The 72,089-nt window shown below is 41.6% G+C and overlaps 2 protein-coding genes and 1 long non-coding RNA gene across 3 annotated transcripts; 1 reads left to right on the forward strand and 2 right to left on the reverse strand.

Moving 5' to 3' along the window:
- Positions 1-9,974: 9,974 nt before the first annotated feature.
- TOMM7 (translocase of outer mitochondrial membrane 7) lies at positions 9,975-20,403 on the forward strand. Its single transcript, XM_072153798.1, has 3 exons — positions 9,975-10,216; positions 17,686-17,734; positions 20,040-20,403. Exons 1-3 carry the CDS (start codon positions 10,114-10,116, stop codon positions 20,053-20,055), a joined length of 168 nt encoding a protein of 55 aa, XP_072009899.1. The 5' UTR covers positions 9,975-10,113; the 3' UTR covers positions 20,056-20,403.
- On the reverse strand, positions 19,300-21,526 carry LOC140133522 (uncharacterized). Its single transcript, XR_011855917.1, has 3 exons — positions 21,285-21,526; positions 20,381-20,470; positions 19,300-19,354 (listed from the first exon to the last, which is right to left on the reverse strand). It is a non-coding gene; the product is annotated as an uncharacterized lncRNA (long non-coding RNA).
- Positions 21,527-27,515: 5,989 nt separating this feature from the next.
- Positions 27,516-32,333, reverse strand: IL6 (interleukin 6). The gene is made up of 5 exons (XM_072154831.1): positions 32,236-32,333; positions 31,169-31,332; positions 29,181-29,297; positions 28,908-29,051; positions 27,516-27,695 (listed from the first exon to the last, which is right to left on the reverse strand). Exons 1-5 carry the CDS (start codon positions 32,246-32,248, stop codon positions 27,516-27,518), a joined length of 618 nt encoding a protein of 205 aa, XP_072010932.1. The 5' UTR covers positions 32,249-32,333.
- Positions 32,334-72,089: the final 39,756 nt, after the last annotated feature.

The raw sequence follows: 72,089 nt of genomic DNA on the forward strand, positions 1-72,089 counted from the left end.
CATGACTGCCATGTTCTATTTCTTGTTTATTGCTACAGATGCCCGTGGCTAAATGATTGCTTAAAGGGTTATTCCCACAAAGACAAGTTTCTTATATGTACTCAGGATAACAAAATAACACTCTAATTCACTTTTATTAACAAAAATGCAGCATTTCACCGATATAAGTCCAGCCTGTCTCCATCAGTCTTGGTGTACACAATTTCAATTACTTCGGACTTAGGGTCGGGCACCATCTTGGATTTCTGGGTGACAGCGTGTCTGTCTCTGCTCTGAGCCCCCCCTGTAGCCATGCCCCCTGCATGGAGCTCAGAGACACTCACTGATCACTTCCTGCCAGGAGATCAGAGAGAGAGAGAGGCTGCAAACTACACAGAGAAAAGTGATCCGGGGGAGGTAGGCACATATATGATATGTAGAAGAGTTCACAGTGTAAGGCTACATTAACACTAACGGTACACGGGTCGGACTGCAGTACCTGGGGCATACCAGTGAAATTGATTCTGGGGGCCCACCCTACTGATACATAGAACTAGAACAATACACAGGCTGAGGCCTCATGCACACGTACGTATAGGGGCCCGTCTTCTCTGCTCTGTGCCCCCCCCCCCCCCCCTGTAGCCATGCCCCCTGCATGGAGCCCTTTCTGTGGGCACCCAGGCCTGCACTCCAACACAGAGTTTGCCAGACAGCACTCAGGGCTTCCTCCTGCGGTCCAGGACATGCCATGCTCAGCGCCATTTTAAAGCAACCTCCTTGGCTGCCAGGACTACAGGAGAAACGAGAAAGTGTGGACAGAGAAATTATATTTGGAGATCCTGGTCTGGGAACTACAATCCAAATTTCTCCATCATCTTTCTATTGTATTGATGAACTCAGGATGCCAATACAATTGAAACCTGTGATATAGCCGGGGGTTCATAAGTTGCTGCTTAAATTGTCATATTGGCACTTTGCAACATATATGTGGGTTTTGGTTGAAGTTTGGGTACTCAATCTCCAAAAGGTTTGCCATGACTAACTGGTTCTAACTGATCCAACCACACTAACTCCTTAAGGACGCAACCATTTTTTAGCTTAAGGCTCAGTCCCATTTTTTGGATTCTGGCCTGGGTCGCTTTATATGGTTATAACTTTTGAACCCTTACTTATCTAAATGATTCTGAGATTGTTTTTTTTCTCCCACGTTATACTTAATGGTAAATTTTGGCGTTTATTTACAAAAAAAAAGTTTTGAAAAATTTGCCATTTTCGAAATTCAAAATCATCACGTTTTCAGGCAGATAGATTTACCACCTAAATAACTTGCCGAATAACACTTTCCATTTTCATAAATTATCCAGACATTTCAAAAATTATTTTGAAGTCATGCGGCTTACAAATCGAATAGCGATTTTCCGCATTTTACGGAATTGACTATTTTGGGGATAAATCCTGTTTTGAAATTAAATTTTACACATTTAGCATCAAAACCCCCTATATAACCAACCCATTTTCAAATCTGAAACAGCTGGAGGTTGAAGGTACATCCAGCTGAATGGAATGCTGTGGAGGAAGCGGTTTATTAAAGGGGTTCTCCGGTGACAGATTGACCTCACTATACCTCATCTCCCCACACTTATCACTTTACTAATTCAGTGTTATTAAATCTTCTGCCCCTTTTTCATGAAATCAAAGTCATTCCTGTGCACTGCCAGCTCCTGCTACACTTAGTTTCCATAGCAACGACCTGTTTACTTTCTCTGCTCCGACATGTGCAGTCAGCTCCTTGTTCCCTGCTGTGGGGGTGTGGCTGCAGGTTCCTCTGTATGAAGAAGCTGTGCTGACCAGGGGGATTGTGGGAGATTTAGTCTTTTAGCAGAATGGGGCAGCCATTGGAGTGATGCAGCTGCAGCAGTGAGCTGTGAGGTGACAAGTGAAGGAAAAGAAAGCATACAGCCCAGGGTGGTGAGGTAAGGGTGTGCAACTATAATATATGCAAAAGAACTGGTCAGTTTAGAAAAAAAAAAAAAAAAAAAAGTACATCTAGTGACCGGAGAACCCCATTAATTGCTAAAGACACGTTCATTTTGATAATGGAAGCTAGGCTAGTTGAATTTATATGCTCTGGGCAATTTTTTTTCAAGTATATAGTGATATTTACTCTGCTAGCACAGACCATGGGTGTAACCGGTAAACCTTTTCCTCCAATATGCAGCAAAGACTTACCAGCTATGGAGAGGGCTTAGGCCTGAGCCCTCTCCATGCACCCGGCATGTGACGTACTATTATGTCACTGCAGAAAAACCCTACTGTTTTGGCTTACAAGTACAGTGATGTAGAAATGATTTAGGGTTTGGTCACACGTGCCAATAGCGCTGCATTTACAAGAAGTTGGACGTGCCAAGTTTGCATTAAAAAAAAGCATACGTTTCACCGGCAACCCTAATGAGATTGGGCCGAGGCACAACACCCTACACGAGTGCTTTGAAATACAGCACGTGACTGTACCCTTGGTGTGTGTGAGCTACCTGACTTTTTGCCTCGCTGATGACAAGAGCAGATATCTCTACCCCTGGTTAGAGTTTTGTTCAAAAATCACTGCAAACAAATGACCATTCCAATATTCAGTATTATTTTTTAATTTGTATTGAATACAGTTCTGCATATTCACTTATATTGTACACACAAGGGCCCAGGATGAGTCTGAATTAAAATAGAAAGTCTTAAGGTTTTAAGATCAAGTTTATTAGTTTTTTTTAGGTAAAAAAAACCCTCAAGTTTATTCTTCAGTCAAGTGCACAAGTTAGCAGATGTTTTATTGCACTTCTTGGCCTCTTCTGCTCACCCTACCAATAAAAAGACAGACATGACAAAGTTATCATTGAAGGCATAAAAGATCACATTTAGCAGCATAAACCTAAAGTTTGAGTTTACATATGGACTGATGGTGCACAGTATGCCAATGATATTCCTTTGTAAAGGACACTAAAGTATTTGTAGTGCAACAATTTGACTGAAACAGGAGGTCTTGTACTTTGCATAGCGAAAGCCTACAACATGGAGTAACAGCCTCGAGTAACCTCCAGTTTGAAGGCTTTAAGTCCTGCCAGAGGTATAACCATCATTAGCTACTTCTGTTTTACTGCTGTTTCTTTAGAAGACATATCTTACCAGCAGCACATTCCAGCACTTCCACAGGTTGGGAAAGTTTGCCTTATGCCAGGTCCAGCTCAGACATCAGAAGTGCTACAAAAGAAAAGATCATGATAAACTTGCCAAATATGTGCTCTAACTATATAAAATACAAAGACCATCGTGAACAATGTGCAATTGAGACGCAGAGTGGATTCTCAAACACATTCATTGTTCAGATTGAACAGGATGTAACCTCAGGAGGAAATTTTTAAGCATTAGTTACAGGATAACTTATTAATTCAGGTTTACAACATCACTGGCTACATGTGTTGTGATCTAGCTGGATGCAAACATTTGTAAGGAGCTCACCTTTGTATGTCCACTTATTTCTTCTGTTTGAGGCATGAAGGCATGGGGAGACAGAAGGAAAATAGATAAGCACATTTTTAATTTACAGTATATTTATCACTTCAATCACCCCCCATATAAATTAGACTAGGTATGATTCCCACACAAGGTGGGCAGGACTCAGGTGATGCACATAGTCTCAGGTAAATCCTTAGAAACATCAAAGATGATATAAATCAGGAGTACAACTGTCATCACTGACTATGCACATCAATATATGGAAGTCAAATTTTTAGATCATGTTTATTAAATTAGTTAAAGGGAACCTGTCACCAGGAGACCCATTTTTAGCACTTCCCCGGTCCCCACAGAGCATAGTACACACCGCCAAAGTGTTTTTGTATAAAAAAATAGGTTTTACATAAAAAAAAAAAAGATATGTTATATTGTACCTTTCATTAGCATCTGCTGTGTGACTAGGCAGGTTCCTATTGGGGAGGTCTGGAAAGGAGCAGTTCCCGCCACCCTTTGGAAACATGTGACCTTTCAAATATATGAATAACTCCCCACACTCAGGATTGGCTGTAGAAGTGATGGGTGTCTTCATATATTTGAAAAGGTCACATGGAGTAGCTGTTCCCCAAAGGTGGTGTTGGTGGTGGGGGGGGGGGGGGGGGGGAGGGGGGTTCTTGGAAACGGCTCCTTTCCAGCCCCTCCCATTTGGCAACTGCCTTGTCACACATCACATGCTGATGAAAGGTACAACGTCTTTTACACTTTGGCAGTGTATGTACTGTGCTATGTGGGGACTGGGGGAGTGCTAAAAATGGGTCTCCTGGTGACAGGTTCCCTTAAAGAGGACCTGTCACCCCAAATTAGTGCCCCCATCCAAACATTGCTAATGAATCTGCTCCCCGGCCCCTTTCTAATGCTTCCCATTTCAAAGTCCTGGCATTAATCAAACTTTAGAAACTAGCGCTATAGCATACGACACAACATACTTTATGTCCGATTGAGGGACAAGCAGTCCGGCTTATTCATTAGAGGGCCGTCCAGACACTCCTCCACAGGCCGCCACTCCCCCGGCTCCAATCATCAGTAAGTGCCGAGAGCATGGAGACTGCAGCGCTTGCGCACTGGATGCCGGCGATTGTGTGCATAGGAAAAGAACTGGTGCCCGGGGGAGTGGCGGCCTGTGGAGAAGAGTGCCTGGACGGCCCCCTAATGAATAAGCCCGCCTGTCGATTGGACATCATGTAAGTTATGTGTCATATGCTATAGCGCTGATTACTAAAGTTTCATTAATGCCAGTACTTTGAAATGTGCAACATTAGAAAGGGGCTGGGGAGTAGATTCATTAGGCATGTTTGGATGGGGGCACTAATTTGGGGTTACAGGACCCTTTAAGACCTCAAGCACACATTTTTACACAAAATTATTTACTTCCAATTACATTTTCCCTAGCTAAGGCTACATTCACACTGCCATATCAGGGACGTATATACGGCCAACATACTTCTCCCCCCCCCCCCCCCCAAATAGACTGCAATGGACACTCAACGGGAGTGGTACCGTGCCATATATCCCTATGGAGAGGGGTGTGGGTGAGCGGCGCTCTCCTCCACTCCCTGGCACTGCCATGTGCCCACCATGCTACGGTATGGCAGTCAACAGCAGTGTTAATGTAGCCCAACACTGTACTTCTCAATATACTTTAAAATCAGAAAGAGGAGAGCAACACTGAAGTCAAGCTAGGGAGCTCCAAACACCTCCATCTATGTGATTGACATCTTACACCGACTTCAGGAGATCTGGTCAACTATGTCCTTGCATGCAGGACCATCAATTACAAGGGGACATTCTAAGGCAGGGAAAGCTTGACATTAATGTTAAATTCTCCACTTTCTTGACTTCATAAAACCAAGTAACATCTTTTGACATTGATTTTCTGGATGTTGCCACCTGACTATGCAAGAAACATGATCTAAAAGATTCACAGCTACTTATCACACTAGTATTGATTTATAAATCCAACTGATGACAGGTTCTCTTTAAGGGGGTTTTCTGAGGTTGAAAAACATGGCTGCTTTCTTCCAAAAACAGTGCCACACCTAACCATGGGTAGTAAGTGGTATGGCAACTAAGTGCCATTTATTTCTATACAACAGAGCTGCAATACTTGCACAAACAATGACCAGGTGTGGCACCACTTTTGGAATAAAGCAGCCAGGTTTTTAAACCTTGGGAAAACCCCTTTAAGTCCTGCCACAGGTATAACCATCATTAGCTACTGAAAGAAACAGCAGTGAAAAAGACAACAATGGCATCTTACCAGTAGCTCATTCCATCACTTCCACACAGGTTGGCAGAGTTTGCTTATGCCAGGTACAGCTCAGACATGAGCAGTGCTACAACAGAATGAAACAACCATTAAAAACTTGCCAAATAAAAATGTGCCCCAACCATATAAAATACAGAGAATCATGAACACAATGTAATTGTTGAGACTCCAAGTGTGGATTCTCAAACACATTCATTGTTCAGACTGGAAGTGATGTAACCTCAGAGGAAATTTTTAAGCATTAGTTACAGGATAACTTATTAATTCAGGTTTACAACATCATCACTGGCTACATGTGTTGTGATCTAGCTGGATGCAAACATTTGTAAGGAGCTCACCTTTGTATGTCCACTTATTTCTTCTGTTTGAGGCATGAAGGCATGGGGAGACAGAAGGAAAATAGATAAGCACATTTTTAATTTACAGTACATTTATCACTTCAATCACCCCCCATATAAATTAGACTAGGTATGATTCCCACACATAAGGTGGGCAGGACTCAGGTGATGCACATAGTCTCAGGTAAATCCTTAGAAACATCAAAGATGATATAATCAGGAGTACAACTGTCATCACTGACTATGCACATCAATATTTGGAAAACTTTTTTGAACAGGTTTATTAAAGCCTCAGGTACATGACCATATAGTGCAGCTGTGAGCTACCCACAAAAGTGGCAGACTACTCTGTCTTGATGCGGCATAAACACGGTCACATACTTGCAGTTTTGCTGCGGAGGGGAGAGCACACATTTACTTGGGCAAAAAGGAGCATCAATTCGCCCCTTTCCCAACAGTTATAAGGCAACTGCATTGATCTAGTGGATCAAGTAAACCTCTACTGTGTCCACCATTTACTAGTTGATAAAGTGGAAACCCTAGTTATAGGTGGGCCTTTAAAGGGGTATTCTTGTCTGGGCATTCACATTCAGTTTGATAAATCTGCCATATATAAACATATTTTTTAATAACATCTAATAAAAGAAATGTTCCTGTGTGAAGATAATTTCTCATAAATATAGTCATGTTGTCCCTTAGAAACGAGATAGCTTCCTCTGATACGGCCACGTCTGCTGGAGGGATTGCACAAAGAAACAAAAGGTTTTTGTATATGAAATGTCCGGGATTTACTACATGACCCACAGCCATCCTGTGGTAATGATTGCTGAATCCTGGAGGTCAGACAGGACTCAATAGCTCATGTCTGGCCACCGCTGCCAGAGTGTGACGTGGTCGTATCCGAGGAAGCTATCTCGTTTCTAAGGGACAGAATGACTACATTTATGAGAAATTATCTTCACACAGGAACATTTTTTTTTAATAACATCCAATTGAAGAAATGTTTATAAATGGAAGATTAGCGAAACCGAATGTGACTGCCCAGGCGAGAATACCCCTTTAAGCGTGATACCACACATAAGTGTTTTGATTCCGATGTGCAACGGGCGGCCCGCGGCTGATTGCATATCCGTTTATACGAACGTTTGATCGGCAATAAGCGCTCTGTGTCTTGTGTTGATGCAAGACAGGAGCTGATTGCCAATCACAAGTGTTTGCATATGCGATCGACTGGGGGCCGCTTCAGCGTTCTTGGATCCCTTTACAAAACGGATTGAAAACACTAACGTGTGGCATCGCCCTAAGGGTACAGAGGGTTGGGGGACTGGATGATATGGCATTACATGTTTTGCAAAAACAGCAAACAGCTACTAAAACTTCTGATCCATTAATAAAGCCACAATTTTATGTATCGCTCATGAGATTCTAGGTCTGACTATTTTTCAGCTGTTTACCTTGATCAGGTTTCAGACAATATACAGGTCCTCGTGTGTAGCCCCAGTAATAAGGGAGAAATTGGCATCTTAGTGGATCTGCAAGAATAAATATAGTATTAAGAATATAGGAAGGATTATGGACAAGCTTCATATCAGGTCACGAGACAAGGGAGGGGGGGGGGGGGGGTGCATTTCTATATTCATCCACATATATGAGGGAGCTGTAATACGATGCATTTTAATTCCATTTGGAAACAGCAGGCCATGGCTGATCATAGAGGCGTTTCTATGCAAACATATGTGATCAGCAATCAGCACCCGTCTTGCATTGATTCCTTTTCAAAACATCATCGTCAGCACCCCTATGCTATGAATCTTCTGCAGATCTACAAATGTGTTTAACTCATGCAGTGTACAAAAACAAAAGCTTAAAGGAATTCTTCCATCTGAAAATGGTTATTCTGACTTAAACATACCATTATACAGCGCTATGTAAGCCGATGCTGAAGGTGGTTGTGATAAGACATGGAAATCCGCAGTTTTGATCAATAGGCATGACCCCATGCGGCGCTCCTGACACAATCCTAACAATGCATGCACCTTGCATTCTTGAAACTTCTCCCCCCTCGCTCCCGAGAGCCGGAGACATCACCAAACACTCGGGACCTGTGGCACATGCGCACTGCATCTTCATTATGCGCTGCCACGCGAAATGAAGATACAGGGCACATGTGCCAGCGCTTCCGAGAGCTCAGTGAATTCATTGGCTCTCGGGATCGAGCGAGGGAGGGAGGATGGGAGTGAAGTTTCAAGCACGCAAGGCACATGCATTATGATCAGGACCAAGTGCCCTGGAGCGCCAAATGGGGCCATATGCCGATTGATAAAAAAAAAAAAAAAAAACGACCTCATCTAAACTGCGGATTTCCGTGCCTTATCACGACCACCTCCAGCATCGCCTTACCAAGCACGGTGCATCTCTATGTTTAGGTCAGAATTACCATTTTAAGATGGTAGATTTCCTTTAATACTTCATAAAATACCATGTTCCACAACAGACTCATTTCAAAGTAGAAAAATTGCACATTACAGATGTTTTACAATCTCTGTTCTGTGCCCATGTACACATACTCTATACCCACTACCTGTAATGACATATACCAACATACATTCATGTCAAATGGTAAAATCCTTTAATGCAAGTGCTATGAGTCTACCCACTTCTGTAATATACGGGAGATCCCACTATATTTTGGATTAGTTCTGCTCTTCCCAACCCCTCAGTATACATAGAAGGGGGGCACATTAGAGGTCTGGACTTATAAGGGAGGACATAGCAAGTTAAGCAGATATTTTAGTGCATCACATCACCTCCAGACAGACTTTAATAAAAACTATCAAAAAGTTTCAGGAGAATATGGAGTCACTCTGATTGTTACACAAGACCCTCCACGAGGTCCCTGAGGGGGAAGACAAGACTTCTATATATTACGAGTAACTATTACTGCATTATGGAGCACAAAATGCAAAAAATACAGCAAACTTATCGCACCCTAACCACACTGCACCCACCTCTCCATAGCCACCACGACAAAAGAGGAAGGGTGTAGCCCGCCTTACCCCTTATAGCCGCGTGTTAGCTCCAGGCCCACCCACCACCGATGTACACGGTCTAATGGGTGACAATAATATCCGGAAACGTGTGCTTACTTATAAACAGGTCACCAGTGTGTTTTTCTAGACACAATCCTGGATACAACGTCTTCTCTTGTGAATAAAGTGGAATTTGATAAACTTTGGGAAAGTTTCTTTTTTTCATTGCGTGCTCTACTGCTTCTGTCCACCAGATGTCGCTGTTGCAGGGCCACGAGCCGCTCACCGTGTATAGCGCTGGTAATAGCGGAGGGTGTACTTCTAATTGGTAGATTTTTGAATATTCTTTAATGGATATTTCATTATTTTTATGTTATACTCTTTGTCAGGATACAGGAGATGTTGGCTCAGTGCAGCTCTGAATCCTCTGCCCATGATATGGAGACATAATTTATAGTAATAGTCATTATAGTAATGTAACCCTGGTCATTAGTATGTCAGACCAATGTTAGTAGTCCTAGAGAGGTCTTCATGTGCCATTCATGTAGAAGGCCTGGAGAAATTGTTTAGTCATTGGATTATGCTGGTAATAATTAGTAATTAATTACACTGTGACCTATACCCTGACCAGACGTCAGCATGCAGTGTGCAGCAAGAAGCACCAGGTGGCGCTGTGAGCGCAGGAGCAGGGTCCTCTCTGTTCCGCAGTGACTGTGCGGTATGTAGTGTGTATCCCGAGCACCAGGTGGCGCTGTATGCCGTGAGCGCAGGAGCAGGGTCCTCTCTGTCCCGCAGTGACAGTGCGGCATGTGATGTGTATCCGGAGCACCAGGTGGCGCTGTATGCCGTGAGCGCAGGAGCAGGGTCCTCTCTGTCCCGCAGTGACCGTGCAGTGCTTCCGCTCAGCTGCTTCCGGTAGTCGCTGGTGTCCTCTGCAGCCATGCCTGAACTCAGCAAAGAAGCTAAACAGCGCCTGCAAAAGGTCTTCAAGTGCGGACAGTTCACCATCCGCTGGGGATTCATCCCCCTCGTCCTGTATTTAGGTCAGTATACTGTGCTCCAATCCCAGAGAGCTACAACTCCCAGCGTGCCCTTGTGCTAAGACTGTGGAGGTTGTCTCATATTTGTTATCCATGGCCTACTTCCTTCTAAAATCAACTTTTAAAATTATGCTAATGAGCCTGAGTGTGGATTCCCATGTGTTTTTAAACGCATTCAAAGGGCGCATTCACACGATGCGTTGCGTTTTTGACACATTCCACTGGCTTCAGCCTTGATTACATGATAAGGTTACATTGCGTTACCTTATACCTTACCTTAACATGTGATCAAGGCTGAAGCCAGTGGAATGTGTCAAAAACGCAACGCACAAAGCGACGCAGCGCGTCGTGTGATTGCGCCTGAAGGGTGTTTGGTCAAAAAGTTTACCATGGAATGCGCGCGTCTCTTCGAAAACACATGTTTTTCCCAAGCCTTCTCTCACTTGCATTTTGGTCCCTCTTTGATCTGGCTTTACAGACATTTAGGCCACGATCACACGTACCGCTAAGCGTCCATCATAACGCAACGCTAGCGCAAAGGGGGAGGTCCTGGGCCCGAACGCACATGCGTTCATTGTTAAGCCGTTCGCATGCGTTTCTCTGGAAACGCATGTGCGTTCGGGCCGAGGACCTCCCCCTGTGCGCTAGCGTTGCGTTATAAACGGACGTCTAGCGGTACGTGTGACCGCGGCCTTACACAGTCTCATCCTCCTTTCTTCTTCTTTAACACTTTTGCAGTGAGTACAGTTACAGGATAGGTTCTGAGGTTTGTTCCTAAGTTGCATTTGTATGTAAGTCGTAAAAAACCCTAGCCAAATTTTTCTGACAATTGGCTTTTTCAACTTTTGGGTTGTCATAAGAACCAGGATTAACAATAAACCTTAATTGCAGACGCCTGTGAGAACTGTTACAGCTGATCATTGTACCCTGGGACTAAAGTACAGTAAATTACCAACATCCAGAGGTCCGTTTGTAACTAGGGGTCGTCTGTTAGTCGGGTGTTGTTAAGTTGGGGACTACATGTACTTTCTTCAGGTAGCACAAGTTTGTGGGGGGATGGGTGGGACAGTATAAAAGTCTTTTAAACCAAATTATAGAGGGGCTTGGGTAGCAACAGTGAGATTATGCTTGATTTTGATTGTAGATCTCCTTTTGAGAGACCCTGTCACTAAACCACCCATGTCCTTATGTCCTTACCTATAGAGGAGGCGCATTGGACCTATAAAAAGGACATAGTAAAACTGGAACGAGTACAGAGGGGAGTAAACAAGATTATTAGGGAAGGCTGGCTGCTGCTGATGTACACGACGGATCCAACTGTATAGGTTTAACGACGTGTGAACCCAGCCTAAGCTGTTAGCTAGCTGCGTTTTTTGCGGCTAACTCATAGCCACGATATGCAATCATGTGAGTGATGCTTTAGGGCAGTGGTCCCCAAACTATGGCCTGCAGGCCACATGCAACCCCCTAATGCCTAATTTATCCGGCCCACAGGTGCTCCCTGAGTAATGATGATCAGGGGTATGTTCCACTGTGGAGATTCCCGGTTGGCTGGACTCCCCTCTCCCCAGTCTAGCAGTTGGGCCACAATTTTATGGTGTTTTTTTCTTTGCGTCTCACAGCAAAAACGGCATGCGCAGACGGCAGGCTTTGCGGACGAGGGCGCGTAGCTGCACGTTGAAGATGTCTGCTAGGATCAAAGAGGCTACTGGGGTGTGGAGTAACCGCGCCATGTAGCCTCAGCTTCGGCTACTCCACTCCACAGTCGCCTCTTTAGAAAATCTGAATATTAGGGAAATAAAAGTTATAAAAAGGTTGCGGGGACGTGAGGATTAGTCTTTAAAAGGGCTATCCTCACGTCCAATAGATGCACCTACTACTCGATATACCTTTATAAGTAGGTACATGGTGGTAGGTTTCCTTTAAGGGACTGTAAACGGAATTCCATTGTGTAAACCATGTGTTTATTTTGCCTTTTCTTTCTTATTACATTAAGTTAATGTTGTGGTTGCGTAAACATAATGTTAACAGTGTAAATACAGCATGTAAATGCAGCATAAGTGTTTACAAGAAAACTAATTGAGCTTGGACTATCCCTTAAAACTTTTCTCAATGGAAGAAGTAAAGTTGATGATTCAACAACTTTTACCTCATGTCATGGAAAATAGACCTTGCAGGGAAGCGGAAGGCAGTATTTTAGCAAATCTTTGCCAAATGTGCTGTAATATAGAAGTTGTGAAGCAAAAGGAGAAATAAAAATCTGAATGAAAATTGAAAGCCAAGTGACATTTTTTTCCCTCAATATTTTATGCAAAGTAGCTTTGAATTACGTTATAGTATAAATATAGTTATTACTTTATCTAATACATATTAAAAGGGAGGGCGGCGTTTTAGGTAATTTACCAACATACATCTAATAGTCCTGCACCTCTCTCTTGATATGGGAAGTGAAGCCTCCTGTCTGTTACCTCATGAGCCAGACGTTCCTGTCCACAAAATGGCTGCTGATGGAGGGTCATGTGATCTCTAGCTGTCGATGAGCAATCACACTGCCAGGACCTTATGATAGTATAAGGTCATGGACAGTTAGAGAGAGTGAGTGTCGGAGATAGCGCTTTGCTCATAATACTCAATGGAGCGCAAAGTACATATTTGAGAAAAGTGAGAACAGGCCCTCCCATTGTCTAGATTGCAATGGTCCTTTCTCGAGGTTGTCATGGCAGGCTTCGGCCTAGTGAAACTCCTCTGACCTGCCTTCTTAGTACTACTATTACATCAGAAATTAAGGGCAATACACAGAAATGCAGAAGTGGTGAAGTGATTCGTGTACAGCAATCTCATTTCTGCCCATTGCTATTTTTTTGTTGAGAGGTTTCAGTTTGAAAAGGTGATAATGCCAGTTACTATTTCTTTATTTTCTGGAAATATGACTCCAAGACCGCATGTTCAGGAAACCTGGTGAAACTATGAAAAACAAAAAAAAAATGTTTAAACCAGGCTCTAAAAAAGGCCCTATTACAATTTTTTTTCCAATCCCCCATATTCAATAGCCATGTGTCCTATTTGCACATGTCCCCTATAGAAAGGACATGTGCAAACCCTAGAAACACAATTCTGGTGTCATATTAAACAGTATATATATCAGAATCACTATCCACTATTAAAGTTGTAGTAAAAAAGCGATTTTATATATATAATATATATAGCTTTCTATTTCCAATATTATAAATTCAAGGCTACATTGACACAACTGTCATGGGGACATATATACGGCCTGCGATAGGCACACGGTGGTGGTACAGTACCACACACTAACATGTTCTATCTTCTCCTGTCTGTACGGCCATGTACCGCTATCTCCTATGGAGAGGGCAGGGGTCATCCCTCCTTCTCTGTTGCACACCAATATGTATGTTGGGCTACGGTCGTGTAAATGTGGCCTAATAGTGGATATTTCCGGTTCTTTAAAGAATCCATACACAAGCATATCATATGAAAGTGGAGATTCTCCTTTTTCATTTATCAGCTAATTTAAAAAATAGAAAAAAATGTGTAATTACCGTAATAAAACTATCCTATTAAGTTAAAATCTCACAGGTTGTGAAAATACGAAGTAAAATTGTTATGATATGTAAAGCTTTTCCAAAGATATCGTCATCTAAAGAAGCGCATAGCTGAACTGCAAAAATTGGCCTGGACATTCGGGCATCAATGACCCTTCGGTCATGAAGGGGTTAATAGAGTCATTATTAAATAATACCCGTCACAGAAAATACAAGCTGTTATGTTTGATGTGGCGGCTCATCGGGGAGGCAGCTGAGTAAAGGATAGGTAAATTGAGTCTATATTTATGCACGCACCAATTTCACGCTGCTGTTGTCAGTCCGTGAGCCTTGGGCCTTTCAGAGTCCTGAGGGTGCGGTCACACATTGAGTTTTCAAACACATTAAGACAGCTGAGAGGTGATTGGCCTCATAACATTACTGTTAACATTTGCGTTTCCAAAATGGTATGTAAATATGGTGTTAACACTTGCATTTTGTTAACATATTCATTAACGTACCATTTTATAAAAGCAAATGTCAACTATAATGTAATTAGGCCAATCACCTCTCCTCAGGTGTTGCAATGCGTTTTAATGGCAGCGTGAAACTGTCCTTAGACAACCTCTTTAATCCACAAATAGGACAACTCAATCTGATATTGTTAATTGTTAGTGGTGGTAGTCATGGCTTTCTATGGAACAATGGGAAAAAGTCTATCTTTAATGAATTTCATTATCTCATCTGATTCACTGGTTAATTTTTTTTTCCCAACCCCACAATGTTTATTGGTTGTTTGAAAAATCCACTTTATTTTCTGCTGAGTGCATTTTTGGAGGGATGTGTCACCAATGAAACTATACAGATGATATGTAATTGGGTGACACTGCAATCTTCAGTTCCAAGGAAAGTGGGCATCGCCCATTACTGTAACTATGACTGCTCATACTGCATACATTGTTTATTAAAGGGAACCTGTCACCAGGAGAGCCATTTTTAGCACTCCCCCAGTCCCCACAGAGCATAGTACATACACTGCCAAAGTGTTTTTGTGTAAAAAATAGGTTTTACAGAAAAAAAGATGTGTTATATTGTACCTTTCATTAGCATCTGTTGTGTGACTAGGCAGTTGCCAAATGGGAGGGGCTGGAAAGGAGCAGTTCCCCCCCACCCTTGGGGAACAGCTACTCCATGTGACCTTTTCAAATATATGAAAACACCCATCACTGGGCTTAGCGAAGCCCCTGCTCCTCTACAGCCAATCCCGAGTGTGGGGAGTTATTCATGTATTTGAAAAGGTCACATGTTCCCCAAGGGTGGGGGGGGGGACTGCTCCTTTCCAGACCCTCCTAATTGGCAACTACCTAGTCACACAGCAGATGCTAATGAAAGGTACAATATAACATATCTTTTTCTGTAAAACCTATTTTTAATACAAAAACACTTTGGCAGTGTATGTACTATGCTCTGTGGGGACTGGGGGAGTGCTAAAAATGGGTCTCCTGGTGACAGGTTCCCTTTAAATACTCTGATTTCATGAAACTACTAACCCCTTCAGGTAGGGTATGAAATGTCCTTAGAATTGTCTAGAATTCCCACATTTGTGTGAAATCTCTCCCATTTTTCAAGATTAAAAGCTGCAGGGGCGTTGTCACTGCAGATGCCCCTATCTTCAGTTCTATATAAGCAAGAAACAGTTTTTTTGGTGTCATAGTAAAGATAAGAATTTTTTTTTGCATCCTTTATCTCCACAAGGCTGATTTAGTCTGAAAGAAGATATACTTATGTTAAATATGACATCAAACCATGTTTCAATGTACTAAAGAACCATAGATGGAGGCAGCGGAAGTGATGCTCCCTTTTCCAACTTTAAACTTGATTCTTCTTGGGCAAATATTATTCTTCTCTGCTCATTCACAGATGACGTTGGAGAAGATGTTTTATAGGTAAACTGGCAAGATCTCACATAGAAGCGAATTGTAGAAAGGACATTTCATACTCTACTTGAGGGGGCTGCTAATGAGGAAAAATCTGGTGACAGATTTCCTTAAGGGGGGTTATCATTAAAGGGGCATTATGGAAGTGTTGGTGGTGTTGGGACCATCATTAGCCACACCATTGGCTCTTGCCTTATTTCAGCAGTTCTATATCCCAGGCCATCAAACAAAAGCCACCAATGCTCTCAGAAATGATCATGGGAGCTTTGTATGGGGGAACAACCATGCTGCTGCTGGTATTACATGTGCTCTGAATTTTTTTTTTTTAATAATCATGTGGTGTCATTACTCAATCGAGAAGTACATTTTCACCTTAGCAAGTTTATTTCTGGGCATTGCAAATTTTTTTTTTATTAGTTTCAGTTTGAAAAGGTGATAATATCAGTCTTTATACCAAGCCGTAAATCCCCATAATGCTCTACACGGAGATAAGAATAAGAATAGCAAAGTGGTTTTTAAAGCTTATATACAAATATATCATGCAGGGTTTAATCTTAAGCTGGGGCACCGTGCACCAGCATATGATAAATCCCCCTAGGGTGCGGGCTAGAGAGAAATTTAAGGATGCAGAGTGTTGGTGTTGACGGAGTGGGTGAAAGTTCCTTACGCTGCGGCGTAAGAAGGGAAGTGTAAGACAGTAGGACATTTCCACTTTTTGGTTATTGCAAATAGGACATGTCACAATTTTTTTCCTTTTTTTCAATGCAACCTTGAGATGTCCTCAAGTGCTGAAGGAAGTGGCAGTGGTAGGGATGTAATGACTTCATCATGGTGTTTTCCTCTAAAGGAATAAGCTGAAAATAACTAATATTTCTTTTAGAATATACCAATAAACCTCAATGCCACCAAAATGTCAGACACTGGCGCTGAGGTAGACTCCATACTATCAAAGTACAACATTTCCATACAAAAGGAGGTTTTGACACTGAAAAAGCAGCAGCGTCTATGGTAGTGCTAATAAGTAGAAGGTTAATTAAAGGGGTTGTCCACTTTCGGCAAATAATTGATATACAGGTATACAGTTTTCTAATATACTTTCTGTATCGATTCCTTACGGTTTTCTAGATCTGTTTGCTGTCCTGCTATAGAAAGCTTCTATCTGTCCTTGACCATGTGATGGACACGCAGGTGCATGAGGCGCTATTATCACGTTATCATCAGAGATGTGTGCACCTGCATGTCCATCACATGACCATGGACAGATTTCTATCCACTGAAAGTAAACACAGAAGCTTTCTATAGCAGGACAGCAAGCAGAGATCTAGAAAACAGTGAGGAAATGACACAAAGTATATTGGAAAATTGCATAACTTTTCATTACACAAACTAGATCAATTATTTGCTGAAAGTGGACAACCCCTTTAAGTAGTAGGTCCCCTCACTATTTGAAGTGGTTGATGTGGGATCCTGCATAACCCTAAGATCTAACCTTATGGTAAAGCTGACACACATTAGATAGGCCTGAAATTTGGTGTTTTGGTAGAATATTCACAAAGGTGTGGGGTGTTATTTGTGCCCTCTGTGCAGCTTTTAGAATCCTCATAAGAGCAGGATATATTCAAACAGTGGCTGAAAAATATATTGTCTGAAAATGTTCCATTTTTGCCACTGATGACAAATAGGTGACTTAGGCTAGATGCGAAATAAGCATATGCCATATATTTTTTGAACAGGTGTCACAATACTTATTAATGGATCAGTGCCCACGGACGTTGTTTTAACGGACCAGGTGACTGATCCCTTAATAAGTAGAATGCTTTTTCCACAGATAACTTATCATTAGCCAAGACTATTGTCTAAGTTAAAAAGTTGCACTTTTATACTAATATGATGCTCTGTGCTGTACTTCTGTTGGTTGTCTGTGTCGTAGCTTTAAAATGGGTTGTTACTCTTGGTTTTAAGAAAAACATATCACTCTCTTTTTGCCTTACAGGATTTAAAAGGGGAGCTGACCCCGGGATGCCGGAACCCTCCGTACTAAGGTAACTGCGTTACTGAGTAATATTGTAAACGCTCAACCTCCTGTATCACTTGATAAAAGTTCATATTGGAGGATTATTATTGGAGTGGAGGAAGTTATTAAAGAGATATTAATGGCTAGTTCTATTGGAGGACCCCAACTTTTATAAGACTGGAAAGAGTTTAAACCCTATTTGCCGAAGGAAATTGGCCAATTGTATCATGAACCCTTGACATAGTTGGTGGCCTGCTACGTTTCCTATTCATATTGGTTACAAAAGACGGCCATATTGAATTAATTATTTTATTATTTGATTAATTTTCTACATTCTTTGTAAATGGACAGTTGTCCAAGATGGAAATATTCCTTTATTTCAATAGTTCGTTCTATAGAAGGTTTTCAGAAATTAACATAAACCTCTCCCACCTACAAAACTTTCAGCTGGGGGTTATGCCATTGAAACTTTTTTTTGAAGGATTCCCACATTGTAACATGTGATCCCGTCCTTACTTATAGTCTGCCACACATGGTTTTCACTTGAGCCGTTTACAAAATTTGAATGTTGTCCGAAACCATTTACGTAGAAGGGAAAGCATGATGTGAACAGATCTTTTTATATATATCTCATTTCTGCGCTCACTTTGCATGAGTAACTTCCTTAATTGCTTTCCAGAGAGGTTTCTCTTTTTTTTTTTCTTTTTTTTTTTGGGGGGGGCGGGGGGAGGGGGATCAGATTATACTTTTTATTTCTAACAATAGCCAAATCCAGTTCTCACCCGTCGTAGAGGATGTTGCACAATAAAATGTTTATAGCGCATCCCATTATTCACTTCATAAATGTAAACTCTTATATTTCACAACGTATCAGTAAATCGGGGGTCTTCGTATATATTTTAACAGATTTAACTTAAAGGGTTACACCCAAGTTGTAACCATAGGATGTGCCATCACTTTATGATCAACGAGGCTGAGCTGATACTCAGGAGTCGTTCATCTTCACTGTTGTTCCTCTACGGTCCTCTTCACTAAAACAAAGTGCAATATGCTCTAGCAAGTTATCTTGCCCTCTTTTCCAGAAAGTGCCCCCAACAAATGATCCTCAAAACCAGAGGATCTGTAAGGGACAGGGATTGATGACACCCCATAGCTTGGGGAAGACTGCTCTAGTTCTCGACTTGGCCACCCCTATACACTTCTAGGTGGGACAGGCAATAAAGGAATTGTAACCTGAAAGATTCTGTGAAAAATGAACAAACAATAAATTTAAAAAAAGTAAAATATAAATGTGATGTCTTGTATGCAACCCGTACTGTACTGATAAATTCTGTAGTATTCAAACAGAAGCCAGTTACAGCAGTGACACATAGCAGAGGGTAGGAGCTGTGCAGCAGTACTTTGAAGAGCTCTCACACACCAGTGCACCAGATTGCATCAAATTCAATTCCACGTATAAGTGTGTTGACCAGTTCTTATATCAAACACTGGCTGTAGCTTTGTATGGTTCGAGCAGCTTGTAGACTACCATTAAAATGAGGCAACAAATGCAGCAAGAAGGGAGGATTTTAATTACGTAAAACAAGCTGTACGGTGGCTTTTCCACTCTTTTGCCATTTGTCTTCTGGAGAAACAACCTTTCATTTTCCTGAGTCAAGAAGTTAATAATAACATGTAAATATGGCCGTCTGAAAAATCCCATATTTCACATTTAATGGGGGGGTTTCGGTAATGAGTGGGATTAATGGACAGGAAACAGAACTCCCTCCCAACAATTTACTTTATCTCCAACATCTCATAGTCTGAACTCTCCTACAACTGTAGACGTCTTCTGTATCTTGGCTCTATGGATATTCTGTTATTACACCGATTGTTCTGCTTTGTCCCATTACAGATCAGGGAGTTTTAAAAGCTGAGTTTTCTGCAGAGAGAGGGAACCTCTGGCCATTATTTAAATTTCCTCATGAGATTTACTATGCTTTTTTTTTTTTTTTAAAAAGAAAACTCCAAAATAAACCAGAAGTAAAAGGAATCCCTTTGTCCGTCACAGAAGGAGAAGTGAAGGAAATTCTTTGACTTTTTTCCATCTAACGTTGCTGAGATGTTTACTAATTTTAGTTTGGGGCACATGATGGACTTGGTGAAAACCTAGAAAAACCAGTAAAATCCTTTCACTTTGACTTCATTTAAAGGGGTGGTCCGGTTTCATTATATTTTATATTATATCCAGTGGATATCTAAAAATAACAATATAGTGAAAGAGATCCCAGCTACTTGTTTTATCATTGCTTCGATTAAGATATCTACATAATGCGTTGTGCTCTCTTTTTCAGTTTATTATGGGGATGAAGATTTTGGCATCAAAGATATCTAAAACAAGCATGGAAGAAAAAATAAAGACCAGTGACCAAGTGTAAAACTATTATTGCATACGGCATAAAATATGGCTGGTTCTGCAGATGACGTGACCAGGATCTGTGGCGTCTTATTGCACAAGTTGTTTTTGTGCAGGACTTTGTCCCTGAAGAAGCAGCAAAAGTTTTACAGCCTTGTTCATATTATTTAAGCGTTTTTTACTTGCAATGTTTTACTCCTGTGATCTGTTGTTGTACATTTTCTGTCTAAATGTATCACTGTCCAACATATGGTAATTCTGTATTTCAATAAACTACACCTGTGTTGCAGGAATAATTCATATCCACATTGTCCCGTAGTTGGAAGTTTTAGGATCTTTTGTAGATCTTGCTGTAAACGCCAAGTCTTTCTGAAGTCAAGAAAATCATAAAAAGAGATAAGCCTCTAATTTTGGATCTGTGACTGCAGTTATATAGTGTTTTTATTCAAAGGGAACCTGTCATCAGAAATAAGCCTGATAAACCACTACCATTATGTTGTCAAGCAGCTGAACTGCTTCTAGATCATGTTCGTTTCATGACCCAGCTTGGTGGCATCATCCAGAATCTACTTTGAAGTGAGATGTTAATTGGTTGTATAAAGTTGAAGAGGAGGAGAGTTTAACACTGAAGTCAAGCTCTCCTTGCCTCTGAACACCACCATTTATGTGATTGACATCATGCTCCAGACTTAAGGATCTGCTTAATGATGTCTTTGAATGCACGACCATCAATTACAGTGAAGAGGGCACTGCAAGGCAGGGAGAGCTTGACTTCAATGTTAAACGCTTCTCCTCCTTGACTTCATAAAAGCAACCTCTCACTTCAAAGTTGATTTTCTGGATGATGCCACCACACCAGAGCATGAAAGCTACAAGCTGCTCAGCGACTTGATAACATACTGGTCATGGTTTATTAGGCCAATTTGTGATGACAGGTTCGCTTTAAGGGTTTTTTTTAACGTGTAAAATAATGTTGGTCATCTTGAAGTTGCAGAGGGGTTAAGGAAACCTAGATTTTAGATAAAGAATGTACATAATGAAGGAGTGTAAAGCAGGGGCATCTACAGGCTTATATTTGCCAAGAAAATTGAAAGGGGTATTCTTAAATATACAAATGTATACACAATTCACGTTCTCTAATTCAGTGTTAACAAAAATACAGTAATTCAGATATAATTCCTACCTGTCCCTATCGGTCCTTGGTTGTCCCTGGATACGACCATAAACTGACGGTGTTTAGGGAAATTCCTCTCTGATGAATACTGTAGGGTGAGGAGAAGGCGGCAGAGATCGCTACAGACATGGGCACTTCCTGTCCAGGAATAGATGAGCTCTTGCCATAAGTATTCTTTGTAATGAATAAAGGTAGTTTGTAGTAATGAACGGCTTGGAGACTGGTTTTCTCATTGCTTGGGGCCTAACTCTGCAAACCCTACCATGAAGAGCACAAGGTGGATCATTGGCATCGGTCACATTACATTTTTTTCCAGAAGTGAAAAAATACTATTTTTTTTTTTTTTTTTTTTTTTTTATAGCCGAGGAGTAATAAGTAATTCATAGGCAATTTATGCCTATGTATTAAATTCTAGTTATCTTAACAAAACTTCTCTCCAGAAACAAATACTCCCCAGATGGCAGGGAATATGGTTATATATGTGTCTCCTACTCTTCTATGTATAGATCACATATAAAAGTGATCTAAAGGTCACAATTACGGTACATACGGGACCTTGCCCAAGTATTCGGGCCCTTGAACCCTTCTACCTTTTGCCACGTTTCAGGCTTCAAATATAGATATAAAATTGTAATATTTTTGGTGAAGATTCAACAACAAGTGGGACAATTGTGAAGTGGAACAAAATTTATTGATATTTTCAACTTTTGTAAAAAAAATAATAAACTGAATAAGGGGACGTGCAATATTATTCTGCTCCTTTACTTTCAGTGAAGCAAACTCACTCCAGAAGTGCAGTGAGGATCACCTTCTCTGTGATAGTCTCAGGCTTCTCCGTCGTGAAGACCAAGGAACACACCAGGCAGATCCGTGATGCTGTTATGGAGAAGTTTAAAGCCGGATTTGGACGCAAAATGATTTCACAAAGTTTAAACATCCCAATGAGCCCTGTGCAAGCAATCGTATTGTAATGGAAGGAGTATCAGACCACTGCAAATCTACCAAGACCCGGCCGTCCCTCTAAACTTTCATCTCACACAATCCATAAAAAGTCATGCACTGGTCAATGAAACCAAAATCAAACTTTTCGGCCACAATACCAAACGTTATGTTTGACGTAAAACAGCACAGCTCATCCCTCTGAACACACCATCCTCGCTGTCACACATGGTGGGGCAAGTATCATGGTTTGAACCTGCTTTTTTCGGCATGAAATGTGGCAAAAGGTAGAAAAGTTCAAGGGGGGCCGAATACATTTGCAGGGTAGTGTATAGTAGTGATCCAATGATAACAACTCACAATGTCATGCAGAAAAGACTTGCGTTGCATCTTCTGTACATTCCTCTCACCCTCTGCTCAGGGAATCCCTGTAGTGTCTTCAGTGATATTACAGGATTCCCCTGCAGTTAAAGCACTTCGTAAACTCCCTATTTTGAGTAGGCTGCTGTGACAGGTTACTGCATCAGGATGTTGGTGTGATTGCCTGATCCTACCAATGGCTCTTTGTGGAAGAGTGCACAGTGCCTTGCTAGTGCTCTTTACTACTTTAGCTCTAAACCGCAGTAGAAGGTCATGTGACTGGAGCATCGTCAGTATGAACTGTGTAACTGAGCTCTGGACACATGACCTTGCATCAGTACTGCAATAGAGTAAGAGGGAAGAAAAGTATCATGTGTACTTAAGGAGTAAAATTGCCTCTCCATGCATCTATGACGCTTTACAGGCGGTAATGCGAACTCTGATCGGTGGTCACTTATGCACACTGTCCCTCCATAAAAGGTGATTTTGCTGAGTAAATTATATATTACTGCTGAGACAGTAATCATCCACACATATTAAGAAAATATGCAGAAAAGGCATAAAACAGACCATCATTGGGCTGAGAATAAAGAAGAAATCCATCAGGGAGAAAGCAGAAATGTAAGGATCAGCCAAAACCAGTATTTTGGTACAAGAATGATGGGAAGAAAAAAGTATGATGAAGGCTTGCAGTTTTTGATCCAAAGCACACCATTCCCGATGGTGGGTGCAATGTGATGTTATGGGCATACACGGCACTGGGTCACTAGTGGTTATTAATGATGTGACTGAAGACAAAAGCAGCCAGATAAATTCTGATATGCATAGGGATGTGCTTTCTTATCATATTTAATGCAGCACTTCACAATACAGGGGGACAATAACCCAAAACATACTGCAAACACAACCCATGAGTTTTTAAAGCGTAATTGTAAAGGACTTGGCACAGCCGGAGATAGCCTTTAAAAACAATCCCAATGATACCTGTATCATGCTACTGGCTATTTCCTATCCTGAGATATAGTGCTAATAGATATATGAGGCTATTTGTAATATCCTCTCAGCTTTTCCGGAAGGGGGCTGAACTTCTTGGTTGGGGCATCAGCTATGATGCCAATAACATTCAGGGCATTCACGTGAACGTGCACAAACAGCGCAGCCAATCAGGACACAATCAGTGTTACTGCTTGTGCAGAGAAAGGCAGGGAAGACAGAGCACTGGAGCTCTGCATCATACAGTAATCTACTCATCCAAAGACAAAGGGACAACATGGCTACATTTATGGGAAATTATCTCCACACAGGTAGATTTTTTCAATAACATACAATTGAAAAAATGTATATATTTAGCAAACTAATTAAATAAAATGGGAATGCCCAGTTGAGAATTACCTTTAATACTGTATGAAACAATGTGGCATAAATGATGTCACTTGAAATGTTCTAGGAAGTCGATCTGAATTGAAATGTTGAAATTCTCACGGATGTTAACATTGCTTCATAATCGCAGTCAAGCATCATAGACTAAACACGGGATATGAAAGTTGATATTCTACGCATAATTACAACATAACCTAATTAATACAATAGGTTGTACTGAAGAACTTAGCATCTCTGTTTCTGGGTGCATTGTTTTTTTTTAAAAAAAATTAGGTTGGCCAAATTCCAAACGTACAATGTACGTTGTAGACTCATACATTACTATTCTATGATTAAGCAACTATCTACAAACATTCAGTGAATTGATATAATGAATTTCCCCACAGTGATTCACAGGATGGTGCAGTTGGTCTTCAACATTTGGGTTCTTGGTTCACATTTGACCGATGCCAACATCAGTAATAGGTTTAAATGTAACTTGGTGTGGGTTGTAAAAGCATTACCTTCTCCTGACCTCTCACCAACCCACCGCCTTGCTTTGCATTGATGATAAGCAGTAATTTTGTAACCGTGAATGAGGCATCTTTTCTTCTGAAAGAGATGTACTGGTTTGGCACAATGCCAAGTTGTATAAAAAGTCTTCTTGAAAGTCTGATTTTTCCACTGAATTCTATTTCCAGCACTCACTACTACCAGAGAGCTGAGCGTTGTGTTCTGCAATGTCCCACACATGTTCTGTAATGTCCCCATGTAGATAACAATCCAACTTGGGACATCTCTTTTAAGGTCCTGGGCGGATTTGATTAAGAAGTGACAAAAAGTCTTCTTAACAAGTCTCTAGGTCTTGCACCACTGGAGGACCAGGGTGAATGAATTGGGAGATCCCTGTGGTCTGGTCACAATGAAATAGTTGGTCTATGCAATGTTGGTCAATAGACTTATAAGATTCCAACTGTATCAAAAAGATTCACTATTCCTGTGCCCCAGCTCAGGTTTTTCGCCCTAGAAAAAAGCAGAAAATCATGAGCAAGAACCTGCACAAAGCCCATATCTTTGTTCTGTATACTATCACCCAATATTGTACAATTTAAGGTCATTGTCACACAAATACTTGCCCGCGTGTAGAAACTAGATGTTTGGTGCCCACAATTGGACAGGATTTCACCCTATGAGATCAGACTTCAAATATGGAATTTCTACCTGGAGACATTATAAGCTTTTGTGAAATTGACCTTATGTTGTATTGATTGGCCGAAATTTTTCACCACAATTTTTCAAAGTGAAAGAATACTGTTCAGGTTGTAAAGGTAAAATTATAAGATGGGGTGGCAGCTGGGAGAGCTAATTTTCAAGGCACTTGTACATTAGTTAATGGGCTATTCTGGGATTGTTTTTATCAACTATCTTTAGGATTGGTGATCAATATTTGGTCATCCGGGGTCTAAGACTTGGCATCCCAGCCAATGAGCTCTGAGGTCTCTTCATATCCTACCATGTACTTATGCTGTATTTGTTATTGCAACCTGAAGGAAGTGTTGTCACGAGCCTATGGAGTAGTAGGTGCACCCATTAAACTGCTGCAACAGCTTCAAACCGCACAGGAATACTCTTTGTAGCCTCCTTTATGAATCGGAACACCACATATTATTTAAACTGCAACATAGATCACAATTTTTTAAAAACATAAGTTTGGTCTGACAAAGCTTGTCCTTGTGGCAGCCAGATCTTGAACTCCGTTCATTTTGAACCAAGTTTGTTGGAACAATCTCAGCTAAATGCAACTGCCCTAAACCATGTGCATCAATACCAGTCTAAATTAGTTCTCCTATCAAAAGCTCTGTAAGATATGCTACTCTATGTCAACTGATCAATTAGGTGAAACAAAGTGACCCATTCGCTAATCTCAATAATGGCCACACCTCACTAGAGTTTATGGGAATGTCTTTTGACCAGGGCCCATATGTAAGCATTACGGGGAGGGGAAGTTTTCCTGCTTGGAAGCCTCCACTACATGGTTGAGCACTTTCAGCAAGTAATTGATATTGTTTTTGTAATGAAAAGATCTATTATATTCCAATATATGTTCTGTATTAATTCCTCATATTTTTCTAGATCTCTGCTTGCTGATATTGTAAAGCAAGCTTCATTGGTTACTTTCTGTGGATAAACACCGCTCCCTGGTCATGTGATGTTGCACAGGTGCACGGCTCATTATATGACATAACATAATCAGAGCTGTATGTTATAACACATTGCACCCTTGTGCAAGACCAGGGACAGATTTTTATCCACAGGAAGTAAACAATGAAGATTGTAGAACTCTTCATTACAGAAACAATATCCTTTATTTTGATGAAAATGGATAAATCCTTTAAATGGAGAGGGGTTCCTACTATGGTGGACCTGGTTTGTCATTGCATTATATGGACAATCATTTAAGGTAAATGTATTCCTGGGTAATGTATGTATGTAGATCACTAGGAGTCTGGTTAGGATTTCTTATTAACTTGTCTTTACTTATTTTGATGAAAAAGTGCTCTGATTTCCATGGTTTGGGATATACCAATTTGAACCTCAGAGAGGTCTGGGGAATATATGTGGCCTTTAGGTTCCTCACAGCCCTTGCAACTCGAATTCCCTCCTCCACTTCAAAGGAGGGCACGTTCTCACCTTTCTCTGGCGGCCAGTTAGGCATACGCCTAGGTAAAAGCCACAAATCATTGGGCTTTACCCATGAATCACCAAGTATAGCTCTCTCATCTCTCCCCATTGCAGGGCTTTCAGGCTCATATGATCAGGGAAGCTTTATGGAGGGCTTATTTCTTTTAGAGTGGGTCTCCTTGTGCACTTTTTTGTACTTTTTTATGCACTTGGGGGAGATTCAATCTCTGGAAGTGGAAATTGGCAACGGGGGAATGCATCATTGTAAAGAAATTACATGGCGAACTGCTTGAAGCACATGGGTTATTAAAAATGTATTAAATTTTTTTATTTAAAAAATAATCTATTTAACAAAGTAATAAATAGGCACAAGAATAAATACAAAAAAACGAAATAAATACATAAAAATAAAATAAGAATCTTGCAACTACCGGTAATCTATTTTCATTGAAAATAACTCTTGTGTATCACACTAACTGGTGTAAAAGCTCTCATCTCTCATGCAATTGTGTTGTGCACACATGTATGTGCTAAAAAAAAACCTCATATGGCATATGCCTGCACATACCTGCCAAACATATGCAAAAAAGACAATTTTTAGCATATGTGTGGTCTTTAGGTTTGGTGTAGAATTTGTAAGAATTTCCTAGTGTGCAAACACATTGTGAACATTAGAAACATCATAGGCAAAAAAAAAGTGTGAACAATGATTTGGCAAGTTTCAAAAATTATACAAAACATACAGAAAGGTTAAATAAAATAAATATTTAAATAAAAAATTAATTCACAACGGATTATAAATAAAATAATTAACATTTGAAAATAAAATAAGACAGTGCATGTTCTGAAAACAGAACAATAGATCCTTTACTACATAGTAGTAATGTAGAGGGTGTGCTATCACTTAGAAACCTTCACACTGTTACGTACAGCTCGAGCCGTCTTCTGCATGTAGTCCTTAAAGGATTGCAGAATTATGTAACTCGTTAGATTCTGTGTCCAGGGATCGTTAGATAGGAAATCTGCCAGTGCAATCTCGGAGGTTGTGTCTTTCTGGTCTTCTGATGGATTTTCTATTAGCTAGAATATGAAGTGACAAATTGTTATAGTCATATAGAAAGTGTATATGGAGCTACACTTATCAGGCCTAAGGCATGGTTTTTGAAAAAATGTTAGGACTATAGTAAACGCTGTAGAGTCATAACATCACAAATAACAATTCATAATTGTAGCATTATTAATTAAATTTAAAAAAATCAACTACTGTACTATATATTAAAAATAACTGCTCTAACTGCTATGCTACATAGGGTTATGGCCACTCATATCTCTCTTTTTATTTTCCAGCTGCTCCATGCAATCCAAAAGTTAACTTTAGAAATATGCAATTGAGGCTGAAGTGCTTTAGGGGGCGTTACCAGAGTGCCCAAAGGGCTTTGACTCCACCCACTGCTACACTTCCAACACCCAGAACAGTCTCATCCTTCAATCTTAGCCTCGTCACATCCATGTCCTCCTGGGCCCAGCAAAATGTGGAGCTGGAGCCCAGATCGCTCTATTAATGCCTCTGAAGATTTTTCATGGAAGGAGCAACTGGACCATAAAAGCAAAAGTATAAGTGACATGTGTGGACATAGCCTTACATAACATAGCAGTTATTTGGGGTAGATAAATAGTGGGGACAGATTCCCTTTAATTTCTAGGTCTATGTTGAACCAATATAGCATAGGGGGTTATGGCTATCCTTAAACCATCTTTTCCTATTATTTGCAGCATATTAGTGAGTAATACAGTTTTACAACCACAAAACATATATTTTGTGCTATATATACATCTCATAGTCAGGGGTTATCAGCAAGAAACCAAATATGGTAAGCAGAGTATTCTACATTATTGCGTAAGTGAAAGTTAACAATCTCAGATTACACACTGTGCTGTACTAGAATATTTTTAGCCCCTGAGGGTTTATCTTGCTGAGTTAAACTGTTACTTACGCGAGGGATAGCACCATTTACTGTAATTACACATTTTACATAGCAGGAAAGTACAGTAGTCACGAGAGGAATGTAGACAATTATACTGAATGTACAGTAAATCTAAATCAGCACGGAGGAAGTGTTGATAATGGTTTGATTTATCTTAAATTGGGGTAGAGGTTCATTTTAATGTCCTTTTCATATTTCTAGAGATGTTAGTTAAGCAACATCCAGGGTAAATGCCCATCCAGATATACTTCTGCCTCCCATATAAATGTATTTAAACAGTAGAGTTTGATACTTTAATGAAACTTACTTGACTGACACCATTTGCCAAGAAGATGGTCTTCACTTGCATAAACTCAATGATGTTTTTGTTGCTTGGCATAGATTCCTTTAAAACATCCAAATATGGCTGGAACCTCAGGAGATCACTGTAGATTTTGGGCAAACATTTTTCCTAAAGAGAAAAGAAAGTGTTACAGATTGTAGTTGTTCTAACCAATGAGCGTTAAAAAAGGGAAATCTTAATAATTTGAGATTTCTTATATCAGAATATACTACACATAGGTATATGATGCTTGCCTACCTTATTGAATTTTGTGCTGAGACATCCAGACTCAACATTGTTAATTTCTGGAAGTTTAAGGTCCGCTCTCAATAAGTGTTCAAAACTGCTGGTGCACAGGTGGGGAGTTTTGCAGATCTATAAGAAAAATACAAATTATTCTTAGTATTTCAATAGAAATGTAGATCATCCAGCTCTATTACTTATCAAACTTTAGAATATTCTTCAGCACGATATAGAAATTCACTTTGTTAAACAACATAATTGGGTCAACTAGGTCTTATTATGGACAACACAGTTGTGTTAAATAACTTGGAGGAAAGCCACAAAGACAAGGGAAGACCAAACTCTATCCGAGTTGGATTATCACTAAAGATTCCACATATGTTATTACCAAGAGAAGAAAATTAAAAGGGATGTCTAGGCTACCTGGAAAACCCTCTGATGGTTGTGGATGGTATAAGACCCATATTCCCTCATTTTCTAATCTTCACCGGAAGTAGTGAGGTTTTCATAAGCTCTGTAGCCAATCACTACCTTCCATGGTCACATGTGTAAGAATGGGGGGTCTATCGGCCAATGAGTAGCAGCTGTGGTTAGCGGAGCCTGACCATTTCATCTCTGGCCAGTAGGAGGGAACAGGGATGTGCCCTTTTTGTATCCCTTGCCACAATTGTTATTTCCTGGTTTTCCATTACATTTAATATTCCTTGCTCCTAGAAATATGGACCTTACTGCATCATTTTGCCTCCATTGACTATTATACATGATAGAAATGTCACCTGTTGGCACAATCCTTAACAAGCAACTTCTTGTGATCTTCTATTTTTTATGTAAACTATATATTCCATTAATATGCATACCCTATGACCCAGTGACATCATCAGACACAAGCAGGACCAACTCCGGGCCTCATAAATGAAGAACTGACTTTATTGCCCACAGCAACCCACCAGAGCGCAGCTTTCATTTTAACAGTCTACCTTAAGTTGTGATAAATTTGGTCTGTTATGTGATTGTATAAAATGTTATATTTCTGTTATCCGTCAGGAAAATGGTAAAAAGAGCAATAGTGTTTATAGAAAGCAGACGGACCACAGGGACTACTAAAAACGTGTGATCAACGCATAAAAATGTGCTGGAGCGTGTCCGGGAATATGTGTGACGGCATCATATTGAGCAGAAATGACACAGTCCGCCATACAGTGACACAGGAGATGTGCTTAGCTGCCTGATCTCCCCGGGGACAATGTCAGCTAAAGCTCAGACACATTTCAATACTCACTTTACCGGCAAAGATGTTCAGGGAAAGTCATAGAAATTATATAGGGAAGGATCACATTAGTCAAAACTATCAGAAAGAAAGGAAGTTTTGTCTGTCAGTGCTGAGCCGGAGCAAGTATTCTGTCAGCACTGTAAGATATGAATATGGAGTCCTGTTAAAGGGACAGAAAGCCTTTACTTTTGTGCTATTTAAAGGGCTTGGCCAAATGTTAATATCCCTTAGCCACAGAATATGGAATTACTTGATCAGAATTGCCTTGAATGATCTGTATGGATTGGCAGGTCGTATTTGCCCAACTTCTTCAATATCTATGGGATTGTTGGAGGCAGTTTAGCATAGTACTTGGCAATTTTTAACAGTCCCAAGGAGAATGAATGGAGGAGCAGTGCAATCTGTACACTGTACCTCATTTACATCTATGTTGTAATAGGGTTTTCACACGGGTATATGGGGCCTATTCCCTACCTCCAGTTGCCTCCACCTTTAGCCCTTATGCACATAAAGGTGAATTTTCAATGTGCTCTAGCCTTTGGTTTAGCAGCTAGCAAATGTCCCCATTCACTTCTATGGGCTTACGCACATGTGAATTCCATGGCCACGGTTGTGCCCAAGTTTGAGGCCTGTGCAGCCTTCAATTGTCATATGCAGGTAGCCTTTTTGCCATATATAAAGTAGAGATACATGAAATGACATCTTTAGGAATATATATTTGGAGGATACGCACCTCAGAGCGGAGCTTGCCTGATTCTGCTATTAAGACATTTGCCACATATTGGAGACTTTCTTTACTGTGAGTGGTGAAGTGGGGAGAAGTTGGTGCTGACCACACATCTAGAAACATTGCAGTTATTGCCAAACAAACCAGAAGCCAGGAAGATGATGTAGAGCCTGACACGAGAAATGTAGACAAAGTTAGAACATTTACCACTATTTGTAATTGCTGTGTCACAGGAACATTGCCGGTACCATAACCTGCTGGTAAAGTAACATAATGTAGACTATATGTACATGAAGGTGTACACACAACGGTATAGGACCTGCTCTGTGATCTCAAACCCGATGCTGGTGGGAAATATGGCCATTCAAATGAATGACTGTGTTTCCCAATGGGGCCGTCGAATAACCATGATAAAAACAGCCAAGATATACTGTTGGTTGCATATAGTCTTTCACAACACTGGAAAGAGTGTATTATATATAATCTACAGAGATGGTATATGGGTACAGGCAGGCCTTTTTCAACTCCGCTAAGCTCCTGTAAGACAGGCCATGTCCTATTCTAAGTCAAAGTACCATTTAAAAAGTTAACCATATTAGATACAGTACAGATTAGATAACTGTATCCCTCAAAATTTCTAATTTCCTAAATAAATATTCAAAATAAATACTATCCTTTCTTATACATATACACAGATGCATCAAAGCTGAATTTTAATTTAACTTTTTCATAATTATATTATGACATATTGCTTGTTGTTCGCCAAAAGTCAGTGGATAACCTATTGGATTACCTTGATGCAGATAAGAAACTGTAATCAAATTCTGACCTTCTATATCTGTTTTAGATATACTTCTTCAAATATTATCATAATAAATATACACATAGTAAAACTAACAGCAATATACAATAAGTTCTAGTAAGCAATTTCTTCAGAGAATAGGACATGGTCATGTTAACATGGGGTTAACTGAGCAGTTCCTATTATGTAATGCTCTGAGTAGAAGCAGCAGAGCTCCCTGTGTGTGATACTTCTCGAAATATGCTCAGCGCGTCTTAAAAGTTTCACTTACTTGTACAATCCATTTGTTATGTTGGTATCTACTCCTGCTGACCACCACTTCAGTCAATGAATGGAAGCTTCTTCTTCTGAATGGTCTCCATGTCTCCATCATCTTGTATTTATTGAGAGAGAATTCTTGGGGAAAATCCATGCAAGTGGGTGTAGCCAAGACGTTGTGTAAGAAAACCCAGTGAATGAAGAGATTGCTGCTGATGAGAAGTTTTTGAGATAATTCCGATAACATGTAATCAATTTCAATCTCGATACTATTTTAGTAGAGTTGATGAGGTCAGTATATATGGCAGATAGTGAACATTTTTGCCTCCATACTTCATCAGTATTAATAAAAATTCTGATTTAGTCAATTACAGACATTCTTAATAAAGTTCTTAAACTTTGGTGCAAAATATTTCGGTCCACTGCTCATCCAGATAAGATAAGTTGTAACCGTATCCATATTTCAGCCTATGAAAGTTATGTAGTTGGTCAGCGTTTAACAAATAGAAAGCATGGTCTCCAAGCCCACCTCCATTTGTATGACAACTTATATCACAAGTTTTGTCATTTTTCAAATGTTTCTTTACTATTCTGTGGGTTATTTACTCATTAAACCGGTAAGGTTTTAAGTGCAAGTTTACAATATAATGATGGTTGTTGCTAGATGATAAATGTGGTCTAGTTTATATTTTCACCTTAATAGTGTGTCAAAATAACAGTTGCCTTATAAAGCAGTTCTGGCACACACTGTTGCATCCTTAACTCGGCCCCCTTGCTGGTCAAGACAAAAAGAAAAATTAGTCAAAAGCAAAGATATGTGGTACACAGCATCTTAATCATTAAGCCAGAACTGGTGCCGTAGCTTGGTATGTCTTAGCTTAGTCACTGCCTTTAAAAGGGTCTTCTCATCTGGGCATTCACATTCAATTTAATTAATCTGCCATATACATACATTTCTTCAATTGGATGTTGTTAAAAAATGTACCTGCGTGAAGATAATTTACTATAAATTTTGCAATGTTGTCCTTTAGAAACAAGATTGTTGTCCTTTGATACAACCACCACTGCTGGAATGATTGTGCAAAGAAACTAATTTATTTTGCATATGAAATGTCCTGGAGTTACTCCAAAACAGTTATTTATTTTGCTCATTAATGTACACTCAACACCACATTTTGAGAAAAAATTCTTTACAGGTTGCAAAAAAGGCCTTCAAGATTTTGAGAAATTAGATTTTCTGGTCTGATGAGATGAATATTGAACGTTTTGATGTTAAGCATCATGCTATGAGGAATTTTTTTGAGCTGCAGGGACAGGACAACTGATTGCAATAGTTGAAAGATTAATGCAACCAAGTACAGAGATACCCTGGATGAAAACCTCTTCCAGAGATCTGGACCTCATACTGGGCTGAAGGTTCACCTCCCAACAAGGCAATGACCTTAAGCACACAGCTAAAATAACAAAGCAGTGGCTTCAGAATAACTCTGTGACCATTCTTGACTGGCCCAGCCAGAGCTCTGACCTAAACCCAATTGAGCATCTCTAGAGAAACTTCAAAATGGCTTCCACCAACGTTCACCATCAAACCTAAGGGAACTGGAGGGGATCTCAAGGAAAATGGCAGAGGATTTCAAAATCCAGGTGTGAGAAACTTGTTGCGTCATTCCCAAGAAGACTCCTGGCTGTACTAGCTCCAAAGCTGCTTTTACTCAATACTGAGCAAAGAGTCTGAATACTTATTACCATGTGATATTATTTTTTCTGGTTTAATACATTAGCAAAATATATCTACATTTCATTTTTTTATCTCTCAAGATGGGGTTCAGAGTGTACATTAATGGGCAAAAAAAATGAACTCTTGATCTTATAAATTAGCTGCAATGAAAGAAATAGTGAGAAATTTAAAGGGATCTGAATACTTTCCGTACCCACTGTACATGTCCACAGCCGACCTGTTGTAATGAACACACAGTTGTTCGGACAGGGCTTAATAGTGTAACTCAAGTTAAGCACTCTGTCAGACTGGCCACGCTGTGTGGGGTGATCATATCCAAGGACACCCATCTTGAACAACATGGCTACATTTATGGGAAATTATCTTCACACAGGAATATTTGTTAAAATAATATGTAATACAAGAAATTTTTATATATGGCATTCAAATTGCATTAAATTTTAATGCTAAGGTTCAAAAACCCTTTTAAGCACTTGTCTTGTCTGCCATAACATCAGGAAGAAGGACCCTTAATTGATAATGTCAACTCTCCCTGCCCTTCACATCCATGCACTGACCCTGTGGGATCGAGCATTAAAAGGAACCATTTGTATTATCACAATCTCTACTAGATAAGGATTCTATGTGTTCTCTGATTTCTTATATTTAGAAGTGATTCTTTTTTCTATTATTTACTAGCTGTAGACTGCGTTTCCCAGAATAGTAAATAACTGCTCTCAGATATAATATAGACTATAGATACAAAATAGAATTGGTTAACAAAAAAATATTATGTATCTATCTATGCATCTTTCTCTCCCTGTCTGTTACTCACTCACTCTCTCTGCCTGTCTCTCAGTTACTCTACCTGTCTCTCACTCACACTCACTGGCTGTCTGTCTGTCATTCACTCACGCTCTCTGTCTGTTTCTCTGTCACTCACTCTCTCTGCCTGTCTCTCAGTCACTCACTCTCCCCGTCTGTCTCTCTGTCACTCACTCTCCCCGCCTGTCTCTCTGTCACTCACTCTCCCCGCCTGTCTCTCTGTCACTCACTCTCCTCACTTGTTTCTCTGTCACTCACTCTCCCCGTCTGTCACTCATGTACTCTCCCTGTCTGTCTATTTGTCTCTGAATTACTCTCCCTGTATGTCTCTCACTCACACTCACTAGCTGTCTCTCTGTCACTCACTCACACTGGCTGTCTCTCTGTCACTCACTCTCCCCGCCTGTCTCACTGTCACTCACTCACCCTGTTTGTCTCTCTGTCACTCAATCTCTCTGTTTGTCTCTATGTACCTGACTGTCTCTATCCCTATCCATCTACCCTCACACAAAAGCTGCATTATACTCATTGCTTATAGTAACCAGTTAAAGTTCAGAGCTCCTATCAATGACCTGTGGCAAAATAGAAGCTAAGTTGTGATTGGTTGCTTATTGCCACAGCAGACAATGGCTCCTGCATATGGTGGTTGTCTTATCATTTCATCACTGTCAACAGTGTGTTTACAAAACCTGTGCACTAACACAATGTTAACGCATGTTGTAACGTTTTATTACAGTATACATTTATTAACACTTTGGTAATTTATGCATTAACATCGCATTAATGCTTGCGTTTTGTAAACGCAATATTGACAACAATGGGGCAGATTTACTTACCTTGTCCATTCGCGATCCCACGGCGCGTTGTCCGACATTTATTTGGAGCTTGCCGGGATTCACTAAGGTCGTGCGCCCGAAATCCACTAGGTGTCGCTGCTACGCTGGAGTTCACCTTCTTCGTCCCGGTGTATGTGAGTGCTATTCTTGCAAAACAATTTTTTTTTCAAAATTCCATGGTTTTTCTGAATCCGTCCGTTTTCCGACAGCCACGCCCACGATTTCTGTCGAGTGAAAGCCGGTGCCGATGCACCACAATCCAATCGCGTGCGGCAAAATCCTGGGGCAATTCGGTGCAAATCGGAAATATTCAGGAAACTCGATGAAAATGTGCGATTCGGACCCTTATTAAATGAGCCCCAATGTAATTAGGCAAATCTCTTCTTCTCAGCTGTTGTTTGAAAACGCATGCGTTAATGCAAAGAAAACACAACGTGTGAATGCAGCCTAAGCTGTATTATACTCTTTGCCAACAGTAACCTATCAAAGCTCAGAGCTCATATTAATGACCTGTGGCAAAATAGAAGCTGAGCTGTAATTGGTTGCTTATTGCCACAGCAGACAATGGCTCCTAGTATATCTTGGTTATCATATTACCTTACATTTAACTTCACATCTTACCTCACACCTAAGCTGTGTTATACTCATTGCCTACAGTAACCTATCAAATCTCAGAGCTCATATTAATGACCTGTGGCAGAATAGCAACCAATCACAGCTCAGGTTCCAACTGTCACAGCAGCCGAAAATGGCTTCTGTATATGGTGATTAATAATTGGATCTGGAAAGCGCAGGGTGAAAATTTCAGCTTCAAACTGAGCCTATGAAGTTCAAAATTGTGCAAAATTGTAAACACGACGGTACAGATTCCTTTAGCGGACATACATACATACATACACTCAGCTTTATATATTAACTAGCTGTAGCTCTCGGCGTTGCCCAGTATAGTAAATATTTGCTCTTAGCTATAACAAAATAAAAATTAAAATATTTTATCTGTCGCTGACTGTCACTCCTTGTCACAGCCTGTTTGTCAGTCAGTCCCTGTCACAGCCTGTCTGTCAGTCATTCAGTCCCTTTCACAGACTGTCTCAGTCCCTTTCACAGCCTGTCAGTCTCCTTCACAGCCTGTCAGTCAGTCCGTGTCACAGCCTGTCTGTCAGTCCCTGTCACAGCCCGTTACAGTCCCAGTCACAGCCAATCTATCAGTCCCTGTTACAGCCTGTCTGTCAGTCAGTCAGTCCCTGTCACTGCCTGTCTGTCAGTCAGTCCCTGTCACTGCCTGTCTGTCAGTCAGTCCCTGTCACAGTCTGTCTGTCAGTCCCTGTCACAGCCTATCTGTCAGTCCCTGTCACAGCCTGTCAGTCCCTGTCACAGCCCGTTACAGTCCCAGTCACAGCCAATCTATCAGTCCCTGTTACAGCCTGTCTGTCAGTCAGTCAGTCCCTGTCACTGCCTGTCTGTCAGTCAGTCCCTGTCACAGTCTGTCTGTCAGTCCCTCTCACAGCTTATCTCAGTCCCTGTTACATCCTGCCTGTCATTCCCTTTCACAGCCTTTCTGTCAGTCAGTCCCTGTCACAGCCTTTCTGTCAGTCAGTCCCTTTCACAGCCTTTCTGTGAGTCAGTCCCTGCCACAGCCTTTCTATCAGTCAGTCCCTTTCACAGCCTGTCTGTCAGTCCCTCTCACAGCTTATCTCAGTCCCTGTTACATCCTGCCTGTCATTCCCTTTCACAGCCTTTCTGTCAGTCATTCCCTGTCACAGCCTTTCTGTCAGTCAGTCCCTTTCACAGCCTTTCTGTCAGTCAGTCCCTGCCACAGCCTTTCTATCAGTCAGTCCCTTTCACAGCTTTTCTGTCAGTCAGTCCCTGTCACAGCCTTTCTGTCAGTCAGTCCCTTTCACAGCCTGTCAGTCATTCCCTGTCACAGCCTGTCTGTCAGTCAGTTCCTCTCACAGCCTGTCTGTCTCTCTGTCTCTCTGTCTCTATCCATCTTACCTCACACATAAGCGACTTATACTCATTGCCTGTAGTAACCGATCACAGCTTAGAGCTCATATTAATGAACTGTGGCAGAATAGCAAACATTCACGGCTCAGCTTCCAACTGCCACAGCAGCAGCAGCCGACAATGGCTCCTGTATATGATGGTTAATGAGTGGATTTTGTAAAGTGTAGGGTGAAAATTGCGGCTCAAAAGTCTATTACGTTCTGAGCCACAGAGAGCGACTGTGCAAAAGTTGGTGATTGTACATACAACGGTGCAGATTCCTATAGCATACATACATATATAGATACATACACTCAGCTGTATATATTTGATTATATGACTTATCTGTCCCCAGCTAACTGTTCAGCATCATAGCCTTTAAAGATGGCTGACACTCTTGGCTGGACAAGACAAAGGACATATCAATTACATAAAAGAAGGATGCAAAGAGGCTGCTGATTGTTCACATCTTTTCCATGACCACAGTTCGTTGTGTCCCACCTAGAAGTGTCAGCAAGCAGGGCAAGTATACGTTTCATTTCTTGTCTTGACCCCCATTGGAGGTTTTCTGGTATTCCTGGAAATCCCCTTTAGTATAATGAGACTATTTGTTGACTCTAGCTCTCAGAGAAGTTTGAGCAATTTAGTTTTGGTTGCTTATGAATTTTAACTGGCTCAGGACCAGGGTAATTTGCACCAACAGGACAAAACACTATAACTATTCAATTTTTATTGGACCAACAATGTGATTTTTGTGTGAGAAATATAGAATTCTTATTTCCTTACTTATTTTTTCAGAATCATTACTTTTAAACAAAAGTTTGTTTTTTAATTTTGGAGTAACTCGGTGTCATATTTGGTGACATTAGTGACTAGGGGCCAAAACATTTTGATGTATACTTTCATGTCGTTTTTAAAATGTATTCAGTTTTTTTCAACTTTTATTTAATACTAGATACAGCTCCGGACGTTGCCCGAACTGCTCTTAGCTACAACAAAATAGAATGGGTTAACAAAAATATTTTATATGTATCTATAGACTGTCTAGGACTGTCTCTGACTGTCTCTGTCGCCAGCATTCTATTCCAGTGACGGTCTGTTGACGGCAGTCTTTTCCAGTGACTGTCTGTTACCGGCAGTCTATTCCAGTGACTGTCTGTCGTCGGCACTCTCATCCCAGTGACTGTGTGTCTCCGGAACGCTCATTCCAGTGACTGTCTGTCTCCGGCACTCTCATTCCAGTGGCTTTCCTGAATAAGTCTCAGTGCCCACTGTTTGTATAATCAGTCAGCACCAGACCCTGCCTTACAGTGGGTCTCTATCAGGCTTGTTTTATCTGACAATTGTTGATTCATTGTATTGTATTGTCTTTTCAATGTCTATCAGCTTTGTCTTAACATCACAAATTATCTTTCTACTGTGTTTGTACTGGGTACTATGAGTACAGTGAGATTTTGGACAAATTAAAAATTCTCCTTGGAGTGCTGTCTCCACCACTCTCATTCCAGTGACTGTCTGTCTCTTGTGGCTCTTATTCCAGTGACTGTCTGTCTCTTGTAGCTCTCATTCCAGTGACTGTCTGTCTCTTGTGGCTCTCATTCCAGTGTCTGTCTGTCCCTTGCGGCTCTCATTCCAGTGACTGTCTCTGTCATTTTATCTATGGGGAGTGTCTGTCTGTAATAAGTGTCTGAGAGCAGAACTGTTCTAGTTGTCCATGGCAACCAATCAGAGCTCAAGTTTCATTTTCACACAGCTGTTTATAAAATTACAGTTAATCTTTGATTGGTTTCCATGGGCAACTGGACCATTTTTACCTCAGACATTTCTGATAAATACCCCCTATCTCTGTATCCCTATCCCTCTTACCTCACACCAAGCTGTGTTATACTCATTGCTTATAGTAACCAATCACAGCTCAGAGCTCATATAAATGACCTGTGGCAGAACAGCAACCAATCAAGCTTCCATCTACCGCAGCAGCAGCAGTAGACAATGGCTCCCGTGTATGGTGGTTAATAAGTGGATTTTGGGAAGTGCAGGGTGAAATCTTTGGCTCAAAACCTAGATTCCTTTAGTGGACATACATACATACACACACATACACTCAGCTTTATATATTAGATTTTTACATTCTAAGCACAAAAGAAGTGGGTCTACAATAGTATACAAAGAATAATGACATCCCATAATTGCAATTTGAACAACACAAAAAGACAGGATGTAACGAATGTAAGTAATCTTTATTCAAAATTTCATAGTTTAAAACAATTAAAAAGCACTCCAGTGCACATACAAACAAAGCAATAGCTCCCTTATTGAGATTCTTAATAAACGGGTAAACATATATCAAAAAGTATATGGTAACAAAACCTATATATATAATGGGCCCGCGGTAATATAAATTAAAAAGTGTAGTAGATGTATAAGTAAGATCCAAACTTATATCATTGTCAGGATTTGGGATGCGTGGATCCTTTGGACCACCGGTACTAGCTGACACCTGGGACCGGAATTCCACAGATGCGACTAGCCCCCGGTGGCAGCCGAGGTGGAGGTACCTTAGCGGAAGACAATCTCGTAGTCAGGTCCAGGCACAGGGTGAGGACAGGCGGTAGCGATGCAAGGTCAAGTCCAATCCGGGGTCAGCAACAGGAGGTCCAGGCAGATGGGAATGGGAACACAGGAACACGGGATACAGGCACACAGGAAAGCAGGAACACAGGACACGGGAACTCAGGAGCAGGAACACACAGGTACGCAGGAACACGGAAACTCACAGGAACGTAGGTATATCGCTGGGGAGCTTTCTTTAAGGCGTAGGCACAAAGATTCGGCAGGGTGTGATGGGAGAGGCAGGTTTAAATAGCCTTCTGGGAAAATAGCCAGCGCCAATTAATGGTGCGCTGGCCCTTTAAATTTCATGAAGCCGGCGCGCATGCCCCTGGACACTGTGACGCATGCGCACGGAGCGAGGACGGGAATCAGGAGAGGGACAGGTGAGTGGCTCTGTGCCCGTGATATGGGTCGTGGGAACACACGTGACAATCATATCAGGTACTGCACATATGGGAGCTATTGGTTTATTTGTATGTGCACTGGAGTGCTTTGTAATTGTTTTTAACCTATGAATTTTTGAATAAAGATTACTTACATTGGTTACATCCTGTCTTTTTAATGACTTTTGCTTGCTTTCATTTTTCTCCCCTTGGTATAATTGTGAAATGCAGTAAGTTTTTCTTATGTGGTTTATGTGTCATTTATATGTGACAGTCCTACCCAATAGATTTTCAATTTCAAGTATCGAGACTTATTCACTTCATGATCTCATGCTAGACTGTTTTATTGTGGCACAGCACAGAGAGTGACCAGTATTCGCTGAACAGGATGTTACTGCATCTAAAAAAGAAATTGTAGTTTTAGTTGCTGCAATGCCTTAAGACCACAGATAATAATCATATGTTGTGTCATGTTATGGACTCAACTTTTCTGCTGATTTGTCTTACCATCACATCATTTCCTGATTAAGTGACCCTCAAGTGCCAACCCACTGCTGGAAAAAATTGATCACTTACTTTTCAACAAATTTAGCATAGGTGAACAGGGAATTTAGCAATATAGCTTCTTTCTTCTGCTTTTATGCTGTGGCTCTTTGTCCTCCATTGCCATATTTTCTGTTCAATATGTTTAAGGAGAGTGTAAAGACTGTCAGATCACAAATCAGATTACAGCTGCTTGTAGAAGCCTGGAAAGGGAGACTGGGTGGACAAGGAGCCAAGTGAGGGACAAGTCCCAGGCAATTGCCAAAGCCAAAAGAGTATTCCAGCCCCAGATCAAGTATATTTATTTTGCATTCCAATTTAAACATTACAAGAATGTTTTTCATGTTTCTTTCATTTCACAGAGAGGTGGCATAATCCAAAAAAACAACAACTTCAAAGTGAGATGTAAATTATTTATATAAAGTAATGGGGGAAGACAAAAAAAAAATCAACCTTAAAGTGGGATGTAAATTGTTTATATAAAGTCATGGGGGTAGAGAGTTCAACACTGAAGTCAAGCTCTCTCTTTGTTTGTTGACACCTCCTCTTCTGCAATTAATGGCTCTGCACTGAGGGACATTGCTAATCAGCTCTCCTGAAGTGTAGTGAACAATGTCAAGGGGGATTCTGAAGCAGGGAGAGCTTGACTTCAGTGCAAAAATCTCAGCATTCATGACATACATACATTCAATTACAACTCATTTCAAAGTTGGTTTTCTGCATGATGCCACCAAACTGGGTCACCAAAGAAATATGATCTACACAATGTTTAGCCGCTTTGCAACAGGTGGTTTATTAGATAATTTTCTGTTGACTTGTTCCCTTTAAAGGGAACACAGAAGAATAGTCAAGAATGGAAGCCAAATTTAAAAACAGAAGTACAGATCTATAGCAAATGAAGTACAGGTAAGAGAGTTAGCAAGAAAATCTTTAACCAGTAATCAGGATAACACACACGGCAAGCTATTAGATAAGGGAGTCTACTCCAGGCAAAAGGGGCAGGGCATTGAGAATGAGAGCATTAAACCTTGCTGGTTCAGAGTGAAGTTTGTAGAGAGCCATGCAAGGGAGATACAGCAGTCCAGCTATAGAGCACTGTTCAGACTGCCAGCTGAAAAGAATAAGATTCTGCGTTTTCTCATTTTCTGTTGAGAAATTGGATGGAGACTGAAAATTTTAAATCATAGTAGAAGTCATAGCTCACATGTTAGAGATCAAGTAGGGCAGAAGACCAAATGAAACCCAGACCCTGTATGTTTCAAGCGCCCTATGTGCACACATTGATCTTGATATTATTATCGTCAATTTCATTACAGGTAGTCCCTGACTTGAGGACACCTGATTACAGACTATCCCAAGTTACAGGTGGATCTCACTGCCCAATGTGATCTCTGGTGAAGCTTTCCGGAAGCTTAACTTTAGCCCCAGGCTGCAGTGATCAGCTGTAAGGTGTCTATAATAATGTTTCATTGATAATCCTTGTTCCCATGACATCACAAAATTGTCTAGAGTTACAATTAAAAAATATACCTGTTTCGACTTAAAAACACATTCAACATTCAACTTAAGTACAAACCTGAAAAACCTATAGTGTATGTAACCCGGGGACTGCCTGTATATTATTATCTAAACAAAGGCTTGGCCTCCAATATGGTTAAGGAAATCTTTTTGGAACTATATGATTTACTGTACAAGTAGTGTCCAATAAAATATAAAAACAGGTTGATGGAGAATCTAAAGTATTTAATCTAAAGGTCATTCATGTGGTAAAGGATGGCTTCCTAACCAATATATGACTTGAGTATTATGCTTATATTAACACCAAAGTGAATTTACTTAGGTGTGTCAATGAGTCCTTAACTCACTGTCCATGCCACTAGTAGTAAAGGAAGCACCTTGCTTTGATGATATATATCAGTGATGGCAAACCTTTTAGAGGCCGAGTGCCCAAACTACAACAAAGACCCACTTATTTATCGCAAGGTACCAACACAGAAATGTAATTTGTGATTTATACTCCCTTCTCTGTCACAGCTTTCATTGATACCAGCACCCTGAGGACACCAATAAAGCAGAAAATAGTCCCAGGTAGAGCTGTCACTTTAAAATAGCTCTGTGCACAGCAAGTCCTGGGCTGTCTGAGACTGCAGGAAGATACCTGGAGTCCTCTCTGGTGATGGCCTGGGTGCCCACAGAAAGGGCTCCGAGTGCCACCTCTGGCACCAGTGCCATAGGTTAGCCATCACTGATATATATGATATATTCCTGCAAAGCTTGGAGTAGTGGTATCTGTGGTTATTGCATTTTCAATTGGTAAAGCAAACATAATTTAGGTTGAAGAGCAACACGCCAAGGTTGTCCTCTGTCCATTTTACTATTTGCCTTAGAAGATTGGCTGCTTTTGGCTAAAATGAGCGATTTAGAGAGAAAGGGAAAAGAGGGGGAAATATAGTTATATGTCAATGATCAGGGAGAAAACTGATGAATGCCTTGTTTAGTTAATGAACATGGTGAAAGTATTTGGAATATTCTTTGGTATCGAAATGAATTGGGGAACAAAAATTATACTTCCCTTGAATCCAAATTTAGTTTTCTATGAGTTTGATTTAAAAAAAAGTACAACTAGGGGGAATTTGTAAATAACAACAAACTTTGCAACAAACTTTGCATGAATAAAGTGGTTTCTGCTAAGTTGTTAGTGAGTGTTTAAGGGAATACAGTAGGTAGAAAGAAATGATCATCGGTGTTTTCTAATCATCTTCCGTTAGAACTGGAGAAAATAATAGATTGTGGATAGTTGGGGAAAAAGCTTAGGGATTAGGAATAACAGGTATGTAATAGGTATTAAATATGTGTAACCTTGTGCGATGGACTGCTCAACTAATCAGCTGCCAGGGCTGGACACAGTAAACCCAATTATACTAACTATTTACTCCATTTAGTGCTGGTCTCCTTGTTATTTAAGTTCTAAATTCTCTATTGTACTTTTTGTTGACCCTTGCCTGGAACTTTTGACTATTCTATTGCTTCACAATTCTATACCTTGCCGCCATCTTTGTCTTGATCAGATTAGTGTGACCTTACTTTTGTCTGTCTGTATCTCTGTTTGTTATCTGTTCTGTGCACAAAGCTAGCATATGGTCTGTTGTCCAGTTGTAACCTGGTAACCTGGTGGCAATTATTGGGAATTTTTTAATGAAGATATTTTCACAAAAGTAAAAATATTTGAGATTGTATCAGCCTTCATGCATCATCATTGGGTGGTATATTTGGTAATAAATAATTGACATTTTGCAAAGTAGATAGTTTCAACTTCAGCATCAATGAATAGTCAGTGTCACGGGTGGTCCCGCGACTCATATCGCGGGTCGCGGGCTCACCCGTGCTCCCCGGGGCTCGCAGGCGCAGCGCCGGCGCAGCTCACCTCTCCCCGGTCCTGTGTCTCCGTCTGGCTCCGTGCGCGCGCGTCCCCGTCTCCTAGGGCGCGCGCGCGGCACCTTCAGAAGATTTAAAGGGCCAGCGCACCGCTGATTGGTGCACTGGCTGCACACTTCACCTTTAAAGGCAAGTACCTCCCTTACTACCTTGCCGGATCTTTGTGCCTTACAGCCTAAGAGAAAGCTCTGTTGCGATTTGCCTGCGTTCCTGTGTTCCCTGCATTCTAGTGTCTCCTGTGTATCCTGCGTTCCTGAGTCCTTCCGTGTTCCAGTGTCTACCCGAATCCCTCCGTGCTGCTGTCCTATGTACCAGTGTTCCTCCGTGCTGTTGTTCGTGTGCCGTATTCCCGTACCCTTCTGCTTGGACCTCCTGTTGCTGACCCCGGATTTGACCCTGACGTTGCACCTCTGCTGCCTGCCCTGACCTTGTGCCTGGACCCGACCTAGAGACTGTTTGCCGTTTCTGTACCTCGACCTTGGCCGCCACTGCAGACAAGTCACTCCTGTGGAACGACCTGGTGGTACCACGCCGCAGCTTGTCTAACCCGCTTTGCGGTGGGCTCTGGTGAAAACCGGGTACCACTTAGACTCCGGTCCCAGGAGGTGGCTTGTGTCATCGTCTGCAGTGGTCCAGAGGATCCACTTTCCTCCTGCCTGACAGTCCAGCCTGACAGTAAGATCCGGCCATGGATCCCGCCGAGGTCCCGCCTCACAGCAAGCCTGATCTTGCCACAATTGTGATCCACCAATCCCGGCAGATTGCTGCACAGCGTGATCAACTGGAGCAAGTCACCGCCATGCTGCAACAACTGCTAGCTAACCAGCAACAGGATCCTGAGGCTGCTATTGCGACTCCTTCTGCTCCGACTGGTCTACCTGCTGTTGAACCCAGAATGCGGCTGTCCATGCCCACCAAGTATGATGGCGATTCCAAGATGTGCAGGAGCTTTATAACTCAGTGCTCTCTGCACATAGAATTTATGCCGAGCCAATTTATCACGAAACGTGCCAAGGTGGCATTTATAATCAGCCTTCTTTCTGGGAAAGCCCTGGCCTGGGCTACCCCCCTTTGGGACCGGAACGACCCAGTCACGACTTCCCTTGCGGCCTTTCTGTTTGAATTCCGGTCTGTATTCGAGGAACCGGCTCGGGCCTCCTCCGCTGAGTCTGCCTTGCTGAATTTACGTCAGGGGAATTCCTCCGTCGGAGAGTATGCCGTCCAGTTCCGCACCTTGGCGTCAGAACTCTCCTGGAATGACGCGGCTTTGTCGGCAGCTTTTAAGAAGGGTCTATCTTCGCAGGTTAAGGACGCACTGGCCGCTCGTGATCTGCCATCCTCTTTGAGTGACCTCATCTCTCTGGCCACTCGAATTGATGTGCGGTTCAGAGAACGTGCTGAAGAGTCACGTTTTGAGGAACTTCCACTCCGTCCACGACGCCTCCCTCGCCTAGCTCCTACCTTCCAAAGACCATTCCAGCCTCCGGTCGCACCACCTGCAGAGGAGTCTATGGAAGTGGACAGAGCCAAATTGACACCGCAGAAGCGTACCAGAAGACGCCAAGGAAACCTCTGCCTCTACTGCGCTAGTCCTGAGCATTTCCTTGGGTCTTGTCCTGTCCGACCCCAACGTCCGGGAAATGCCAGCACCTAGGGTTCTTGGGAGAAGCGTCCCTAGGTGGGAGCAGTGCTTCTCCACGCTTGTTGATTCCAGTGCTTCTCAGCGTTGGTGCCGGCAATCAGACCCAAGTTTCTGCCTTCCTGGACTCCGGCTCCGCGGGGAACTTCATGGATGCCGCCCTGGTTTCCCGGTATCACTTTCCAGTGGTCCTACTTGACAAGCCACTGGTTATTTCCTCAGTTAGCGGACAAGTCCTCTCTGATCCGGTGCGATATCTCACTAAGCCTCTAACTATGCAAGTCGGTGCTCTACACAAGGAGAAGTTGTCCTTCCTGGTGCTACCTCGCTCTACTTCGTCTCTTCTGCTAGGCCTTCCATGGTTGCAGAGCCACGCACCAGTCCTTGATTGGAGGACGGGAGAAGTTCTTCGTTGGGGTCCGGATTGTCGGTCTCGTTGCTTAGAAGTCCCTCACCCTGTACCTGTCTTGCCAACTACCTTGGGCCACAAGCCTCTGAAAAACCTTCCAGCGTGCTACCGAGACTATGCCGACGTTTTTTCTGAGAAACAAGCGGAGGTCCTGCCTCCACACCGTTCCTATGACTGTCCCATCGACTTGCTATCGGGTACATCTCCTCCTCGAGGACGAGTATACCCGTTATCAGTGCCTGAGACCGAAGCCATGTCTGCCTATATAAAGGAAAATTTGGAGAAAGGATTCATCCGGAAGTCTTCTTCCCCCGCTGGAGCTGGCTTCTTCTTTGTATCCAAGAAGGATGGTTCCCTCCGTCCGTGCATAGATTACCGTGGCCTCAATAAAGTCACGATAAAGAACCGCTATCCCTTGCCTCTCATCACCGAACTCTTTGACCGTCTACGGGGTGCCAAGGTTTTCACCAAGCTGGATCTGCGTGGGGCATACAACCTCATTCGTATTCGGGAAGGCGACGAGTGGAAGACAGCTTTCAATACCCGTGACGGCCATTTTGAGTATTTGGTGATGCCCTTTGGACTCTGCAATGCTCCAGCGGTTTTTCAAGAATTTGTTAACAATATTTTCCGAGACTTGCTCTACTCTTGTGTCATAGTCTACTTGGACGACATTTTGGTGTTTTCCCCAGATCTACAGTCTCACCAGACCCACGTCCGACAGGTTCTTAGGCGCTTAAGGACCAACCGTTTATATGCCAAACTCGAGAAATGCCTATTTCACCAGAGTAGGCTTCCGTTTCTGGGGTACGTCATTTCTGATAAAGGACTTCAGATGGACCCTTCCAAGTTGGCAGCCGTACTTCAGTGGCCTCGTCCAGTCGGGTTACGTGCCATACAAAGATTTCTGGGCTTCGCCAATTATTATCGACAATTTATTCCTCAATTCTCCTCCCTTGTGGCTCCCATCGTGGCATTGACTAAAAAGGATGCCAACCCGAGACTATGGCCTCCGGCTGCTGAAGAAGCCTTCACTGGGTTGAAGTCTGCCTTTGCTACTGCGCCAGTACTCACAAGGCCTGACACGGAGAGGTCTTTCCAATTAGTGGTTGACGCCTCATCCGTGGGTGCTGGGGCCGTCCTCACTCAAAAGGGGCCCAAGGGTCGTACCCTCACCTGCGTTTTTTTCTCAAAGACTTTCACACCTGCCGAAAGAAATTATTCCATTGGTGATCGGGAACTCTTAGCCATAAAGTTAGCTTTGGAGGAATGGCGCTATCTACTGGAGGGAGCTCGTCATCCGGTTCATATTCATACCGACCACAAGAACCTCCTGTATCTCCAGACCGCTCAGCGTCTTAATCCTCGACAGGCTCGTTGGTCTCTATTCTTCTCCCGATTTGATTATTCAATACATTTCCGCCCTGCAGAGAAGAATGTTAAGGCCGATGCCCTCTCTCGTGCTTCAGATGTGGTTGGAGAAGATTCCGTTCCTAGTCATATTGTTCCTCCGGAACGACTGGTTCAGGCTGCTCCAGTGGATCTCCGGCAGCTTCCACCAGGCAAGACGTATGTCCGACCTGCTCTTCGGAAGAGAATTTTAACTTGGGGACATTGCTCTCGTGTGGCTGGGCACCCTGGGGTGCAGCGTTCTATAGCCCTCATTTCCCGCTACTATTGGTGGCCAGACCTGGCCAAGGATGTGCGGGATTTTGTGGGTTCCTGCATTTCCTGTGCTCGTAATAAGCCATCTCGCCTTAAACCTGCTGGTCTCCTGATGCCGTTGCCGATACCCAGCCACCCGTGGACGCACATGGCCATGGACTTCATCACAGACCTTCCATTGTCCTCTGGGAATACTGTCATCTGGGTGGTAACTGACCGGTTCTCTAAAATGTCCCATTTTATTCCGTTGCCTGGACTGCCGTCTGCTCCACGCCTAGCCAACCTATTCTACAGTCACATCTTTCGTCTGCATGGATTTCCGTTGCACATTGTTTCGGATCGAGGGGTTCAGTTTGTCTCCCGCTTCTGGCGATCTCTATGTAGCCAATTACAGGTGAAACTGGACTTTTCCTCTGCATACCATCCACAGTCTAATGGACAAGTAGAGAGAGTCAACCAAACTCTGGGCTGTTATCTTCGCCATTTCGTCTCGGCCCGCCAGGACGACTGGTCCGCTTTGTTGCCATGGGCGGAGTTCTCATACAATTCCTTGAACTCTGAGACTTCTGGTTCTTCTCCCTTCTTCATCGTGTATGGACAGCATCCACGTCCTCCTCTTCCTCTACCTGTGCCCACTGATGTTCCTGCTGTTGATGTGTTGATACGAGATCTGAAGACCATCTGGGAGCAAACTCGCCTTTCTTTGCTGCAGGCCTCTGCTCGCACCAAACTCCAGGCCGACAAAAGACGCAGGCCTGCTCCAGTCTTCGCTCCTGGTGACAAGGTCTGGTTATCCGCTAGATACATCCGGTTGAAGATTCCTGGGTACAAACTTGGTCCACGATTCTTGGGTCCCTTCATGGTTCTTTCCCGCATAAATCCAGTCTCCTACAAACTGCGCCTTCCCTCCACCATGCGCATCCCGAACTCCTTCCATGTCTCCCTACTCAAGCCTGTCATCCTGAACCGTTTCTCCCGGCAAGTACCTACTCCTGCCCCGGTGGCTGACTCCTCGGACGTTTATGAGGTGAAGGAGATCCTCGACATGAAGATGGTGAGAGGGAGGCGGTTCTTCTTGGTTGACTGGAAGGGGTTCGGGCCAGAAGAGAGATCCTGGGAGCCTGAAGACAACATCCTGGACCATGACCTCCTACAGAGGTTTCTACAGCCCAAGAGGAGGGGGAGACCGAAGGGGGGGTACTGTCACGGGTGGTCCCGCGACTCATATCGCGGGCTCACCCGTGCTCCCCGGGGCTCGCAGGCGCAGCGCCGGCGCAGCTCACCTCTCCCCGGTCCTGTGTCTCCGTCTGGCTCCATGCGCGCGCGTCCCCGTTTCCTAGGGCGCGCGCGCGGCACCTTCAGAAGATTTAAAGGGCCAGCGCACCGCTGATTGGTGCACTGGCTGAACACTTCACCTTTAAAGGCAAGTACCTCCCTTACTACCTTGCCGGATCTTTGTGCCTTACAGCCTAAGAGAAAGCTCTGTTGCGATTTGCCTGCGTTCCTGTGTTCCCTGCATTCTAGTGTCTCCTGTGTATCCTGCGTTCCTGAGTCCTTCCGTGTTCCAGTGTCTACCCGAATCCCTCCGTGCTGCTGTCCTATGTACCAGTGTTCCTCCGTGCTGTTGTTCGTGTGCCGTATTCCCGTACCCTTCTGCTTGGACCTCCTGTTGCTGACCCCGGATTTGACCCTGACGTTGCACCTCTGCTGCCTGCCCTGACCTTGTGCCTGGACCCGACCTAGAGACTGTTTGCCGTTTCTGTACCTCGACCTTGGCCGCCACTGCAGACAAGTCACTCCTGTGGAACGACCTGGTGGTACCACGCCGCAGCTTGTCTAACCCGCTTTGCGGCGGGCTCTGGTGAAAACCGGGTACCACTTAGACTCCGGTCCCAAGAGGTGGCTTGTGTCATCGTCTGCAGTGGTCCAGAGGATCCACTTTCCTCCTGCCTGACAGTCCAGCCTGACAGTCAGTAAGAAGTAACTTCCCATCTTGAGTTTCAGAAGAAATTAAATTTGTGCCACGTAAATAGAAGATTGTAACAGATGACCTGTGCACAATGATAGTAAATTGTACAGCTACTACACATTGCCCAAATATTTTATTGACTCCCTAGTGTTGTACATATGTTTATGCTAAAAACAGTAGGACAGGCACAATAAACAATTCCTACTGACAGATGGCCGGACAGATTACAGTAAACATATACTGTATATTAGTGAATTTCAAAACTGAAAAAAAATAATTAACTGGTTTATCCTTTCTGTAAATGCTGTTGGTTTCCAGGGTATTCCTTGATCATCCAGTAGTGTCATATATGTCTCCTGTATGTGCATGCCAGCCCTTGTATTAATGCAACTTATGACAAAAAATTCTAGACCCTGCATTTTCTATGGTCTAAGGAACTGATCAAGAAGCTCAGAAACAAAATTGTGGCAAGGCACAGATCTGGCCAAGGTTACAAAATAATTTCTGTACTCAAAGTTCCTAAGAGCACAGTGGCCTTCATAATCCTTAAATCGAAGAAGTTTGGGGAGACCACAGATCTTCTTCGAACTATGAAAAATAAGATTCTCTTTTGTGATGAGATGAAGATTGAACATTTTGGTATTCATTTTAAGTGGTATGTGAGAAAACCAGGCAATGATCATCACCTGCCAAATAAAATCCCAACATGGTGGTGGCAGCATCATTCCATGTGGGTGTTTTTCAGTTGCAGGGACAGATGACTGGCTGCAATTGAAGGAAAGATGAATTAAAACCTCTTACAGAGTGCTGTGGATCTCAGAATGGACCAAAGGTTCAGCTTCCAGAATAAACACTAAGCACACATCTAAAATAACAAAGCAGTGGCTTAAAGGAAACCTACCACTACCGAAGGTACTTTTAAGTGGCAAATACCATGCACCAGCTCAGGGTGAGCTGGTGCCGGCGCTTATCTTCCTTATGTTCTTAAACAGATGTAAAGCGTTTAAACGTTTTATTAATTTTTATATAGGAAGTAGCTTCACTGCACCGTTGCACGCGCTCGGCGCACCGTGCATGCAGCCGTGCGTCTGAATAGCAAGTGGTCGCGCATGGTGCGCCGAGTGCGTACCACGTTGCAGTGAAGCTACTTCCTATATAAAGATTAATAAAGCGTTTAAACGCTTTACATCTGTTTAAGAACATAAGGAAGATAAGCCCCGGCACCAGCTCACCCTGAGCTGGTGCACTGTATTTGTGGCTTAGAAGCACCATCGGAAATGGTAGGTTTCCTTTAAGAACAATTCTGTGACCATTCTTGACTGACCCAGCCAGAACCCTGACCTAAACCCAATTCAACATCTCTGGAAAGGCTTGCAAATGGCCTCCACCAACGATACCATTCAACCTGAGGGAACTGGAGAGGATCTGCAAGGAAGAACGGCAGAGGATACCCAAATCCAGGTGGGAAAAAATTGTTGCATCATTCCCAAGAAGACTCCTGGCTGTAATAGCTCAAAAGGTTCTACTCAATACTGAGCAAAGGGTCTGAATACTAATAACGTGATATTTCAGGTTTTTTTGTTTAATAAATTAACACACATATTTACATTTCAGTTTTTTTCTGTCAATATGGGGTGCAGAGTGTACATTAATGAAAGAAGAAAATTTTTGATCTTACCAATTGGCTGCAATGAAATACAGAGTGAATACATGGCGGCAACTCAGTGCATTTAGGCATGTAGATTTGGTCAAGACAATCTCCTGCAGTTCAAACCGAGCATCAGTATGGGGAAGAAAGGTGATTTGAGTGCCTTTGAACGTGGCATGGTTGTTGGTGCCAGAAGGGCTGGTCTGAGTATTTCAGAAACTGCTGATCTACTGAGATTTTCACGCAAAATCATCTCTAGGGTTTACAGACAATGGTCCGAAAAAGAAAAAACATCCAATGAGCGGCAGTTCTGTGGGCGGAAATGCCTTGTTGATGCCAGAGGTCAGAGGAGAATGGGCAGACTGGTTTGAGCTGATAGAAAGGCAACAGTGAATCAAATCGCCACCTGTTACAACCAAGGTAGGCAGAAGCGCATCTCTGAACGCACAGTACGTCGAACTTTGAGGCAGATGGGCTACAACAGCAGAAGTCCACACCGGGTGCCACTCCTTTCAGCTAAGAACAGGAAACTGAGGCTACAATTTGCACAAGCTCATTGAAATTGGACAGTAGAAGATTGGAAAAACGTTGCCTGGTCTGATGAGTCTCGATTTCTGCTGCGACATTCGGATGGTAGGGTCAGAATTTGGCGTCAACAACATGAAAGCATGGATCCATCCTGCCTTGTATCAACGGTTCAGGCTGGTGGTGGTGGTGTCATGGTGTGGGGAATATTTTCTTGGCACTCTTTGGGCCCCTTGGTACCAATTGAAAATCGTTGCAACGCCATAGCCTACCTGAGTATTGTTGCTGACCATGTCCATCCCTTTATGACCACAATGTACCCAACATCTGATGGCTACTTTCAGCAGGATAATGTGCCATGTCATAAAGCTGGAATCATCTCAGACTGGTTTCTTGAACATGACACTGAGTTCACTGTACTCAAATGGCCTCCACAGTCACCAGATCTCAATCCAATAGAGCATCTTTGGGATGTGGTGGAACGGGAGATTCGCATCATGGATGTGCAGCCGACAAATGTGCGGCAACTGTGTGATGCCATCATGTCAATATGGACCAAAATCTCTGAGGAATGCTTCCAGCACCTTGTTGAATCTATGCCACGAAGAATTGAGGCAGTTCTGAAGGCAAAAGGGGGTCCAACCCGTTACTAGCATGGTGTACCTAATAAAGTGACCGGTGAGTGTACATAGGTCTACTTTTAATAATGAAAGCATTCCTGGGAGAATTTCAGTTCGAAAATTAAACCTTGGTTAGATGTTGATGGTCAATCCAATCTTTAAAATAATACCTTTCGAGGTATAAACTACATATACTATTTGTCCGTTAGATTTTAGACACTTTATAATCTACATAGTAATCACAGTACTATGATACATAGTATATCCATCAAGAAAAAATGAAATTGAAAGTGATAAGACTCTCTCTAAAAAAATGCATATAGTAAAATTCCTAGAAATAGAGCATCAAGTGCAATAGCTTTCTAAGAGATGAGTTTGTTAATCTGAAATGTGATGTAACCACACAAGTTATCAACATACTTCCTTTTCCTGACAGAAAGCAGGAATGATACATAGGATTGGAAAATACATGGTTAACCAAGAGCAGCAGCTTGGTCACATCCGTTATTACTTTTTCACCCAAACCCTCTGATGATTTTTTAATAAAATCTTTTATTTTGGGTTTTCAAAATACAAAGATAAGTACGGTACATGTATATTAAGTTCAAATCACAATAAATTGCTTACAAGTTGTTGGCAGGTAGATGAATAGATTTGAAGTATAGAAAGGTTTTTTAACCCTCCAATGATTTTTGTATGAATCTACACACACTTGTCCCCAGTAGCCTCTTCTGACGATCTTTCTGTAACATCTTAGAAGTTCAACAACTTAGATGCAGTAACAGTAATCAATATGTGGCAGCAAAATGTAACTTTTATTTCATAGTTTAAAATAATGCTTTATATTCAATGTGGAAGTGATTAAAATGAATTTAAAGAAATTCAAAAACTATTAGGGAAAGTTCTGGGGATATTCCTCCCCTACGTGCAAATGTAGACCCCTGTCATTGATTTTGTAAGTGATCCCAAAGGTTGAGGGATTGATAAGAGGGTTTGATTATGTTCTTTATTTATTCATTATTACAGTCTTAACTCATATAATGTACCACAAGCGAAGAAAATAGTGAGACCGGTACCACCCTCTCCACGCAGCCGGAACTCTGACCCAGTGGTGATTAGGAGAGTAGACTGATATCGAGGTCGCTGTTCCACGGAGGTGCACATGTACTGGCAATACAAGTCAAATTGATCCCACGAAGAGAGAAGACACGGCACTCACCGATATGCACAGCATGGAAAACTTTTATTCGGATGACCACAGGACAGGGGTGATGCACGCCACGACTAGGCTCGTGTGGCCTTGGCAACAATAAACAAATGCAATCTTAAAAACATATAGCGTGTGTTTTGGGTGCATTTAGGTTATAATGCACTCAAGCACATGCAAAGTGAAGTTTTACATTAAAATGATATCTTTTTATCTTTGGTACACAAAAAAGTGCAAACCAGCAAATAAGCATAATTCCAAGGAGTATAGGGTAAGAGGTTTTTAGAGCAACAGTATAAGTAGTTTTCCGAGCATTTGTAACACAAGTCTACCTAAAGGAAAAGTAAATGGCAGACCTATCAATCGGCAAAAGGAACAGGAAAACATAGACCAATGAGAAAGAAGATGAAGCACGGAGTGACAAAAGCAGGAGCATCAATCGCTTATATTATTATGAACCAGACAGTTGAATGAAAAATGGCGTCTTATAAAAAGATGCTCATGTCATTCCTGTCATTCAGTCCCATAGGGCCCAACGCATTATATTTCAAAATCAGTCTCCCTTCTTGCTGAAGTAGGTATTTTTGGCGATCACCTCCCCGAACATCCACCTCTACTTTTTCAAGCCCCATAAACCTCAGTACGTTGGGGTTCCCCCCGTGTTCCTCTCTGACATGATTAATCAAGCGGGGGCAACCTTTTCCAGTACCTATGGAATTGAGGTGTTGACGAAACCTAATAAACAAATTTCTGATAGTTTTTCCGATATAGAAAAAATCGCATGGGCATAGTATTGCATACACCACAAAGGTCGACCTACAATTCATAAAGGATCGAACCCTGTGGTTCAGTCCTGCCAGTTTGATGTTATTAACTTGCAAATTAAAGCGGCAGAAATTACAGGTGCTGCATTTGAAATTACCAATGGGAACATATTTGTCCAACCATGTGGTGTTAGATGTGGAAAAGTGACTAGACACCAATTCGGTTCTGATGGAGGGACTACGTCTGAAGGTAACTAGTGGTCTTTGTTTTGTTACTCCGGAGAGCTGTTCATCTAGTTCCAGAATTCTCCAATTCCTATGTATGGCAGTGCGAATGGCCCGCTCGTGTGGGCTAAACCCAAACGAGTAGGCCACACGCCCCTCATCCCTCCCTTTACCAACATGACTATTCATGACATTACTTTTAGCTGTATTCACCGGAGTGTCTCTTGCTAGAGCTTTTTCCAATAAAGGAATGGGGTATCCACGGCTCATTAATCTCTGCTTCAATTCTGCGGCTTGTTTTTCAAAACCATCCACCTCGCTATTTATCCTTTTTAAGCGAAGGAATTGACTAAAGGGTAAACCTTCTTTTGTTTGGTGGGAATGGAAGCTCCTGAAGTGAAGGAGAGAGTTGGTGGCCGTGGGCTTCCTAAAAGCTGTAGTAGTGAGCGTTCCATCTTTTACTAATATTTTAACATCCAGGAATTCCAGTGTGTCCCCTCCAAAAACGGCGGTGAACCGCATGTTCATCGCATTGGTGTCATTCAGAAATGTCACGAAATTAAGGAAATCTGTTTCCGTCCCATCCCAAATTAGGAAAATATCGTCCACATATCGAAACAGGGTCACAATGCATTTAGCAAATGGGTTCTGAAGAGAAAAAATGTATTTACTTTCAAAGACCAGTGAGTGCCGTGTCTTAACTCATATAATGTCTAGCTCAAGCTTTATTGTTTTATTCAAAATGTTGCACATTTGTGTCAATAGTATCTCCTTATTTTGTTTGGAGATGAATCAAATCTGTAGCACATCGTTGGTGAAACAATGTTGCATCACAGTGAGCAGAATGTATCCACTAGAACAGAAGTATACCAGGATGATTGTCAAGTTTCCTTGGTAATGCCACTTCGTTCAACGGGGATGCATAGACAGCAATGTATTGTCTTTAAAACGTACAGGAGGTACATGTAAGTTAATTCTTAATCGCCACTGTTAATCTCTGTGTGTGCTGCGGGATTATGTTTATATCTGCCCCGCTTGCATGAGTCTACGCGGTCTTTTTCAATTGTATGCCGCGGGACTCTCGTGCAGGGTCCGCGAGTCGGTAGAACGCCACGCACGGACCTTGTGTTATCAGGGAAACGCTCACACACTCTGTCTGTAGTGTGGAGGGCCGTGAGTTAAACCCCACTCTTTCCCTGAACTATTAGCGGGCTGTATTTAGATTCTTGATGTCCTATGTTAGCAGTGGCTCGTAGCTCTGAGTTGTCTGACTGTCTATCCCTCGATTATAATGTTAACAGCTTTCCCTACTGGTCCCTCGATTATGGTACCCAGTAGGGAAAGTTCTTAACATCACTTCCACATTGAATATAAAGCATTATTTTTAAATTATGAAATAAAAGTTACATTTTACTTTGCCCTCTTCTCTCCCCTTCCCCTACACTAAATATAACTATTCTTTGGTGGTGTACACCTGGCAGGAGAATAAGCAAAAAGACTATAATTATCAATTAAAAAACTATAATTCTGACCTGATCAAGTATTCAATATGTATCACAACATTTAGTTGGTTTGCAGGCCGTCTAGTAACCCCAACATTGCCAAAGCTTCTGCCTCTTTCTATGGAGACCTAGAAGCTGTGGCTCTCCTTCCTCTCTGAATAGATCTTCTACGTAATGTTAATCTAGGGATTTATTCTGACATTTTGCATGTTCAAAAATTTTTGCTATTTTGGGCCAATTGGTATTAGCCTTGCAGGCATTTTTTTGCCTTACTCTGGTTTAACATTGTGTGATTTATAGGGTGGACTTGATGGACCAACGTCTTTTTTTCAATCTCATCTACTGTGATACAATGACACTTCAATGACCTTCTATTCATCTTGTTAGGAAGATATAATTCAGCAGAGGTTCAAGAGGTTTTCCAGTTTAATTGGAACCCCCATGACTTGCGGGAATGGGAGGCTATAAATAATTTTTGTTACCTGTCTTTTGGCTTCACATTCCTGTGTATTTCACTGATCACGTAACCATTGTGGCCACTGATTAGTTACAGCATTTGCGTGAGGGACGACACTAAGCAGTGACATGATCGTTCTTCCTCCTATATCTGCAGCTAATAAAAGCCAGATAATTGGAGAAAGAGGTTCTTTTATCTGATTGTATACGTTTATTACAAATCCACTTCGATTCATGAATTTTTATAAACACCTATACAAATACAGGGGAAGGGCAAAAACAGTACCAAAAAGTGACAAAAGTCCCAAAAGTAATAAATACCACAGAATAAGGGAAAATGAACATATAAAGACAAAATTACATTAAAAACTAGATAAGATCTATACTAACATAATATAAGGGAACAGGCACAGCATAGTAAGGCATAGACAATAGTACAGACCATGGGGAGCCAATCCCCAACGCATGTTTTGACGTTCCAAACAATTTTTTCTGGAGTATCAATAATATCAGTATCTATATCCTGACGAAGCATTTGAAACATGAAAAATGTGCTGGGGATCGTCTCCCTGTGGTCTGTATAATTGTCTATAACTTACTACGAAGTGGGTGAGTGAGTCCCGTAACTAAAGGTGCTGCATCACTTTGATGGGAGCCGAGTCTACAACGACAGCAAACAGCGGCTGCATGAAGCACCGAGCCATCTGCTTTTGCTCCCTTGACCATGGTTAGATGTTGATGGCAACCAAATACAGCTCAGCTTTCATTTTTCAAGTGCTCATGAATATTTTAAAGGGGAGGTGTGATTGGTTGCCATGGGCAAGACTTTCAGAATGCTTTATAAACCTGCCCCAATGTGTATACGTGAGGAGCTTTCTTGGTGTATATGCTCAGCCTACACATAAAATGAGTTGTGAACCCATCCAAGGAACTGTCCCATGGAGCCTGTCTCATTGTCACTGTTGCTCCCGCGATCCCTGTCTCGGATCGCGGGCGCATCCGTGCTCCTCCGTGTGCCCCAGCTGCTGCCCAGTCTCACTCACCTCTCCCGGCTCCTGCTCCTGCCCGGACTGCCGTGCGCGCGCGTCCCCACCTCCAAGGGCGCACGCGCGGCTTCTTCCGAAAATTTAAAGGGCAAGCGCACCGCTAATTGGTGCACTGGCTGAACACCTCACCTTTAAGAATCCTGCCTCTTCCTGTGTTCCCTGCCGGATCTTTGTGCCTCACAGTCTAAGAGAAAGCTTCCTGGTGATTATCTGCGTTCCTGTGTATTCCTGCGTTCCTGTGTATTCCTGCGTTCCTGTGTGTCTCCGCTCCCGAGTCCTGTGTTCCCGTGTTACCCGAGTTCCTCCGTGTTGCTGTGTTCCCGTTCCCACCTGCCTGGACCTCCCTTTGCTGACCCCGGATTTGGATTTGACCTCGCATCTCTGCCACCTGCCCTGACCCCGAGCCTGGACCTGACTACGAGACTGTCTTCTGCTAAGGTACCTCGACCTCGGCTGCCACCGCGGGCTGGTCACGCCTGGGAAGACCTGGTGGTATTTTGCCGCAGCAAGTCCAACCCGCTTTGCGGCGGGCTCTGGTGAAAACCAGGTGCCACTTGGATTCCGGTCCCAGGTGTTGGCTAGTTCCATCTCCCGCGGTGGACCAGAGGATCCACTGATCCTGACACTCATAATACATGTCCCTAACTGACTTCTGGAGTGCACGCTGAAGGAATCAGCAGATCTTTGATTTCAGTAAAGAAAGATTTATGATGAAAGAAACCATTCTATATGTGTCATATCCTACACTTTTCTTTGGAAGTAGCTGTTTATAAATATCTGTCTAAATGGTATTTTAATTATTCGGCTGAGTGAAACATGAGACACATGAGTAACCATTAAAAATTCTTAAAAAAAAGTTTTAAAAAAGTGTAGTAACTCCACCAGCATTTTTTAGTTGTTTTTTTTTTGGGGGGGGGGGGGGCTGTTGATGGACTCAAAAACAGCAATTTGGAAACATTTTTCCATGAAACATCTATTGGGATAAATTCATGTATATTATTATAGCGCAGGCATTTATGTGCTCTAAAGTTATTACTTGTTGGCATATCTCTGTGTAAATGACAACTGATACCGGATAATGGTAATTCTCTTCAATTCTGACAAAGCAGAGGGGTCTCCTTTTCTCATTCATAATGTAGATTGTTTGCTGTGACTGGGCGTCTGGCAATCTCCTTTAGCTCCATAGAGATGAACAGGGCAGCCTGACCATGCACAACCAGCTGCTCCTCTCATCTCAGGGAGTGACGAGGGGTACGACGAGGGTATAACGGAGACCTTTGACCCCCTGTTCTCATAATCTGTGGGGGACTATTCACTGAGAGCCCCCACCGATCAGCAAGTTAGGCCCTATTTTATTTTGTGGGAAAACCCCTTTAATTATGCACTAGCCATTCATACTGTATCCTCTACCTCTACTGTACCCACTACTTGTCCCCATTGAATATCTGGTGCATAACTGGGGATATTAAGTATTATACCTGAGCAATTTAATACAAGTTATTAAAGTGTGAATAGGAATCATAAGAAAATGCCTAACCAAAAAAATAAAAGTACTGGATAATACAAATGCCAAAATTGCAGAGAAACTAGAGGTGAGGTGAAGCATACAAAGTCTTATGATTCAAGAGGTCAGCTAGGAAACTTATGCTCTGACAACTCAGATAATAATGAGCCCAATCTGAACATATAAGCAAAAGACTTTAAACAACTGGCAAAGGCAGTGGGAACTGGCCCCTAAGAGTAATATTGTGGAAGAGGAAATTAAAAATGGTTTCATCACCTACGTTCCAAATTAAACCGAATGAGCTGGAACAAAGGTTTGCGAGCTTGAGTTGGAAAAAAACAATAAGAGCCTAATGGAAAAGAACAAGGAATTGGAGAACAGGTCAAGGTGAAACAACAAACGAATAGCTGGTGTACCAGAAACCGCTCAATATAACAACTTTTGTCACCAGAAAAATTCCAAAGCTCTGTCAAGGAAATAAAAGTAGGCCAAGGACTGTAATCGCAAGACTACTCAAATACCAAGAAAAAGAAGCCATAATAAAATCCTAAAGGAACAAGAAAGAGCTCTTAATGGAGAGTGCCAAGACATTTTACTGAGGCCTCTAGCAAAAAGTATCGCTCATCAACGTCTGTCTAATAAAGGTATACACTTACTACTGCGATATCCTGCAGCTCTGAAGATAATGCCTGGAAATGGCTTATCGATTACATTTTCGGATGCTGAGGAAGCTCAAGCATATGTGGACAAAACTTTCAATAAAAAACAATGGGAGTTGTAGGCAGGGCCGCTATCAGGGGGAGTTTAGTATGACTGTGTTCAGGAGGCCCCGACTAGGAGAAGGGGCCCCAAGTCACAGAAAACCCTCCTCCCTTCCCAGGTGCAGGGAACTCACTGTGCACGGATTATCATTGTGTGGGGACCCACAAAATTTACCAGTCCTGGGCCCCAAACTTCCTGGTGGCAGCCCTGGTTGTAGAATAAGTGGGGATAGACAGGATGATGCTGAGAGATTCTTGAAAAAGATTGCCAATTATATATAAACAGTGATGATCAGTTCTTTGCATTTCCTCTCCATCAGCCCAAAAATTCTCCCTCACTTTGGCAGATCTCTTCCACTCCTGAACAAGAAATGGGATGGGAGTAGGGGAAGAGGGAAGGAAATATGGCAGAGGTAATAAAAAAGAAAAAAAGATGCCCCTTGGGCTAATAGTGTTATATTGACCTGCCTCTGTATTAATTCACTTCTCTGTCTCTTCTCTCCCTGCCAACTCTTTATATAGACTTTTTTAATAAAAGTGTATATATTTTAAAAGAGATATGGGGAGAGACTCGAGCTGGCAAATCCAGCACAAGCCTTTGCAATGAAAAGAAGCAATGACAAAGGAAAAGGGGTAAAGAACCCGCTGGGTGATGGAGAAGGGGAGAAATGACCACATTAAATTATGAATAAATAAAAGCAAGAAATGACTGAAACAATTAATTTTGTGTTATGAAATGTGAAGGGAATTAGAACCCTCGCTTAGAGGGAAAAATTATTCAAAACCTAAAGAAATTGAAAACAGATAAAGCTATGTTACAAGAAACCCAATTGAGCCTAAGTGAACTAATGGGTCAGACAAGTATTTGGCCTTAATGACAATTACGGGAGATGGTGTAGCATAAATACATAAAACCATCTTAGATACTTTAATCCCCATTACAATAACAGACAATAAAAAATATATACTTTCCATGGATTTTAAGCTGGTAGCAGAAAACAATGAAGATAGACTTCTACCATCCAATCCATACAGGGAAGGGACAAGAACAATTTTGGGAAATTTCATGCATATAACTAATATGATTGATCGCTGGAGATATATTAACCCTGCGGAGCGGGGCTATAGCTTTCTCTTTCATGCCCATGGGTGCATGTCCAGATTGGACTACCAGTTTGTATCAAAAGAACTACTTACACCTGTTAGGAAAGTGGAGATCTGTGAAATGATACTATCAGATCAAGCACCAGTCTTACTACAGTTACCGGTCTAGTAATTCACAGGAAAAATTATAGCATATACTGTCTCAGCAAAGAAAAAATTGAAAGATAGCTTCACTATATACATCAAATCTTATAGAAGTTAATATAAAAAGTATATCGAGGATCCAAAAAGCCATCACTGAGGCATGTTAGATCTGCCCTGTGCCACAGCGGTTGGGGGAGAGCAGATTTGTGGGGGGAAATAGCACAAGGTATATATTCTAAGAATATTATATATAGCATTTCAAAGTAGCAAGGGTAGTATGGCAGTTGATAAAGGTTATATTTGGTATATATCTCACCCAGATGCAGAAGTGTGAGAATAAATAGTGATAAAGATAGAGTGGCAAATGTTCTAGTGTGAATTAATGTTGTAAATGCTAATAATAGTGTACGTACTATCAAATAAACACTTGTCATATAATGTTATATACACGTCAAACGTTTTATGTCTTATATGAGTTTTTCTGCCTCTTTGTAAATGTCAGGAAATGCTGACCCTAAAAATGTCTACTAGATATATCTAAAAGATGCTAATAATCGGAGAAGAATTTAGTAAATTGCATTTTATCCTCACATTGGTAAAAGACCTAGACAAGGTTTTCTCAACAGAACAATGGAAATCAGCACTGCTGGTCATCTAAGGCATCTAAATGTGCTAATAAATAATCTCAAGGTGATACTACTTTCCCTATTTTATAGCAAAAATATATCAAGGTTCATCGGATAGATGCTGGCGTAACTGTGGTCATAAAAGTTTCCTGTTACACATATTTTGGGATTACCCATGAATCATACTGTATTATGTGGAGGTACCTACACTACTCTCAATCTTAACAGTATTGTCCTTTGTTTGTCTCGAGGAATGTTGACTGGTTGTTCCTTACTGCCTAGGGTAAGTGAGGCATGTAGGCATGGACAACTGGGGGTTTAGTATTAAAGGACACCTGTCATCAGGTCTCTGTCACTATTTCTGTCACCTCTACCTGTTGGAGCAGCTCACAAGGATTCCATTGTAAAATCATCTTTTCTTTAATATGTAAATTAGGCTGGTCACATGGTCAGAGGCAGTCAGGCACTGGGGGTGTGGCTGTGCCTCCCACTCATGAATAAGCCGGACAGCTTGAAAATGATGAAGACTCATTGGACATTTCACAGGTCATTTGCATACAGCTTTAGGACCTCATTGCTTAAGTTTCTAATGGCAGCTTATGAAAATATATTTAGCTTAGGGGGTTATATTGCCTGACGGGTTCTCTTTAAGGCCAACTCCCTACATTACAGCCTCCATTACATTACATTACAGCCTCCTGTCAAAAAGCATAGACTATCCAGAAATACCACATTTTTAGCAGGGTTTGACGTGCCAGTTAGCACCACAATCAGCTTCTTGTTGATAAAGTAATAATTCATTCTAAAAATAATTTTAAAGAAGCAGAGGTTGGGTGGCTTTATAGAGCAAGAAAGAACACCTGAAGAAGACACAGCTTTAATTTAAAATGGGGCCTGGAACAATTTAAATGAGATGGTTCCTGTCTCTGCTGCTGCCTACTGTTATTGCACTTAAACAAATAGGAGGAACAATGGGCCTCGATGGTTTTTATTTCATAAGAAAAGAAAAAAGAGAATTCTTAGTCTGAAGGAAAAAAGATAAGGAATAGCAAACTGTGATCAAGTGGAACCGATTCAACTACCGGTAACTATCCTGCCACGCCAACATAAACATTACAATGCGAGTCAGACCTTCTCACCTCCACATGGTAGCAGAGAGGTGGAGAAGCAGAGTGAGGAGGGGAAATAAGGGTTGCAGAATATTTCTCATTATGCAAAGCTATCAGTATAACATGATTGGATTGCATATTAGGGGTCTTATTGGGTAGAAAACTATAGCAAAGTTTGAAGGAGTGTAAGGAGCTGAATTAACTTTAAGAAAGTATAGCATGTACTAGTCAGAACTGTTTTTTCACAGATGACTTATAGACCACTGTTAATGAGTACCAGTTAATAACAGATGCGCTGATGCAAATTGGCCATGAAAAATGATAGAATTGTGGTACAAACTCTGACTTATCAATAACGCCCATTTAGGTGCGGACACAGCGCAGCCACGACACAAAACTGACATTTTATAAATACCCTTTATGAATGTCATACAAAGATTGAAGAGCAGTCATTTAAAACTTGTTCTCGTGCTCCCTTGTATCCCTTAGGTACATGAGATAAATGAAAAAGTACAATTAAGAGAAAAAAACTTGTTTAATAGTAAACTATAAGAAATACATATCATCTTCCTCTGTAAAGTAATGACCCATAGAATTAATATGCTATTTTACCAAACAGTAATTTGTAGTGGGGTAATTTGCGTGTGGTTCTCCTTTTTGCTATGGTATTTCCAATCTTGTTAAATTTTGGTTGTGTAGGTGTTTTACTTACACTTTGGGTGACACTATTGTTCGGTCTATTATTTTAAATGGACTTACCATTATGCATTGCTTTTATCATTGTGTAACCTGCCCTTAGGGCCATGGTGGCCGTTACTGTGGACATATGCATTTTTTAATCCATTGTAGCCTACTCATTATTGTCTTTTGTATTTGTGATTTTACTATGTTTCAATAAAGAATTACAGGTAGTCCCTGGGTTACGTACAAGAGGTTCTGGAGGTTTGTTCTTAAGTCTAATTTGTATGTAAGTCGGAACTGCATATTTTATAATTGTTACCCCAGACAAAAATGTTTTGGTCTATCTCACCTCCTCTGTGCATGGTACACATGATAAGTTTCTCAAAACATGGCAACTCTGGATCCAATTTAAGCTATTTCCCGAATATAGGGAGCTACTGTAAAGCATTGCGTGACCCTCATCCCTCCTGGTCGAGACAACCCCAACCCCCTTCTTTCCCTCTTTTATCACCTCTCTCTTCCTCCCATACCCTTATTCAATTCTCCCCATGCACCTTTGCTGGCCTTTCCCGGCAAAATGCAGAACTTTTCCTTTATTCTTTTCCTTTTCTGCTTCTTATTCTTCGTGCCCCTGGCAGGCCACTACGGGGCCACGGGGCCTACTGTTCTAGCTCTCCCCAGGCAGATTCAACCTGATTGCAGAATTTTTGATTGGAAACCTCTTTCAGTGTTATATCCCATAGTCATTACTCATCCTATGGCACTTAGCTTTTAGATTTTCTTCTACTTGACAGCTGATGCTCTGTAAACACTATGTGAACTCATGTTATTGTAATCTGCTCTGTTGTTCGTCAAATAAAGAAAATTATAAAAAAATAAAAATGTTTTGGTCTCTGTGACAATTTTAAAAATGATGGATTGTCATAAGAACCAGGATTAACAATAAAGCTTAATTGCAGACACATTTGATAACTATTACAGCTGTTCATTGTAGCCTGGGGCTAAAGTACAGTAAATTACTAACATCCAGAGGTCCATTTGTAACTAGGGGTCGTATGTAAGTCGGGTGTTCTTAAGTAGGGGACCACCTGTTAACATTTAGATAATTTCTGAATAGGGTAATTTTGTGTTGTTCAAATTGTTTGTGATATCTGATCATACTGATGGTAATTTCTGTGCCTTTACCCATCAGTTTTGTAATTTTTGTACAAATGGTATACCAGCAAAACTGCATTATAGTGCCCAAAATGATAAAATAAAAATAAAATTAAAAAATCACATATTCTTTAACCTATCTATAATAGAACAAGCATTTGTAGGACTATGTTAATGGTCATGGATATTTTTAGATCTAGAAGAAAAATAATAATCCACAATGCCATGCTGTTGCCAAGAAAACAGGTAGAACCAATGGGCGTCATGCAAAGATTTATTTGCATTCAAAATGTGACAATGGGTTTTGAGGTGGAAATGGAAACCATGGGAAACTTATATAAAGCAATTGACCTCAGGAAAGGGTGTTTTCCACCTTGAAACACACTGGAAAATTTTAATAAAACACTACCACTAATAAACCACTACCAGTATGTTGTCAAGCAGCAGAACACCTTCCCAATCATATTTCTTTCATGGCCCAGGGTGGTGGCATCATCCACAAAATGTTCTTTGAAGTGAGTGTTAATTTGTTGTATAAAGTAGAGGAGGAGGAGAGTTACCACTGAATTCAATCTTTCTCTGTCTCAGAATGTCCCTTAACTGTAATTGATGGTCCTGCACCCAGAGACATTGCAAACCAGATCTCCTTAGGTCTAGTGCATGGTATAAGTCATAGGAGGAGGTGTTCAGAGGCAGAGTTAGCTTGACTTCACTGTTAAACTCTCCGCCTCCTTGACTTTATACGACCAGTTTACAAAATGAATGTTTTGGGTGATGGAACCATGCTGGGCTATGAAAGAAACATGATCTGTGATGTGTAAAGCTGCTAGACAACAAACTGAACGACATCCATCACATCTTCCTATTGTCTTGGGAAATGCAAAGTATTGCAGATTATTTTTCTTCTCTTCTGATTGCCCAAACCCAGTTCCTAGGGTTAATTTAGCCTGCTGCCTCCTTCTAATGTCTACAGAGTGGTTGTGCACAAAAGGTAGAGAGTTCCCCCATGTGCATGGGCACTTTATAGAGGATGTCCTTGCCCTATGAGTGCTTGTCCCTCTTTTCTTTTTTTCCCGTTTTTTAGTCATGGGTATTTTGTTCTGTAAAAAATAAAAGATACTTATTACAGTTATACACTATTGCTTTCTGTTAAATTTGATTTTGGGGAAGATGCTATTTTTTATTTTTTATATTTAGCAGTATAACCTAAACAGTGATCCGTTAACCCTTACAGGACTCTAAAAGCAATAACTTTTTTAATTTTATGTTTACAGAGATGTGTTAGGGTTTGTTATCTGTGGGACAAATTGTACTTTTTAATGGTGCCATTTAATATTCCATGCAATGTACTGGAAACAGCACCACTCTTGGGGTTACATGGGAAAGGAGAAGTGATATATAATATCCATCACTTATTATCATGTCGCATCTCCTAAATTAGCTTTTTCCATTTATATTGGCCAATACTTAACCTATTTAGAAACTAGGCCAATTTACACACAACAATAAATAAAATAATCTAATCTTTATTGAAATTACATACAGAACATCAATACAAGAAAACAATATGCAGCTATACATAGGAATGGTGATGAGGTACCATCACATCAGATTGTCACATTGTCCATGGGAACATAACACAGGGGCCAGCAGTAGAGAAGCTATAAAGTTCAAAAACATTGTATGTCCATGATCTGCCAAAATGCATTAAATACATTATATGTTGCACATGACGTCATGGGACGCCGGGGGCGGCTAACCAAGATGAAATGGTAAGTCGGGTTTTGACCGCGGCACTTAACAGGTTAACTGCTGAAATCTGTGCCAGCAACAACCGCGGCAGTAATACGCGGGTGTCAGCTGCATTATATAGCCGACACCAGCTGTGTATGGAGTGAGCTCAGGCTGTGAGCTCACTCCAAACACCCCCCGCAGAACCAGGACTTATAGTATGTTCTGGTGCGCAAAGGGGTTAAGCTGATATCCTTAAGATTCACACATAAAGAACCAACATTTCAAATTTAGGGCTCTTTTACGATGGCATTGATGTTCAGCTTCAGTTGCGCATCCATTGCATTTTGTCTCCTTTTTCTTCCGTTTTGTCTCCATGATGCATCTGTTTTGTCTCCATGTCTGCAAAAAAACCCAGAAGATTTAACATTGCTTTGAAAACATCAAACCTGCTTTTTCATCCTCATCAGTGAAAAAAAACGATGTTGCATCCGTTTTTTTGGGGCGGACCCATGGACCCACTGCCTTCCATGATCTACATCGGTGAAAAAAATAGACATGTTTCAGGACAACGTATCAGTGAAAATACATGCCAATGTGAAAACACCCATAGAAATGAATGGCTTAGTGAGGCATCCATTGAAATTACTTTACCGCAGATGTGAAAAACAAAACCAGTGTGAAAGAACTTTCACTAATATCCACATGACATTTAACATAGTTTTACATAGAGCAATTTTCTATGTGTACAGCTCTTAGGTACTTTCCATGTTTCCTGAGAATAACTATGGACTGCCCTCTTGAGATCATTTTAATGTACCCAAATTTCTAAATGATTTTACAAATTTTTTTGAAATTAGAATCTTTTTGATTACGTGCCAAAAATCTAAAATGAACCATTCCTTTACACAAGAGACTCCATTCATGTTTGTGTTGTAATACAGATCTATAGAATTTATGGGTCTTTCCTTCTCTATATAAATGAGTACTAGCAGAAGAATACATATTGTATGAACCGAACATGGGGGTGGGGGGGGGTTTACCAAGGATTTTGCTAAACTTTTATAGGATGAAAAGATGCAAATTATGGTGCACATCATAGTTAACTAATGGGACTAAGTGTTTAATTAGACCCAATCTACAAAACAACATGTTGATTGCCACTTATTTGGCCCGATTTACAAGAAGCAATAATTGTGTTGGATTTAGTAGGATCAATTTGGTGCATATATAGATTCTTTATTGTTGGCAGCAGATCACTACAATCAATTTTCCATTATGCTGTATCAGTGGAGAGAAAGGAGTTTGGTCCTTTATCAGCCAGGCATATTTACTTCATTGGGCAAAGATTGGGCAAAAAAAGTTACTTAGCTTACCCATTGGATGCAATCAGATTTTTTTTTAAAAAAATTGTCGCTCGACACGCACTTACCTTCATCCAGGATGGCTCGGTGAACTCCAGTGCATTCCAATGCTCTTCAGCGCAGCAGCGACACCTGGTGGACGTCGGAGGAATCCCGGCCGGACCCGAATCCACCGCAGAGAACACGCCGCTGGATCGCGAATGGACCGGGTAAGTAAATCTGCCCCAATGAGTATCCAAAATACAGGCAGTCCCAAACATCCGACTTGCAGGTGACTCCTAGTTAAATAAAGACGTCTGGATGCTTGTAATTTACATTGCATTGCATTGATCAGCTGTAAGAGTTGTCACAATTTTGGATCCCATTGTCATATGGACAAAAAAATTTTTCTTGCATTATCCTTACAAATATTCCAGTTTCGACTTACATACAAATTCAACTTAAGAACAAACGTACAGAACATCTTGTATGTATGCCGGGGCCTGCCTGTATGCACAATCTTACTAGTTGTCTGGTGGATATCCAAGTTATTAAACTTATTCCTATATACTGGGAAAGAGTTAAAATAACAATACAACTTTTACTTGCGAACATGTGCTATATAGTGTGTAATTTGTGTGTGAGGTCTGATCACACGACGATGACAGGACTGCTGTGAAGTTTGGCAGGGTTAGTACCCTTCTATGAGTTTTGCCGTTTGGGTAGTTGTCTCACACATGAAGCCATAGTCACCAGGGTTGTGAAGAAGAAATACACTTGTTTGTGTGCTTTATGTTAATTTAACAGGTAGCACACTGCCAAATGCAATGTTTGTGTGCGTGTAGCCACATGCCTCATGCCCATGGACATGTTTTAGCCATGTTTTCAGCAGCTAGCACATGACCCATTACTTTGTATGGTCTCATGGATTTCATGACCACGTGCATGAGCTGACTTCCTGGGCCGCTAAAGATAGAGCAGGTCCTATTCCTGACTATATTTGTAACCAGAGGCAGTTTTTTATATTGTTATCAACTGGCTGAGTGGACCTCACATGCTGGTGACAGAGGCCTGCAAAGATCACACATTCATGTGCATAAAGCCTCTGTATTGTTCCTCTTATTCCATATTTCTTTACATGTCTGTTATGGGGACATGTCTACTTACATGTTTGTTTGACCTGTCAACAGATTTTGCCCCCCCCCCACTAGCAATGTCTGCTGATAAAGGGTTACATGTCCTCCCTATATCACCTAAAATTAGCTGGCAGTGAGGCCCTGTACATTAACTACAGCCATTTTTCTGATATGCAAATTAGCTTTTCTGACTCATCTCTGGCAACCTGAGAAAAGAGAAGCATCAGAGATACCAGTGAACAGGTCCCATTATTCTGACTGACAGCTATGTGTCTCTTCAAAGCACTGCTCCTTGTATTTAGGGACCGTCTGCTAATATTCAACTACAGACATATAAAGCTCTATGTACAGAAGGGGAAATATTGTGTCAATCTTTTTACACGATGCCTTGTGTTACATTCATGACATGTGACCAGTGACATCATCGCAGGTCCTTTAGCCTTCTAAGTATAGGAAACTGTACACCATGTATGCGATCACATGAAATCACAGCAGCCTCCATGGAGGATGAGGACTAGTAGAAGTCCATGAAGGCTGCTGTGACTTCATGTAGTCAGATACATGCATGGGGTACAGTTTGCTATTATTAAGAGGCTAAGAGGCTAAAGTACCTGAGTACCTAAAGTACCTCTGCTCACATGACATGAACTATGTAAGGAGGTAACAGTAAGGAAGCATAAGGCATGGGGAGGGGTAGATGGGAGGGGCCGGCTGAGCAGGACCCCCCCCCCCCACACTGATGCCAAGTAATATAAGAAGGTGATTTATGTGGATGTAAGCAAAACAATTTTTAGCTAAAAGAAGGGTGTAAGTCAGTTAATAGGGCTCTATAGGAACCTGTCACTGGCTGTATATATGCAAATGTGGTGACAGGTTCCCTTTAAGTACAAACCTAAAGAACTTATGTTGTATGTAACCTTTACTTTCCAGATGTTTCCCATGTTTCTATATTGGTATGGATAGAATACATAGTTGAACATATCCATTTTTTATTATTGAGTTACCTATGGTGCTGAAAGTCTTTTTGATGGTATGGGAACATTGGATGTCTCTGTTGTAAGAAGCTCTTGGACATCAATGCATGTGTAAAGAGATTTTCCTCCTGCAAGAATCACTTCACATTGTGACCCTCCCGTCCAACAACATGTGACCGTTATCTTTACATCAGCATTCATGCACTGATATTTTTAGCTGAAAAAAGTGCAGCAGTCCGCATCATTTTCTTCACAATAAATAACAGAAGCATGATGCAAGCTACTTCTTTACATGGAACCCAATAGAGGATGGAAAGTGAAATGAAGATCTTCTGTTAACATTCTGTAGTTAAAGGAAACCTTTAACTACCTATGAGGAATCAACTATCAGAATTAGATCTGATGGTAGATTCCTTCTGCCTATGCCCTAATCTGTAATTTAATAATCATGGAACGTAACTTGTTAAAAACTTTATTTTAGTAATATGTAAATTACCTGCAGAGGTTACAGGGGCGTGTACTAGCCTGGCCAGGCACTGGGAGCTATTGCTACCCTTCTGAAGCCTCTGCAGTTAATTTAAATATTACTAAAATAAAGTTTAGGTTAGGTTCCAGTATTATTAAATTACAGATTAGGGCAGAGGTAGGAGACATATACCATCAGATCTACTTCTGTTAGAAGAATCTTCATGTCAGGTTTCCTTTAATTTCCTTTTAACTTTTCCATAATAGATGGGAATCCTCATACCCAGATGTGAACTAGATGTGTTTGGATATAGATTTGTTGGACGACACTATTTATAAATCATATGTATACTCTTAGATCATACATACATTTCTTTTAACTGATTCATTTATATTTTTCCAAACCATTTAAAGGGCAACACGTAGGCAAGAATAGAACTTCATTCTGGTGACAACATATGAGTAAATTGGCTGTAGACACAGACAGTAATAAAACATCTGTTTTCCTTATTGGTCTCCGGAACAATATTGGCTGCAGATATGGATGGTATTATGATGGTTGGCTTTGGGGTTTTCACAGTTTAACCCAATACATATAGAGCGTAACCTGTACCTGTACAAAATAAGAAATTACACTTGGAGCCTATACAGTCATTAAATACTTGATTATGCATGAGGAAGCCTGGACTTCATGAGTAAAATATGGTGCTTGGTGGTACTTGTTTCTGATCACATACATGTATCAATACCATCATTAAGCAAGAGCAGATCTGATGGTTGGTTGGATACCAAGAGGTATGGAAAAAAAATAGAGGAAGTTTTTCATCCCAATACACAGATATATAGTCATGCCTTAGTTTAGGGTCGGCACCAGGTTTCAATAGGCCCCTGGGCGGCAGAGCCTCAGTGTGCCCCTTTGCAGTGAACTCAGATGGCAGCATTAAAAATCAAAAACTAAAACAGTCTCCTTTTCCTTAAAATGTTCCCTAACTTATATACTTTATATTAAGCCCCCCCCCCCTCACTCCCCATGGATTCATTAGATACAGCCCCTCTCACCTGCATAGATTACTTATTTACATTCTTATGTGCCCCCCCCCCCCCTTGCAGCTCTGGGCACT

This window comes from Engystomops pustulosus, chromosome 5, assembly GCF_040894005.1.
Source record: "Engystomops pustulosus chromosome 5, aEngPut4.maternal, whole genome shotgun sequence".
Taxonomy (NCBI): Eukaryota; Metazoa; Chordata; class Amphibia; order Anura; family Leptodactylidae; genus Engystomops; species Engystomops pustulosus.

Coding starts and splice junctions, on each gene's coding strand:
- TOMM7 (XM_072153798.1), top strand. CDS start 10,114: ATGCCTGAACTCAGCAAAGAAGCTAAACAGCGCCTGCAAAAGGTCTTC. Junction 10,217..17,685: donor CCCCCTCGTCCTGTATTTAG/GTCAGTATACTG, acceptor TTTGCCTTACAG/GATTTAAAAGGGGAGCTGAC.
- IL6 (XM_072154831.1), bottom strand. Junction 29,052..29,180: donor TCAGCACAAAATTCAATAAG/GTAGGCAAGCAT, acceptor TTTTCTCTTTAG/GAAAAATGTTTGCCCAAAAT. Junction 27,696..28,907: donor TGGCAAATGGTGTCAGTCAA/GTAAGTTTCATT, acceptor TTCATATTCTAG/CTAATAGAAAATCCATCAGA.